The following is a 58906-nucleotide window of genomic DNA, read 5'->3' on the forward strand; positions in this document are numbered from 1 at the left end:
TCTGTATTACTATTCGAACTTGGACTCGGACTCGGTCTCGGTCCTGGTTGCGAACTCGGACTCGGTCTCGGTTTCATCTCGGACTCCATCTCGGACTCCATCTCGGGTCCATCTCAGACTCCATCTCAGGTCCATCTCGGACTCCATCTCAGGTCCATCTCAGACTCCATCTCGGGTCCATCTCGGACTCCATCTCAAACTCCATCTCGGACTCCATCTTGGACTCCATCTCGGGTCCATCTCGGGTTCATCTCGGACTCTATCTCGAGTCCATCTTGGACTCTATCTTGGGTCCCTTTTCTAGAGACTCACTTATTGCTTTCTTTGTGCTTGTTCCTCGAGCACTTCGTTGGGAGTTCCACTCCCACTCTCGACCTCTCAAGTCGGAGCTTTTAGTCCAAACGTGTTACGTTCGTTTGGCTTTCATTTCGGCCACTACCACATAGCACCCTTTCGGCTCCACTTTAAGGCCTAGGGATTTTGTGTCTCACAACTCCACCACCTATAGACAAAGTTTGATGTCTTCATTGAACGATAAATTATTTTATAAGGTAATACCAATATATATTACCCTTTCCATTCTTGGCACCTCGCTAATATTCGTCAATGGTTTGATATTGAAGGCTCACTATGCCTTGCCCATCCTCTAAGGAGGATAGTCTCTCCAACTTAGAGACTGATTGGACCACTTGTGGTGGTTCTTTCCTTTTATTGGTTTAGTTTTCACTAAACCTGTTAAAGACACTATCTCTATCTCAATCCCACTACTCCTTCTTGAGTAGTCTCAGTTTCCATCGATATAACCTTTGCACTTTAGAACTTTTACTTTTGACTTCTTGAAGTCAATTTTCTAGGTGTCTCCGACACCTTGCATTGCATATATTGTGCAACTCCACTTCCCCATCCTAGGAAGTTCTCTACTTGAGGGAACCATCATCCTCTCTTCTATTTTGTGCCACCTTAAGCACTAAGTTTCAGTTATCATAATTTGTGTTAGGGCTATCCATGGCCCTATTATTTGGTTACTTTACCGCTCCCTCCTTTGGAGCTTCCACTTTTGCCAAATCGGAGCAATTGGGAATCCATCCTTGGAAACACATTGCCTTTCCCACAATTCGTTAACACCCAACACATTAGTGTTTTTGGCCTAACTTTGCTTTTTGGATTCTTTCCCATGATTCCCATGGCTTTTTTCTTAGCCACTAGTCTTTTGCTCCTATCCTTGATTGTTGCACCTAGCAACATCGGATCGCTACCTCCATTCTCAAGGTATCTTTTCGGTTCCATAGCAAAGACTTTGCTTTGCCAAGTCTAGAGGGTGTTCACCTCTAGTACGTCTTTTTAGCATTTTCTATTGTGGGCTTTATCCTTGGCCCAACTTTGTGACCCTCCTGTGGGTCTCTTATAGAGACTAGTTTCCTTAGACTCACTATACCATCACATTGTCAAAGATCATTTCCCTTAGGTGTTCTTCCCACTTGGTCACCTTGACCAAGCCACACCATCATCAGTAGTTCAAATCAACACTTTGAACTAAGAACTTTATCCTTTAACCTCACAAGAACTTTGTCTTTGTTTTAACCATAAGATCATCTAGTGATCTAACCTTGGCACCTTAACAGGTTTGCCAATAGGTATTAAGTCCTCCAGACTTTTAAGTTGTTCACCATAACCCCGGGGGCATCCCCCACACTTGGCAGTGCACCCAAGCCAGCCCTTCCAACTAAGGGTCCATAGCAACTGAGACTGGGTGTCCCCATCTCATTCACCACGTCCTTGTTGCCACTCGCACCAAAGTGTTCAAGTTAGATTGCTAAGTCACACTAAGCAATCTAACCGTTCATCACAACTTTGAGGCATCCTCTACTTGGTGGTGTGCCTAAGCCAGTCTCCTTATTGAGAGTCTATGACCACCAAAAAATGAATGTCCTCATATTTCAAACTATCACCATGCCGTAGTGAGTTGGGATTCAAACCCAAGCACCAGAGGGTCGGGACTCGAATCCAACCTCCGTATATGCATTTACGGAAGGCATCATCCAAGATGCTTGGTGTGACTCCCCACGCCGGTGCACCAACTTATAGTTAAAGCACACTACAAATCACAGTTTAGGAACTTAGTTCTTCTACACTACCAAGTCCTCTCACTTGACAAATCTATGATCATGCATAGACTCCTCCATGCTTCGCCCCATGGGCCACCCCTTTTGAAGTTGGCACCTTCAACTAGAGGATTTGTTCCCCTGACTTGCCAATCTCACTTAGCAAGTCATCCGACCAACGTAATATGGTTTCATGCACAAGCGTGAAAGTCCTTGACTATCGACTTTCATTCAAAGTCATCCCTTTGAGCACTTGGGAACTGCTTCCCCAACCTTGATAGTATTGCGTTATAGCAAATTTCAAGGCCACGCTTCTGCTATGCCACTTTGATTTCACGTGTTTTATGAACCATTTACACTTGGCTTTCTAGGTACTAAGTTACCTAGAATTGTCTTTGGGAACCTTTGAAGGAACTCTGTCCCTTAGCTTGTTAAGGCCTCTCCTTTCACAAGCTTTGTAATTGCCATATGGTTTAATATGGACAATTCCATGCTTTAGACTTTCCATGGCATTGCGGTTGCTAGTAACAACATGCATGAGCACCCACTTGATTCTCCACTTCTAACTGACATAACCACTCTTGGTTATGCAATTCAATTCTTATGGTTTGGTTCTATCCCTTTACTACTTGTTTTTGGCCTCACACCTTTCCTTCAGTTATTTTCCTCCAGACTAGGAGGATAGCTTTGCACTTTCTACCATGCCGTAGCAAGTATTCTTAGGGATGAACCTACTCAATAGCTTAGGGAGTGGTTCCTCAATCCGAATATGCTCACACACCGGGATTAATATTGCTACTTATGGGCTTTTATATGCCCATCACTAGCCTTGCTAAAATTCCATTTTGGCTTTGAATTCGGATAGATAGTCTTCTTCTGTTTCCGCAATCTTGAACATTTTGATAACACCTTCTATTCATCATTTGCTAGGGACTTAGTCCCATAAGCTTTATCTATTACCCTCGCGACACTAAACACCACCTCCTGGTGTTCTAGAGTGTTTGGGTGTTCTAATGATGGCCTCCTTGACAATGAGCATTTCCCTTTACAACATTGACTCACTATATCGCAACATAAATAATTTATTCCCTGTAAGGGTATATCTAACTTTTTTAAGCTTAAGGCATCACACCTTAGCACATTCTGTGTCTCTACATTATCGACCCCACAAGCCTACCTTTATGACACTTTTTACTTGTGTCTAGGTCTTTGCCAAGACCAATATGGTCCTTTCTCATGCCAACTATTCGTTACCACTGCACTATAGAATTTACACACAACTTTGTGTCAAAGTTGTTTTTTTTCTAGGAACACCTTTCCCACAACTTTAGTATTGCACCTTCTACCATCAATGAGATGCCCACTGTTCTCATGCTTAGATATTATGATCCTCCTCATCTTTCATAGTAGTCCAAATGCTTTTTATCAATCCCTTAGGACCATTCCTTGACTTTACTTGAGTTATTCAGCATTTTTGGACTTTGTTAATCTACTGGCCTGTAAGGTTTTATTTTTGAGGTGCTAGCTCATTAGAATACAACTGCATGTATTCATGTCCTACTTAGAAGGACCATTTTTGCAAGTGTTACTCTGACACTTGATTTTGTTCTCTAAAGGTAACTTTTGCCCCTTATGACTACTTGTCCATATGATGAGAATACCAACTCATCTCTAAGTACACCCCCAAGTCCTTGGGTTGTTCTAGCATTTATTAAAGATAGCCCCGGCTACCATTTCAAGGGCTCGTGTCTTCTTCTGTATTTGACCTCCCGCAGTCATTATTTTTGGTCTCACATTCATGAGCACCAACCTCAACTATATAAGGATAATCTTGTGACTCCTTTATTGTTTTGGAGTCTTTATCTTTCCCGTGATCCCAACTATAGTTGTTTACCACAACTACATTATCCAGTTTGCTAAGTCAAGTGCTCATTTGGATCACATCCTCAACTCTCTGAGGAAACCTTTATATTATTCCCAAGATCCCAAAATCATTCCATTATTGGCCCTTTTCTATCCACCATCTCGCCTACAAGTTCACACATGAATTGTAGTGGAGAGCCATGTCTTCCCGACCTGCTACTCCTCAAGGATAGACCCACTCCTAGGACCTTTTGATGCCAACACCAGTGGTGATATACTTGAGCACCAATAAAAGTTGGACTAAGGAATAGCTTCGATACCAAATTGTAAGCAATTAAATTTTCCATTCTACTTTAATCATTTAACCACACCTCCGACCACTTGGAGGAGTCTCACTAACAATCTCCGTAAGTCCTATTTTAGACTTAGGGACTTGCTAGCCCCAAGAATGGCATCCATGCCACTCAACTATTGCACTTGGTCCAAGTGCTCCACGTCTAATCCCATGACCGACACCCCAAGGTACCACCGACATATCAACCCGTTATGCTAAGGCCTTGCCCATTCATCTTGGTCACACCGATGGTCTGATACCACTTACATCACAGTCCCGTCTCTCAAAGACTGGGTCATCCATTCATGAGTGATCATCCCAGATCCACTCTTTAGCATCTTTAGGATGCCCGTAGACATGGGGAATAGCCTTCCCTAATATCCCTTTTCCGGTCCCTACTAAGTCCCTTTCTACCCATGGCCGTGTTTGCCAACACTGCCATTGGATCGAGGCTCGACCACTAAGTTCTACGGTCCTCTAGAACTTCCTCACCACATGACTATATCCTTGGTCACTACACCAAAGGACTACTCCTTTTCCTTTCCACAGTCTGGGCTTTTGGGACAACATTTCGGAACACCATGGCCCTACGCGAGCCTCATGGGTACTCTCCCCACCTTCCACCTTTGGGTGCTCTAGCCATGGGCTTAGAGCGAGGTTACATTGAGCCACACCAGATATCCAAGTAAGTAGTGCCACCCACACTTGGACTGGGAGCATCGACCATTCGATCTCCCAGGGGAACTAGAGCCAGCTCTTGAACACTTTACCAAGTTACCCCACTTGTCGGTCCGTATTCACTCTAGTCTTGGACTTCCCAGTGGTCAGCTCATCACCCAACACCTAGGTATAGCCTTCCTGGGCCAAACTAGCCTTTTCTGGCCAAACTGGCTTCACTGGGCTCCAACCCTCACACTCTCTTGTAAGCCACAAATTTTTCCTTTCCAATTTGCTAGTTTACCTCATCTATCCGACCAACTCTACCTTGGCTTGTGCTAAGTTCCCTCGCCAAAGTTCTTGCCTATGGTACTAGCTCCTACTTGGTCCTACTTGGTTTCAGTTACTCACTGCACGAGCAACGGAGTGTTAGCCATCCATCTACGGATTCCCAAATCTCTCCCAATCCCCCTCCCCGGATTAGACTGGACTTAAGGTTCGGCTACACTCCCCACAGGCACAAGCAGCCAAGCACACCAAGCCTCCAAATTCCTAACACCCCTTGGTACCACAAGACTTGATCATGGGACCCTCTAAATCCCAAGCCTTGGGCGCAGCACTTTCTTCGGGACGTCGGGGCGAAACACCGTGGCCTAACGGCCCGGTATGGGTACCTCTACCCCCCCACTTCCATCCCGAAGGGAAGGCCCAAGCCCCTAGGAAGGGCGAGGACCAATGAGCCACAAGGTACTCAAATGGGGCACCACTCCACATGAGCCAGGAGCACCGCAGTCGGTTTCCCTTTTGGGAGTGGGAGCTGCTCTTGAGCACTTCCCTGGGTGGCCCCTCCGGCTCCACCCAAGCCCATGCTCACTCCCACCCAAGGCCCCTCGGCCCCAGTCTCAACCTCAAGTCAGTTTGGAAGCACCACTGGAGAGTTCTTTCAGGACTGGTTCCTGGACCTCACTATCCCTACTATACTTTTGGAACCCCCTGCAGCCCCCCCTTGGGAGACACACACTTTGGGCTTTCACCCCTTGAGCTGTATTAGTATGTGGACTTAGTCTCAAAATCGATCTCGGACTTGATCTCGGACCCGACTTCGGACTCGGTCTCGGACTCTATCTCGGACTCAATCTCGGACCCGATCTCGGACTCGACTTCGGACTCGACCTCAGACTCGGTCTCGGACCCGATTTGGATCTCGGACTCCGTCTCGAACTCGGTCTCGAACTCGATCTCGATCTTGGTCTCCGATTCGGCCTCGGCTCGATCCCGGACTCTATCTCGAACTCGGTCTCAGAGTCGGTCTTGGACTTGATCTTCGACTCGGTCCCATCCGATGAACTCTTTGTCATTTCGGTCAAGCTTTCGGGGATCCTTTAGCCTACAACATCTCGGGGAGTTGGTTCCTTACAACTCCACCACCCATAGAAGAAGTTCGATGCCCACATCGAACGTCTCTTTTTATCCTACAACTTGTTGACCATGTCTCCGGGGGCATCCCCCCACTTAGCGGTGTGCCTAAGTTAGCCTCCCTGGCCAAGAGCCCATGACAACGGAATATAGGTGTCCCTATACCCCTCACCTCACCACGCCCTAGTATGGGGTCGGGACTGGAACCCAGCCTTGCTTTACTAGGGGGTTGGGACTCGAACCCAACCTCCGTAGAATACATCTACGGATTTGACATCCCCGCGGGGAGTCGGGCGTAGTGCCCTACGCCTGGTCGACCTATCCAACCCATGCTAATTAGCTTATCTTCGGCGCGGCTTCGGATCCCAACATATGCCACTTGCTCAACTTTGCAAATTGATATTTTTAATTGAACTTTGCATAAGTACATAGAGTTCTGCTTTGCAGAAATTCCTCCACTAAATCTCGCACGTTTGCTAGGTTCTCCTCCGGTTCCCATGTTTCTTCGCAGTGTGGAAATCCTTTCCACTTCACATGGAACTCTCTCACCTCGTGTCCTTGTCGCTTGCTCTTGCGCGCATTGAGGATAGCCTCGACTTTGTATTCACGTGGAACACTGGGTGCATCTTCCCCATCTCTCGAGGAAGTCGGAGACGGTAAGCCACTTTACCGATTCGTGCCTCAATCTCGTAAGGCCCCGCGAACCTGCTTAAGGAACTCAAGATCAATTCATTTACAGAAATACATGCATCTTTACCTTTGGGTCAACTTTTGGCTGATCCCACTTGGTAGTCTGAGGTTCTTGGTGTTCAGCCACACCTTCTCCCCAGCTTGGAACTCTACATCCCGACGCTTCCAGTTCGCGTATTTGGTTTGCCTTTGTTGAGCCCGTTCCAAGGAATCCCTCACTAGATTCCAAATGCTGAGTCTTTCCGCCGTGAATGCCTCCATTGCGAGCAACTCTCCATGATACTCGGCCACACCGAGTTCCACAGGGCCTTCAATAGCTCGCCCATTGATGACTTCCCATGGACTCACCCCGATACACGAATGTGGTGAGTTGTTATAACACATTTCCGCAAGTCACAAATGACTTACCCAATCGGTCTGGTCTCCCGAGACATAGCATCGCAAATAATCCTCCAGCTGCCTATTCACCCTTTCCGTTTGTCCGTCTGTCAAGAAGTGTTAGTGCTAACAACTTGACTTAATACCCCATACCTGTCTGTGGGTGATAGACTGTGCTGAATTTCAATTTGGTGCGATACTGTTCTAGGAGAGTCCTCCAGAACCTACTGGTGAAGATCTTATCTCGATCTAAGATGATCTCTTCCGGTCTTCCTCGCACTCGAACCACTTGTTCGAAGAACAGCTTCGCCACACCTTCCACATCCACCTTCATTGTGGTGGGTATGAAATGTGCCATTTTCAAGAATCGGTCCACCACCACGAATATCGCATCAAACCCCTCGCTTGGGGGAAGTCCCGTGATGAAGTCCATCGTAAGACACTTCCATGGACGATTTGGAATTGGGATGCTTTGCAACAAGCCCCCACTAGCCTTAGTCACGGCTTTGACCTGCTGATATGTTGGACATATCTTTACATAGTCTTGGACGTCCTTAGCCATATCTGGCCAATGGTACTTCCTCTTGAGTAAGCCCATCATCTTGGGCACTCCGCCGTGTCCCGCAAGAGGTCCGTCATAACACTCTTCTAAGGCTACCTTCCTTAGTTCCCATTCTGGAACATACACCCTTATTTGCTTGTAATAAATGAGTCTGTTGCGTTTCGCATAGCCTATTTTCTCTTCCGTTGGCAGCTCACCTCTCTGGTGAGCTTCCCGTGCCTCTAGATTCCTCAGCAACACTTCTTGTGCTAGACCATCGTTCTCATATGCTGTCCGCACATCGTCCCAGAAGGTTGCTGTTGCGCTGGATATCGCCAACCTCAAGCTCGCTTTTCGACTTAGTGCATCCGCCACGATGTTGCTCTTCCCAGGCTTGTATAGAATCTCGCAATCAAACTCGGCCAAGGCATTGGCCCACCGACCTTGTTTCCCTCTTAGGTCGGGCTGTGACAAGAAATGTTTTGTTGCCACATTATCCGTATAAACCTTGAAGTGTCTCCCAAGGTAGTGTCGCCACTCCTTGAGCGCCTTGATCACCGCAAACAATTCTTTCTCGTGGGCAAGCCACTTCCTTTGAGCCTTGTCCAACTTCTTCGAGAAGAACGCTACTGGATGGTTGTCTTGCTTCAAAACTGCGCCCAACGCAAAGTCCAAAGCATCTGTTTCTACTTCAAAGTCCTTACCAAAGTCTGGTAATGTCAATACAGGAGCCTTCCTCAACTTCCCTTTGAGGTGGACAAATGCCGCCTCGCATTCTTCTGTCCATACCATCTTCCCTTTTCCTGTTTGGTCTGTTAAGGGCAGGGCTACTCTCGAATAGTGTCTGATAAACTTTCAATAGTAGTTGCATAGCCCCAAGAACGCCCTCAACTCATGTACATTTGATGGTCGCTCCCATTCCTGGATCGCTTGGACCTTCTCCGGGTCCACCTTGAGCCCGTCCTGGCCCACTACATGCCCGAGAAACTTTACCTTTTGTTGAGCAAAGTCACATTTGCTCTCTTTAGTATACAGTTTGTGTTCCCTTAGTTTCTCAAACACCTTCGCTAAGTGTTCGGCATGCTCCTCTAGCGTCTCGCTATAAATCAGGATGTCGTCAATATAGACGACCACGAAGTGATCCAGATAGGGTACAAAGATATGGTTCATCAGCGCCGAAAATGTTGCCGGTGCATTGCATAACCCGAAGGGCATCACCAGAAACTCAAAGCTCCCATACCTCGTTCGACAGGTTGTCTTCTCGACATCCTCCTCGGCTACCCTGATCTGGTAGTATCCTGACCTTAGGTCAATCCTCGAGAAGTATTTTGCCTTTCCCAACCTATCGAACAGGTCCTCAATCCTGGGCAAAGGGTACTTGTTCTTCTTTGTATACTTGTTGAGCAACTGGTAGTCTATGCACATGCGCATAGATCCATCTTTCTTTTTCACAAATAACACCGGCGCCCCATACAGCAATTTGCTCAACCTAATATACCCTTTGTCCACCAACTCCTTTAGTTGGCGCTTGAGCTCCTCGAGTTCTTTCTCATTCAAACGATAGGGGGGACGAACCACCGCCTCAGCACCCTCGACCAGCTCAATCTTATGTTCTATCGGTTGTGCGGGGGGCAACCCCGCCAGTAACTCCTTCGGCATGGTATCCTGGAATTAGTCCAACACCCATTGGATCACTAAAGGTACTTCTTCTGTTCCTGTCTTTTTGTCACTCTTCACTGAGAGTAAGCACAAAAATGCTGCCTTAGTTCCTTTAGTGAGTTGTCCTCTCGTGGACACCAGGTTTAAGCAGGATTCTTTGGCCTTGCTTTGCCCTACCTTTAGATCCTGGGCCTCCACCCTAGATCTTCTTCCTTGGGCATTTGCCAGTACCACAAGGTTTCTACCTTGTCCATGCAGGGCTACCACAAACCGATTGAACCAGTCCATTCCGAAGATCACGTCAAATCCCGCCATGTCTAACACGGTGAAATCCATGTCCACTTTCCATGTCCTTACTTCGACTCTTGCTTGCGAAGTATCTCATTGGTGCTTTGGCTACCTTGAACAAACTCTATATTCCTTGGTTTGCCTAGCTGCTGCACCGTTAGTTCGGCTTGCCGGACTATGTCTGCAGCCACAAAATTATCCGAAGCACCCGTGTCAATAAGGATCTTAACAAAGCTACCTCCGAGCTTTCCTCGGAGGGCTAGTAGATGTCGCGAACGACTCTCTACCAAAGTTGCTCGTGTAATGAGTAACTTTGAGTTAGGGACTAGATCACATACCTCAGTTTGGACTTCACCCGATTTGATGGCCATATTGGCTCTGGCCTTCTTCGGGTAGGGACATTCCCTCGAAAAGTGTCCCGCTTCACCGCAGTTATAGCATATGTTGTTTCCCACGCTGCTATACGACTTGACCTTCTTATCCGTGGGTTTGTCTCTTTTCGCTTGACTCCTCCACGTACTCGTTTGCTGGCCACCGGATTTGCCTTTTCGGAACCCCAAGGACTCATTCTTAGAGAAACTCTTCTTGAATTTCCCTCTACTAAACGTTCCCCTTGGTTTGGCCCCTTTGCTAAACGTGGATCCCAACCCTGTCATGTTCCCCTTTCACAGGTTATCATTGAAATGCACCTTGATGGCCGCATCCAATGCTTCCTTGTAGTTGGTCGGGTTCCACCACATCACTTCACGGCGAGCCCAGGTTTGCAAACCTAATATGAAGGCATGGAACGCATCCATATCCCCCATGTCTGTGACAAGTATCCTCTTTGCCATAAACCCATTCACATACTCTTGAATGGTTCCGGTCTGCTTCAGCCTACTCAGCTTGTCCCTTAGATGCAAAGTAGCATTCGGAGGAATGTAAGTTGCGCGGATCCTTGCCTTCATCATTTCCCAAGTGGCCACCGGTCCTTCGTTGGCCTCTGTCGTTCTCCACCAAGACTTGGCATTATCTGCCAAGTATGGCTTTGCACATGGGACCTTCTCCGAGCTCGGTAATCGCAACGCTCCGAAGTAGTCCTCCATATCGTAAAACCAATCCTCCACCACCTTATAGTCGTTCACTCCCTTGAAGACCGGTGGGGGCTTTGGTTTGTACTTGGGAACTGCTTGAGGGACTGATTCCACTTTGGTCTGTTCGACCTTGTCTGGTTTACCTTAGTCCCTGCCGAAGGGTCTGCACCTTCTGCGCTGCCAGCATCCGCAGTCTTTCGCTTTTTCTTCCGCTTCTCATCACGCTTTAGCTTGCATACGAGAGTCTCTAGCAAAGCATTGGTCTATGCCAATTGTCCTTCTAGAACGTTCAATCGAGCCTTGGATGACCAAACCTCGCCACCGGACTCCTGTTTGGAAGTTTCCTCACTAGAGTCCTCCTCATGCAAGGATTCCTCATCCATAGCCTCTTGTTCGATCGGAGGCTCCAGCTCTGGCGGAGGTTCTGTCTCCGCCTGGGTTCGCTTACGCCCTGCCTTTGCCATCTCCCAACAATCCGCCTCTATCCTTCGCTAGAACTAAGGAAAAGGCTCCGATACCAAATTGTAAGCCACAAATTTTTCCTTTCCAATTTGCCAGCTTACCTTGTCTATCCGACCAACTCTGCCTTGGCTTGTGCTAAGTTCCCTCGCTAAGGTTCTCACCTATGGTACCAGCTTCTACTTGGTCCTACTTGGTTTCAGCTACTCACTGCACGAGCAACGGAGTGTTAGCCATCCATCTACGGATTCCCAAATCTCTCCCAATCCCCCTCCCCAGGTTAGACTGGACTTAAGGTTCGGCTACATTCCCCGCAGGCACAAGCAGCCAAGCACACCAAGCCTCCAGATTCCTAACACCCCTTGGTACCACAAGACTTGATCATGGGACCCTCTAAATCCCAAGCCTTGGGTGTAGCACTTGCTTAGGAGACACATGCTTTGGGCTTTCACCCCTTGAGCTGTATTAGTATGTGGACTTAGTGTGAGACACAAAATCCCTAGGCCCCAAAGTGGAGCCGGAAAGGGTGCCACGTGGTAGTGGCTGAAGCGAGAGCCAAACGAGCGTAACACGTTTGGACCAAAAGCTCCGACTTGAAAAGTCAAGAGCGGGAGTGGAACTCCCAAAGAAGTGCTCGAGGAACGAGCACGAAGCGAGCAAAAGGCGAGGCTCCAAAAAGGGACCCAAAAGGACCAACACATGACACGTGGGAGTGTCCGAGATGGACTCGAGTTGGAGTCCGAAGTGGAGTCCGAGATGGACCCGAGTTGGAGTCCGAAGTGGAGTCCGAGATGGACCCGAGTTAAAGTCCGAAGTGGAGTCCGAGATGGACCTGAGATGGAGTCCGAGATGGACCCAAGATGGAGTCCGAGATGGAGTCCGAGATGGACCCGAGATGGACCCGAGATGGAGTCCGAGATGGAGTCTGAGATGGAGTCCGAAGTCGAGACCGAGACCGGGACCGAGACCGAGACCGAGACCGAGATCGGGACCGAGACCGAGACCGAGGCCGAGGCCGAGACCGAGCCCGAGCCCGAGTCCGAGTCCGAATCCGAGTCCGAGTCCGAGTCCGAGTCCGAGTCCGAGTCCGAGTCTGGAGCCTGAGAGGGTGAAAGCCCAAAGCGTTCGTCTCCCAGACCCTGGGGGGTTTGGTGAGCTCCAAAAGTATAGTAGGGGGAGGACTGCAGTGGAGCCAGTTTGGCCAGGAAAGGCTAGTTTGGCCCAGGAAGGCCAGACCCAGTGTTGGGTGATGAGCTGCCCACTGGGAAGTCCAAGACTAGAGTGAACACAGACCGACAAGCGGGGTAGCTTGGTGAAGTGTTCAAGAGCCGGCTCTAGTTCCCCCGGGAGATCGACTGGCCGATGCTCCCAGTCCAAGTGTGGGTGGCACTACCTACTTGGATACCAGGTGTGGCTCAATGGAACCTCGCTCTAAGCCCATGGCTAGAGCACCTAAAGGCGAAAGGCGGGGAGAGTACCCAGGTGGCTCGCGTAAGGCCACGGTGTTCCGAAATGTTGTCCCAAAGGCCTAGACTGTGGAAAGGAAGAGGAGCAGTCCTCTGGGGTAGTGACCAAGGACACAGTCGTGTGGTGAGGAAGTCCCAGAGGACCATGGGTCTTAGTGGTCGGGCCTGTGGGCCTCGATCCAGTGGCAGTGTTGGCAAACACGGCCAGGGGCAAAAAGGGACTTGGTAGGAATTGACAAAGGGACTTTGGGGAAGGCGACTCCCCAGGTCTGTGGGCATCCTAAGGATGCTAAGGAGTGGATCTAGGATGACCACTCGTGGACCGATGGCCCGGTCTTGGAGAGACGGGATGGTGATGCAAGTGGTATTGGACCACTAGTGCAGCAAAGGTGAATGGGCATGGCCTTAGCGTAACGGGCCGAGATGTCAGTGGTACCTTTGGGTGTCGGTCTTGGGACCGGACACGTGGAGCACTTGGACCAGGTGCAAGTGTTGAGTGGCATGGATGCCATTCTTGGGGCTAGCAAGTCCCAAGTCCTGAATTGGACTTAAGGAAGTTGTGAGTGAGACTCCTCCAAGTGGTCGAAGGTGTGGTTAAGTGACTAAAGTAGAATGGAAAAATTAGTCGCTTACAATTTGGTATCGGAGCTGTTCCTTAGTCCGACTTTTATTGGTGCTCAAGTATATCACCACTAGTGTTGGCATCGGAAGGTCCTAGGAGTGGGCCTATCCTTGAGGAGTAGCAAGTCGGGAAGACATGGCTCTCCATTACAGTTCATGTGTGAACTTGTAGACGAGGTGGTGGATAGAAAAGGGCCAATAATGGAACGACTTTGGGATCTTGGGAACAGTGCAAGGTTTTCCTCATTGAGTTGAGGATGTGATCCGGATGAGCATTTGTCTCAGCAAATTGGCTAAGGTTGTTGTGGTAAACAACTAAAGTTGGGATCACGGGAAAGATAAAGACTCCAAAGCAATAAAGGAGTCACAAAATTATCCTCATATAGTTGAGGTTGGTGCTCATGAATGTGAGACCAAAGGTAATGACCGTGGAAGGTCAAATACGGAAGAGGACTCAAGTCCTTGAAATGGTAGCCGGGGCTACCTTTAATAAATGCTAGAACAACTCAAGGAGTTGGGGGGTGTACTTAGAGATGAGTGGTATTCTCATCACATGGACAAGTAGTCCTAAGGGGCAAAAGTTGCCCCCAGAGAACAAAATCAAGTGTCGGAGTAACACTTGTGAAAATAGTCTTTTTGAGTAGGACAGGAATGCAAGAAGTGTATTCCAGTGAGCTAGTGCCTCACAAGTAGGACCTTACGGGTCTGTGGATTAACCAAGTCCAAAACTGCTGGATGACTCAAGTAGAGTCAAGGGATGGTCCTAAAAGGACTGATGGAAGCATTTGGACTGAGGTGTGTTGTACCCCACAAAGGATGGGGGGGGGGGGATCATAGGATCCAAGGATGAGAACAGAGGGTATCTCATCGATGGCAAAATGTGCCATGCTAAAGTTATGGGAAAGGTGTTCCCAGAAGAAAACAACTTTGACATAAAGTTGTGTGTGACCTCTATGGGGCAGTGCTAACGGATGGTTGGCATGAGAAAGAGCAGTGTTGGTCTTGGCAAAGACATAGACACGAAAGGGAAATGTCATAGAGGTAGGCTCGTGGAGCCAATGGTGTGGAGACACCAAATGTGCCAAGGTGTGATACCTTGAGGCTATGTTGGTGGGTTCATGAGAACCCCTTGCCAAAGGAATCCCAATGGAAATGGGAATGGCATAGCCTAAGCTGCAGAGCATGCAGTTGGAGTGTGGTGACCCAGATAATGATGGAGGTGTGAAAGCACCAAGCAATGAGTTGTAGGACTTGACAACTATGAGGCAACTAAGCAAGAGGTGCAAAATAACTGGTTAAACGGGTAGAAGGTAGCTACCCAAGACTTCTTAATAGCATAAGGAAGTTGGATATACCCTTACGGGGGATAAGTTGCTTATGTTGCGATATAGTAAGTCAATGTCATAAAAGGAAATACTCATTGTCAAGAAAGCCATCATTGGGACACCCGGACACTCTAGAACACCAGAAGGTGGTGTTTGATGTCGCGATGGGCAATGGATAAAGCCCAAGGGACTAAGTCCCTAGCGAATGATGGATAGAAGGTGCTATCCAAATGTCCAAGGTTGCGGAGACAGGAGAGGACTGTCTACCCGAGTTGGACAAAGCCAAAAATGGAATTTTGGCAAGGCTAGTGATGGGCATGTAAAGGCCCATAAGCAACAATGTAATCCCAGTGTGTGGGATTATAAGGTGAGCACACCCGGATTGAGGAACCACTCCCTAGGCTATTGGGTAGGTTCATCCCTAAGAATACTTGCTAAAGCGTGATAGAAAGTGCAAAGCTATCCTCCTGGTCTGGAGGAGAATGACCAAAGGAAAGGTGTGAAGCCAAAAAGCAAGTAGTAAGGGGATAGAACCAAACCATAGGAATCGAAGGGCATAACCAAGGTTGGTTATGCCAGCTGGGAGTGGAGAATCAAGTGGGGGCTCGAGGGTGTTGCCGCTAGCAATCGTGATGCCATGGAGAGTCTAAAATATGGAATTGTCCATGTTAGACTATGTGGCATTTTGAAGGCTTGCAAAAAGGGAGGCCTTAGCAAGCTGAGGGACAGAGTTCCTTCAAGGTTCCCAAAGACGATTCTAGGTAGCTTAGTACCTAGAAAGGCCAAGTGTAAATGGTTCATGCAACGCGCGAAATCAGAGTGGCGCAGTAGAAGCGTGGTCTTGAAGCTTGCCATGAGGCAAGGCTATCAAGGTTAGGGAAGTAGTTCCCGAGTGTTCAAAGAGAGGGCTTTGAACAAAAGTCGATGGTCAAGGACTTTCACGCCTATGCAGGAACCATGTTACAGTGGTCGGAGGACTTGCCAAGCGAGATTGGCACGTCGGGGGAACAAATACCCTAGTTGAAGGTGATAACTTCAAAAAGGGTGGGCCATGGGGCCGAGCATGGAGGAGTCCATGCATGATCACAGACATGTCAAGTGAGAGGACTTGGCAGTGTGGAGGAACTAGGTTCCTAAGCTGTGATCTGTAGCGCGCTTTAAAAATAGGTTGGTGCACCGGCGTGGGGAGTCACGCCAGGCATCTAGTGTGATGCCGTCCGTAGATGCATATACGGAGGTTGGGTTCGAGTCCCGACCCTCTAGTGCTTGGGTTCGAGTCCCAAATCACTAGGGCGTGGTGATGGTTTGGAATATAAGGACACTCATATTTCGGTGGTCATGGACTCTCAGTGGGGAGACTGGTTTGGGCACACCGCCAAGCGAGGGATGCCTCGGAGTCGTGATGCACGGTTAGATTGCTTAGTGTGAAAGCTCAGCATATCTAACTTGAACACTTTGGTGCAAGTGGCACCAAGGTCGTGGTGAGTGAGATGGGGACACCTAATCTCAGTTGCTATGAACCCTTGGCCGTAAGGGCTAGCTTGGGTGCACCGCCAAGTGTGGGGGATGCCCCCGGGGTTATAGTCAACAACTTAGAGGTCTAGAAAACCGAGTACCTCTTGGCAACTCTGTTAAGGTGCCAAGGTGAGATCACTAGGTGATCTTATGGCCAGATAAGGACAAGGTCCTTGGTTGGCTAAGGAATGAAGTTCCTAGTTCAAAATGTTGAAATTGAACTGTTTAAGGTGGTGTGGCTTGGTCATGATGACCAAGTGGGAAGAGCACCTAAGGGAAATAAACTATGTCTGTGCGATGGCATAATGAGTCCGAGGAAAGTAGTCTCTAAAGAGACCCATGAGAGGGTCACAAAGTTGGGCCGAGGATAGAGCCCACAGCAGAAGATGCTAAAAGAGACTTACTAGGGGTGAACACCCTAGTCTTGGCAAAGCAGAGCCTTTGCTATGGAATCAAAAGAATACCTCAAGGAGGGAGGTAGAGATTCGATGTTGCTTGGTGCAACAATCAACGGATAGGAGCAAAAGATGAGTGGCCAAGATAGGGCCGTGGAATCCCTGGGAAGGAATCCAAGTGACAAAGTTAGGCAAGGAACACTAATGTGTTGGACGCTAACAAATTGCGGGAAAGGAAGTGTGTTTCCAAGGATGGATTCCGAATTGCTCCGATTTGGCGAAAGTGGAAGCTCCAAGGGAGGGAGCGGTAAGGTAGCCAAATGATAGGGCGATGGACAACCCTAGCACAAAGTGTGATAAATGGAACTTAGTGCCCAAGGTGGCACGAAATAGAAGAGAGGATGATGGTGTCCTCAAGTAATGAACTTCCTAGGATAGGGAAGTGGAGTTGCACAATCTGTGCAATGCAAGGTGTTGGAGACACCTAGGAAATTGACTTCCAAAAGTCAAAAGAGTAAAAGTTCCAAGGTGCAAACATTCAATAGATGGAAATTGAGACTACTCAAGAAGGAGTAGTGGGATTGACTTAGAGAAGGGTCTCTAAGAGGTTTAGCGAGAACTAAACCAATAAAAGGAGAGAACCACTACATGTGGTCCAATCAGTCTCTAAGTTGGAGAGACTACCCTCCTTAGAGGATAGGCAAGGCATGGTGAGCCTTTGGTGTCAAACCATTGAGGCATATGCAAAAGGCATGGTGAGCCTTCAATGTCAAACCATTGACAAATATTGGCTAGGTGCCAAGGATGGAAATGGTAACACATGCGAGTGTTACTTTACAAAATGGTTTACCGTTCGATGAGGACATCAAACTTCGTCTATGGGTGGTGGAGTTGTGAGACACAAAATCCCTAGGCCCCAAAGTGGAGCCGGAAAGGGTGCCACGTGGTAGTGGCTGAAGCGAGAGCCAAACGAGCGTAACACGTTTGGACCAAAAGCTCCGACTTGAAAAGTCAAGAGCGGGAGTGGAACTCCCAAAGAAGTGCTCGAGGAACGAGCACGAAGCGAGCAAAAGGCGAGGCTCCAAAAAGGGACCCAAAAGGACCAACACATGACACGTGGGAGTGTCCGAGATGGACTCGAGTTGGAGTCCGAAGTGGAGTCCGAGATGGACCCGAGTTGGAGTCCGAAGTGGAGTCCGAGATGGACCCGAGTTGAAGTCCGAAGTGGAGTCCGAGATGGACCTGAGATGGAGTCCGAGATGGACCCAAGATGGAGTCCGAGATGGAGTCCGAGATGGACCCGAGATGGACCCGAGATGGAGTCCGAGATGGAGTCTGAGATGGAGTCCGAAGTCGAGACCGAGACCGGGACCGAGACCGAGACCGAGACCGAGACCGAGATCGGGACCGAGACCGAGACCGAGGCCGAGGCCGAGACCGAGCCCGAGCCCGAGTCCGAGTCCGAATCCGAGTCCGAGTCCGAGTCCGAGTCCGAGTCCGAGTCTGGAGCCTGAGAGGGTGAAAGCCCAAAGCGTTCGTCTCCCAGACCCTGGGGGGTTTGGTGAGCTCCAAAAGTATAGTAGGGGGAGGACTGCAGTGGAGCCAGTTTGGCCAGGAAAGGCCAGTTTGGCCCAGGAAGGCCAGACCCAGTGTTGGGTGATGAGCTGCCCACTGGGAAGTCCAAGACTAGAGTGAACACAGACCGACAAGCGGGGTAGCTTGGTGAAGTGTTCAAGAGCCGGCTCTAGTTCCCCCGGGAGATCGACTGGCCGATGCTCCCAGTCCAAGTGTGGGTGGCACTACCTACTTGGATACCAGGTGTGGCTCAATGGAACCTCGCTCTAAGCCCATGGCTAGAGCACCTAAAGGCGAAAGGCGGGGAGAGTACCCAGGTGGCTCGCGTAAGGCCACGGTGTTCCGAAATGTTGTCCCAAAGGCCTAGACTGTGGAAAGGAAGAGGAGCAGTCCTCTGGGGTAGTGACCAAGGACACAATCGTGTGGTGAGGAAGTCCCAGAGGACCATGGGTCTTAGTGGTCGGGCCTGTGGGCCTCGATCCAGTGGCAGTGTTGGCAAACACGGCCAGGGGCAAAAAGGGACTTGGTAGGAATTGACAAAGGGACTTTGGGGAAGGCGACTCCCCAGGTCTGTGGGCATCCTAAGGATGCTAAGGAGTGGATCTAGGATGACCACTCGTGGACCGATGGCCCGGTCTTGGAGAGACGGGATGGTGATGCAAGTGGTATTGGACCACTAGTGCAGCAAAGGTGAATGGGCATGGCCTTAGCGTAACGGGCCGAGATGTCAGTGGTACCTTTGGGTGTCGGTCTTGGGACCGGACACGTGGAGCACTTGGACCAGGTGCAAGTGTTGAGTGGCATGGATGCCATTCTTGGGGCTAGCAAGTCCCAAGTCCTGAATTGGACTTAAGGAAGTTGTGAGTGAGACTCCTCCAAGTGGTCGAAGGTGTGGTTAAGTGACTAAAGTAGAATGGAAAAATTAGTCGCTTACACTTAGTCTCAGAATCGATCTTGGACTCGATCTCGGACCCGACTTCAGACTCGGTCTCGGACTCGATCTTGGACTCGATCTCAGACCCGATCTCGGACTCGACTTCGGACTCGACCTCAGACTCGGTCTCGGACCCGATTTGGATCTTGGACTCCGCCTCGAACTCGGTCTCCAATTCGGCCTCGGCTCGATCCCGGACTCTATCTTGAACTCGGTCTCAGAGTCGGTCTTGGACTCGATCTTTGACTCGGTCCCATCCGATGAACTCTTTGTCATTTTGATCAAGCTTTCGGGGATCCTTTAGCCTACGACATTTCGGGGAGTCGGTTCCTTACATCTCCCTACTATACTTTTGGAACCCCTTGCAGCGCCGCCCCCCCCCCCCCCCCCCCCAGGGGACGATCGCCTTGGGCTTTCACCCAACAGCCTGTATTAGTATTCGGACTCGGACTCGGACTCGAACTCGGACTTGGACTCGATCTCAGTCCCGATTTCAGACTTGGACTCGGTCTCGGTCCCGGTTTCAAATTGGGACTCGGTCTCGGTCTCGGTCTCAGTTTCATCTCGGCCTCCATCTCGGACTCCATCTTGTGTCCATCTCATACTCCATCTCGGGTCCATCTTGGACTCCATATCAGACTCTCTCTCAAGTCCCTTTTCTAGAGACTCACTTATTGCTTGCTTTGTGCTTATTTCTCGAGCACTTCGTTGGGAGTTCCACTCCCACTCTTGACCTCTCAAGTCGAAGCTTTTAGTCCAAACGTGTTACACTCATTTGGCTTTCACTTCAGCTATTACCACGTGGCACCCTTTCGGCTCCACTTTGAGGCCTAGGGATTTTGTGTCTCACAGCATTGCATCAAAGGCAGATCTAGATTGGGCATGCCTGGCAATGATCAAGTGTCATAATGCTTGGGTATTCTCCAGTGGGGGACTATCACTGGCTGAATATAAAAAATCAACCCTCTAATACTAATGTTATAATCCGGCACAAAAAGAGTCACCCTAGACTATGCTACACCACCTCTTGAGGTTCAAGTTCAACAAATACTCTGGTTGTATCTGTGCAAAAAACATGGGAGCATGTGGAATGAGCAATCAGTGGTTACTATGAAATTTTGAACCACAGGCAATTGCTCATCAAGACTAACTCTCAACTCTCCTAGTCTGGTTGTGGTAACTTCTTGTTTTGCTCATGTCAAATTTAGAACATAGGTCGCAGTGTGAATCCTCAAACCCAATACCTCTGACTCAATTGCAATTCCAGAGTCCATGTTCTGGAATCTCACATTAATCCTTTGAGTCATATCTAAACCTTTGAACACAATGAACTAGCTCTGAAGTGTTGTGTACATGGTGTGAAAATGTGAACCATATGCACGTTTTCACACTACTCACATCGTGTACACAACACTAATGAGCTTGTTCAATGTGTTAAAATGTTTAGATATGAAAAGGATGCCGCAAAGGATACAGAACCATCACCATGTCGCCATGTATCCATAAAACACGAGAATGTTGCACCGCTGCCACACCTGCCGCCGGTGGTAAATACGGAAAACAATCGGCAATTAAAAACATTGACTGGAAGTGGTCACATCACATCCGATTGCTTCTTATCCGATTCTGCATGGTCGACTGGGGTAGGTAAAATTAGCCGAGGGAAGTGATGCTCGCTGGGCCTGGAAGAACGAGCTGGAAGTGGCTGGCTCGGAACCATTAGAGATGTCGAAATCGCGGAGGCTTGACGTCAACAAAGAGCTTGGAGTTGCCCCTAGAGCTGGTTGCGAGAGGCGTAGAAGATCTCCAGTTGTGTACAAGTTAGACAATGGAGATCTGGAACCCTGTAATTGCTTGAAGTGGTCAGGCACATAACTCTTCAAGCCTAGCTTTCTTCAAATACCCAATTTGAATGGCTATGGTGGATGGGTGTATTTCCCATCGGTGAACACATAGCATGGGGATGGGTCCTTATGGCCAGAGAAAATTTTACCAGCGCCGTTCGCGCATTGAAATCTCACGCGGGATAACCAATGGTTGAATGCACGTGGCTTTATTACGGGCTGGCAGTGGACCTGATTTACAAATAGTACGCCATAGCTTAAGTCGACCATGAAGAATCAAATCGGATGTACTTCCGGTCAATGTTTTTAATCGCCGATTGTTTTACTGGAGAGTTTTGACATGATTTCTCATTTCCCACCCACTTGCACTAATTCAAGGATGTGTTGAACTAGCACAAACGATGTTAGCAACTCACATTAGAGCTAAGCAGGTGATGGCGCGTTGGGGTGGTGCGGAGAAGCTTCTTCTTTTTCACTGTCCATCTAAAATAAATTGGAAGCCTTCCTCTTCTTCCATTTCAGCGTCTTTCTACTCTTGGTGTTCTCACTTCTTAGCGTCTTTCTCTCACGCGGCAAAGCAGCTATAGGAAATCTCCTTGTAGAGGAGGGTTTTCAACTGTGACACAATTTACAGTTCCTCGCGATCGTCTCATTTTCAATCATGGACAGCTTTTGTCTTCGGTAGAAGCAGCAGTCGTGTATCAGTTGAATACAAAGGATTTTTCTCTTCCTCTTCCCAGTATCTTGCTAATGCCTCGGGTCCTGCGACTCGCTGGAAGCCTGCTCGGTAACAACACCCCCTCCGATCAAATCGTCTATAAAGGTATTGTGGTTGTTCAGAAGCCCAGTTCACTGTGTGTCACCGATGTTGGAGCTTCCATGGTGGCTAATGCTGCAAATTTTCTTGGAATGGGTATTACTCTACAGCTCATCAGCAGCACGGCAATTGACTCGAGTCAGTACACGATCTGCTCAATAAAAATATCGCAAGAACTCACTCCCGTGTTTTTCGTTCCCCAGGTACGAACACGGGGAAGCTCAGCAAGCCAGCGGCCTTGGAGAAGTGGCTGCTCTCTCCTGTTGTCTTGTTTGGAACGGATGAAGTCAAATATTCCGTCAAATTCACGGTGGATCCCGACTTTGGCTTGCCTGGCGCATTCAGCATAAACAATGGCCATCTGAACGAGTTCTTCCTCGTCTCCCTCACGGTTGAGCTACCAGGCGGTGGTAAACACGTTGAATTCCCTTGCCATTCCTGGGTGTTCAACTCCAGAGCATACAAGACCAAACGCATCTTCTTTAGCAACGAGGTAACATCTACAATACTAATACTCACTGGCTTCTTTGCTTTTAGTTTTATCTTCCAGCAGACACACCGAAAGGCCTAATCACTGCCCGATACAACGACCTGATAGCTTTGCGAGGTAATGGAAGCGGTACTAGAAAAGCCTGTGACCGCATTTACGACTACGACGTCTATAATGACTTGGGCAATCCCCTCCTGAATGCTGCAAAGAGACCTGTGATGGGAGGATCAAAAGAATATCCTTATCCACGAAGATGCAGAACTGGCAGAACCATTTTCATTGGAGGTATATGGTAACTCATCACCTCTTTGCATTTGAATAGCAACAGTCATATGGTATAAACAGTTGTTTTTGCTTGATTTCGCGTAAAAACATAGTCATGCTGAATGCATAGCATATAACCAAGAGTATGAAAAAAATCTCTCATTTTGATTTGATTTGTTTATTTTTTCAGTTGAAACGTCTGGCCTAAATTTACTGGCTGACTATTATATACCAAGTGATGAGAGGTTCAGCTCAGTCAAGGCGACTTCTTTCTTGGCCGATGGTCTCAAATCACTAACTCATGGCGTGCTTCCAATTCTAAAAACTGTGACTGGTTTTAAGCAGACCTTCGGCTCCTTTAAGGAGGTAAAAGATTTGTATGACCAGGGATTAGATCTGTCAAAAATAGTCACTGCTCCAATCAATGGCATCAAAACCCCATTTCAGCTCTTCAACCAGCTTAATGCCGACACTGGAAACACAAGCTTCATGAAGTTTCCGGTTCCACAAGTTTTCAAAGGTATCTGGTTACTCTTTTGACTCTCGAAATGTAAGACATTAAAATGCAGCTGATGAGAAAGGGTGGATGTTGGACTCTGAATTTGCTAGGGAAATGCTTAGTGGATTGAATCCCATGGTCATAGAAGCTCTGACAGTAAGTTATAAATTTTATGTAGGACTTACCTCTTGATGAATTAACTTCCTCCGTCCAAGGAATTCCCACCAATGAGCACACTGGACTCTGCTAAATACGGACCACAGAAGTCAGCTATTACCGAAAAACATATAGTGAATCTCCTGGAGGGACTGACTGTTCAAAAGGTACGCAACTCCATAACCTGTAAAACTAATCTTTAAATGTCATGCAGGCATTGGATAAAAAAAAGCTGTTCATCGTCAACTATCACGACTCTTATATGCCATACCTCGACAAAATCAACTCAAGGCAAAAAATCTATGCTTATGCTTCCAGAACACTGCTATACTTGAAATCCGACGGAACTCTCCAGCCAGTAGCCATTGAGCTAAACACACCATACTCCCAAAGGGTGTTTGTTCCACCAGCAGCTGGACAGATCGACTGGCTCTGGGAGCTTGCAAAAGCACATGCTGCAGCAAACGACGCAGGATATCATCAGCTTGTAAGCCACTGGTAAGAAAAATCTCACATACCTCCAATTGAGATGCTCGCTGGCTTGCTGTACAGGTTGAGAACTCACGCATGTGTGGAACCATTCATCATTGCGACCAACCGGCAGCTGAGTAAACTCCATCCCCTGAACACATTCCTGCAACCACATTTCAAGAACACAATGGCGATTAACGCCAAAGCCCGTAAGTCACTCATCAATGCGAAAGGCATCATTGAGAGAACATTCTCATTGAGACGCTACTCAGTCGAAATGAGTTCCTTGGCGTACAAAGGCTGGAGATTTGACCAAGAAGGCTTACCAGCAGACCTCCTTAAAAGGTAAGAAATAGTTAAATGCGACACAGATGACAAAGCCCTTGCTGTTCCAGGGGCATGGCTGTGCCTGATGCAACATCTAAAGGTGGAGTCAAGCTAATCGTTGAGGACTATCCATATGCAGTCGACGGACTGGAAATCTGGACGGCGATTGAGAAGTGGGTCACAGACTACCTCGAAATTTACTACAAGAACGATGCATCAGTGACGAGCGATCCAGAACTTCAAGCATGGTGGAGCGAGCTCATCAACAAGGGACATGCTGATAAGAAGGATGAGAAATGGTGGATCAAACTGGACAGCAAGAAGAGTCTGACATCAGTACTCACCACACTGATCTGGATCGCATCTGCTCACCATGCAGCAGTCAACTTTGGGCAATACGCATATGCCGGCTACATGCCCAACCGTCCCACAACGACACACCGACCCATCCCGGAGAAAGATTCTGACGAACACAAGAAGCTGCTCGCGGATCCCGAAAGGTTCTTCCTGTCATGCGTGTCGAGCAAGATGGAAGCGATCTTATGCTTGCTCACAGTCGAGATTCTATCCAGCCACGCCGCGGAAGAAGAGTATCTCGGGCAGCGTGCCGTGGAGAACTGGACCGCGAACGCCAATGTGAAGGCCGCATTTGTGGCATTCGGCGAAGAGCTGAGGAAGGTGGAGCGATCAATCATCAACAGGAACAATGATCCAGCACTGAAGAACAGAGTCGGAGCTGTGAACGTGCCCTACACGCTCCTGTATCCTTCCTCTGCGAACGGAATTACAGGCAAGGGAATACCCAACAGCATCTCTATTTGAAGAACCGTATACCCTTCTTCCTTTAATTTCTTGAGCAGTTCCTTTCATCTTCATGCTCTAAGGTACCCCATATGGATATTACAACAGGTACAACAAACATCACACAAATTGGCTTGTCTAGTTCTAGTATATTACTTTTGATTCATATCCAAGTATGTTGGTTGTGATTTTAGGGTTTCATGGCAAGTCCGCCTCTGATCTAGCTGCTAAATATTAGAGAAAATGCCGTCCACATTGAGTTAGAAAGCTAAAGTGGAAAAGAAAAATTTCACCTTTTCTAGATATAGATGAAGCATATGCAACAACAATCCCCCACAGCACTGTCTTCCACAACTTTGTGGTGGCAAGCATCCTCCTCAGGCAGGCTCCACCGTGAACAACCATGTGGAGGTGGAGATTGTTAGTCCTAGGTGGCTGCCATTTGGTATTGACCCTTCCTGAACACCACCAATGTGACAATTTAATTTAAAAGTTTGGGCTTAGAATTTTTTTAGCATTAATCTAAATGGTAAAGTTATAGTGGACAAGGAAAGTACTATACCCTTTAAATGTTTTATATTATCATGAGTTTTTGAGCTAAACAAATAGTAATATTATAGATTGTGTCTATTAAATAATACAAGAAAACTATTATATTTAACCTTTGAGTGCTCAAGATAGATTGAGGTTTAAACCCTACTTATACAAGAATGGATGGGCTAAATTCAGTCTACTATAGTACTATAATTAACATATTACCTAAGTAAGGTTTTATATATATATATATAGAGAGAAAATGAATGTGCACTATAGATGTTGATCCCACCTCAATTGTACCAGTTCAAGATTCTAGTGGCTGTGTTAGTTATGGGAGTTATGAACATGGGTGTGGACAAGGTTATAAGGGTGGTTGTAGCCCACAATGTTACAACTGTGACATATTGCAGTGGAATATGGGAATCTGTTGTAACAATAGTGATGCTTAAATACTTCCTGTTAATCAATTAAAAAACTAATGGATGTGTTCAAAGTTTCATCTTGTCCTCCTTTGACATGCACAAATAATAGGAGGTGTCCTATCATTTCTCAACTGGAATATATGGAGCTTTTACTAGGCAATTATAAATTACAACAAGAATCTAAAGTTCCCATAGAACTATCAATGTAATTATTAATAACCATGATAGAAACAAAACTTAAAGCCATGGCATAAACATTAATCTACTATAAAATCCTAATAAATTAGATGTAATTTCATTGTAATTGCCAAATGCTCAAACTAATTTTGAAGCTATAATTTTGAACTAAAGCAAAAGATTTCAAAAACCACTACAATCCACAAAATATGATTTTAGCAAACAATATATCTTTATCTCTAACTTTGCCCATCATTAATACAAATTTATAGCCATCAGTTAATGTCAAATTTCTTTTAGGCTTTTGGCTGATATGGGTTAGGGCTGGTGATGGAGATATCCTTTTTTGAAGCTTCCTGGGCAGAGTCTCTTGAGAGCGAGATCTGTTTGCAAGGCTTGGAAAGAAGTAATTGATTCTCCATGGTCATGCCACTTGGTTCTGGGTACAAGGTATTGTCTCCTATCAACCACTTGATGGCATACTCCCCACCAAAGATCAATTGCCCATTGTTTCCGCCATCGCGCCCTGCCATCCATGCCATTGCAATGCCAATGGAGCTGAGTGGAGGTGAGCGCTCAAGAAAAGAAGAGAGCCTAGCAATGTGAGCGAGAGATATATATAGTATAGAGATGGTCTCATTGTGGAGTACGTTTTCTTTTCCTTGCCGATGTGGCAGATGTCTGCCAGGTGGGAAGCTGCGATTTGCTACTTGGGGCGAGGAGGGTATATATAGTATACATTGTGCCACATGGCAGGAGTACCGTTGGTCGTGTAGAGCACATTTAGGTTAAAAGGAGATTGCCAATGTGGCAGATACTTTTAGGTTAACAGGAGCTTGCTGATTGTGGAGGTGGGACTGTTAACTTGATTCAACCGTTGGCAGCTGTCGGATCGAGTCAGGTTCTCTGCAAGAACATGGTTGACAATTGCCAGGTTCTCCAGAACCGCCAGGTTCTAGAGAACCTCCTCATCCTCCAATAACATTATTCCATATGTCTGTTAACAGTCTCGCCACAGCCCGTTAAGGCTGTTCTTGGGCACGGGCTCGCTCGTTCCTGCTCGGTAGGAACGTGCTCACCCTACCCAGGAACTGCCTCATTCTTTCTTTCAGACGTTTACTTCTTCATGCTTTTCAACGCCGCCCAGCAACTTTTGGTTCGATCTGACAGTTGAAATCCGCAGATATGATCCGACAAAACGTGTTGCTGTCTGATCATACTGGCGTGCTCAGCCAGTATGATCAGAGCTGGAAACTATCACAACTTAAAAGCAGTGTTACGCCACAGACTTTCACCTGAAGAAGACGGTTTCTTCCTCGCAGCGTACTAACCACGCTCCACTGCTTCCCTTGCTTCCTGAAAACGAGTACAGTGGGACTTAGGAAAATAAGGAGAGAGAGGAGCTCCGGCAACAAGTTCCATTACATGCCTTGTGACTGCTAGGCTCTCATAAACAACAGTTGAGCTACCGTGAGACACACATACCTGTGGTTGCTTTCATTATAGTAGCTCGATGCACATCTTTACCAGAGTATCCTGTCCAAAAAAGAAGGACAAGGAGATGAACAAAGTCGCTCAGCTCAGACTCTGCGGTCATCGTTCCCCGTAGCGTTTTCATGCTATCCTGCCTGCAAAGCCGCCCCCATCCTTGAGAATCCCGGACAGCAGCTTCCTGCCAAGCGAAAGAAAATGTTTGACGAATACCTGACGCTCTGCCAGCAGCTGGTCCTGCAAATCCTCCTCCACACGGAGCCGCGCCAGCGTGCGTGCGCAAGTCGTGAAGAAGTTACTGCACAGACCACAAACTGTCCTGCGCGACTCGCTCGGACCGCTCGACTCCTGTATCCAGGTCAAGCCGTGCTCGTTAGTAAGCTCGCTACTCGCTTGAGATGTGTATCGCTAACACCGCCCCGTGGACATCGTTGAGGGAATTGAGCTGGGGCAAAACTTCTGGCAGCAGATGACACGAGCAGGACATCGTAAGAGAAGCAAGCCGATCATCACTTGAATGCTCTTACCATGTAGGCTGTGAGGTGACGTTCGTGCCAGAGGAGACTACATGATCAAACCATCAGAGCAAGTTCCCCCCAAACTTCTCCAAATCAAGTCACCTGAATCCGGTAACATTCTACATTTGCCAACACCTGGAATCTTCATGATGAAAACGCGATAGCCACCGATTTACCGTGACAGCGAGCCTGGAGCCGAGAAGCATGAATCCCTGGAGGGACAAGTAGAGGCGGTGCTGCAGCTCCCGGACCTATCGCTTGCTGCTGCTGCTGCTGCTGCTGCTCTCGCCGCCAGCACGATTAGGCATCTGGAGACGAAGATCTCCAGAGACCAGGGAAGAAGTGGCATATTGTTTTGCAGCCGCCCAAATGCGAACACCAAGCAAGAATGTATGCTCGCAAACCTCCTTCTACACGTCTCAGCTATGGGGCTCTCACGAGCTTGTCATGTGATTACGAAAAGCTTTTGGCGTTGACTTACAAGCAGAAAACACAATCGTTCCCGTCATGCTATAAATGAATAATCACCTATTTTATAGAGGATCATATTATTTGCACAAGATAGTACTGCCCTCCAAGTTATCAATTTCAGAACTGAACAAACAAAGCGATAAGAAGCAACATTCCAGACTGGCAACAACATCAATGATACTTCAGGGAGAATCAACTCACTCTGTCTCGTTTTTACCTGTTGAGGTTGCATTTCCTGCAAGATCATCATAGGGTTATCACTTTGTTCATTGTGCCCAATGTCTTAGTGGCTCCTTTCATTGCACCAGCAACAGAAAGGAAGGGAGCCAAAGAAAAATCTCTGTCGCACTTGAGCTCGACTGCCCTGGAACTTTTGAATGTGCTGCCACAATCTGATCAAATGCTGTCCGAAGTTCGTCGTTGCGCTGAAACTCGATTCCTGAAAAACAAAAAACAATTTTTCTGAGCACTGCCTTCTTTGGTGGACATGAGATCGCTTCCACGTGTCGTTCGTGTGGACTTTCGTTTGGGCTTTTGGCTGGCTGACGTAATATGGGTTAGGGCTGGTGATGGAGCACGTAGATATCCTTTTGAAGCTTCCTGGGCCGAGTCTCTTGAGAGCCAGAGCTGTTTGCAAGGCTTGGAAAGAAGTAATTGATTCTCCATGGTTTTCAAACCGCTACAGGGATCCATCGCCCTACATATTATTGCCATCGTCAAACCAAGAGGGCTTTCCCTTGTGTAACATATGCCACTTGGTTCTGGGTAAGTGGTTCAAGTTGGAATTTCCATCTACGTATATCCAGTCGGTCTCTCAGTCCGGGCTGGTGCTGGTCCGGGAAGGCAGAGTTTTTTGGGTGGGGAACCCATTCTTCAATAAGTGGAAACGGTATAGCTTAGAATTGCCATATGCGAAATTTGATCATGAGCTTGCAACTCTAGCGGATGATGAGCAGGGCTATCGAGTAGTATTTCGGGTGCGTAGGTTTATGCAAACAGCAGTCCTCTACTCTTGGAAGTCAGAGTGGCTCGTCACGGAGCAATGTAAGGAGATATCAAAATGGAGGATTTTGCGGATTTTGTCACATCCTCTTCCACTGTTTGTGGCAACATCATCCATTCCATTGGGTCCAAAAACAAAGTGGCACTACTAAGTTGTCGTGTAGACAATGGCAAGGTTCTTTCGCTCCGCTACTTGAAGCTGGGATCTGAAGTACTTGAAGGGCGTTTTAAGCTCTTTGGTTGGGATGGCAAGCTCTACTTGCTGGGAGAAAATGACAGTCACTTATTTGGACTCTTTGAAATAAGCGGAGAGAATGTAGTTCTGATAAGCTGGGCGCCAGAAAGCATTTCTACAAAATTTCCCTTCGTAAGGTCGGCAAGCATCTACAACAATACTATCTACTGCATTTTTCAAGTGAAGCTAGCAATGCTAGTAACTTACAACCTCAGTAAACATGGTTCGTGGCAGGTGGTACCACTTCCAGAACCATTGCCTCCATGCATTGGAATCTTAAATATTGTGAAGTTTAGTTTAGACTTACCATTTGGGTTAGACTTGTGTAGTTCCTATTGATTTTCTTTTTCACTTAGTTGACTCTGCTCTTGATCTTCCACAGCTCCTGTCTTGTGAGATATATTTTAAGGTGACGTTTCTAAATAATTTTTCTGTGACACCGGAAACTCACTTCCACCATGACAGCCTGCTGATCCAAGAATGTTTTTTTAACTGCCATTAAAAGGTGCTTGAAAGCTAGAACCAGTTAACCTCTTATTATAGACAATGCATACTAAGAAGTGGCCTGTCCAACAGCTTTTAAATGAACTAAAAGAAGAAATGGAAAAAACTACAAATGCAAAAGTTAGATATAACCCAAAAGCATAAATACATTCACCATATTTAGTTAGACCCAAAACCCTAGCTTAAACACAGTGGTCCAAATTGATCAATCTACATTAATATTAATATATGGCATTATAGCCATACATACACACAGGATCAATCACAGGACACACAAAGCATTGCAGAAGGCCAAAAGTTATCTGGGAGCCGAAATGCAGCACCAGCGCCACACTGTAGACAGAGCTTTTACTTTTAGAAAATCTCCATATACAGAATACTCTACTCTCGCAGGTTTTGAGGGGTGAGGCTTTGCAGGAACTCTAGGAACTCTAGGACGTCCTGAGGCGAGTCAAGGCAGCAGAGTTCTCCGTCATCGTTTCTCCGAAACCAGATGCGTCTGATCACGTCCACTACATCTTGTATGACAACTGCAACAAAAAGAGAAAACCAAGCATAATTTATAGCATGCGCTGGGAGATTGATAATCACTCACGTCGCGTGCCTGCATCTGTAGCCTCTGTGTCTGCCAAAGAGAACGAATGTGAGGAGGGCTACAGAGACTTAACCATAAACGCTACCTTGGGACGCACCAGAGTCTTCCCCGTTGTTTATATCTGCACCTAAGATATAAGCATGCCACATACTGAACGAAAAAAACCGAAACAAACCATTGCTCGATGTAGTCTCGGCAGGATCGATAGTTCCTTGGCGTGCTTGTTCGGACAAAGATGACTCTTCCACCCTGTTTATATCTGCAACTAGAACCTAAGTATGTCACGAACTCAACAAAACAAATCGAGACAAACCATTGTTCGCAGTAGTCTCGGGTGGATCGATAGTTCTGGACGCACCAGAGTCTTCCACTAAGTTTACATCTGCAAGTAAGAGATAAGGATGTCACATAATCAACAAGACAAACCATTGTTCGCAGTAGTCTCGGGTGGATCGATAGTTCTGGACGCACCAGAGTCTTCCACTGTGTTTACATCTGCAAGTAAGACATAAGCATGTCACATAATCAACGAGACAAACCGAAACCGAGACAAACCATTGCTCGCAGTAGTCTCGGCTGGATTGATAGTTCTGGACGCACCAGAGTCTTCCACTGCAAGTAAGACATAAGCATGTCACAAACTCAACGAGACAAACCGAAACCGAGACAAACCATTGCTCGCAGTAGTCTCGGGTGGATCGATAGTTCTGGACGCACCAGAGTCTTCCACTGTGTTTACATCTGCAAGTAAGACATAAGCATGTCACATACTCAACGAGACAAACCGAAACTAACCATTGCATGGCTTAGACTCGACAGGAACGATAGTTTCTACAAACAAACAACAAGATGATTCAGAGAAGACGCGATGAACAAAAGCAAAGAGAAAAGAATACAGAAGAGAAATGGTATACCTCCATCGATGGTAGCTCTTGCAACCTCGCTAGAAGCTGGTGAATCCACGGACTCTGGACAAAAACAACACAACGCGTCAGGGATTCAAATAATCTATTCATGAAACCACAAACATCACATACCGGCTCCTTGATTTCCTTCCACCGTAAAAAGCATAAGCGAGAAATCGATCATCATACCTCCATCGGAGCTGGAGCTAGGTCCAGAAGACGACGCATGCGCATCACTTGATCCAGAAGAGGCTAGAGGAGAATCTACACGATGCAAAGGCGTCAGATCGAGACGAGGAATCAGAAAACTCGCAAACATCACAGACCGGCAGCTCGATTTGCTTCCGCCAGATTCACACGAGAAGACGCATGATCTACACCTCCTGGACGAAAGATTACGAGATATTTCTTGCCATCGCGCGACTTACCAGCGCCATCGCTCTCGTCGGAAGTGTCTGCGGCAAGACATTTCCAAGATATGTGAGATACAAGCACAGATCGATGAGAATTTCACTGACCGGTGCGCGTCTGGCACAAATCGACCGAAGTGTTGCAGCTCCCGGCGCAATCGTTAGCGCTCCCTGCAAGAACACGAGAGATCTTCGAAAATCCAGACAAGGCGAGGCACTACCAATGCAGCGCCAAGCGAAGGAGAAGAGCAGCACAAGCGCAACCCAGGAAACCCTATAAGACGCCATTCTCTTTGCGACGTTCTTCAGCGGAAGGGTCCTTTATATAGCGCTGGGATGAGCGGGAAAATTCCGAAATCAAAATGATCCAGGAATATGCGTAATCGCCGACGTGGCATTTGGGATCTTCCACGAAACAGGAAGAATGAATAGCTTTTCTACTCTTACCTCAGATAAATTCTTCGTCTACGCTTTCTCGCCAATGCCGGAGCTCGATCCTTCGTGCCCATCGCTTGCCGTTAAACCCTAAAATAACAATAGGGGAGAGAGGAGATTAATTTTCGGGCTAGGTCATGGCGCCCGCCAAGCCAGGCGATGCGGCATTCGCGAATGTGGATCATGTGGTGAGCTGCTAAATCTCGTCCTGGATCTAGAAATTCGTGGAGCGCTCACTGTGTCTTTGTGGTTTTTTCTCGATTCTGTCCATCCTGGATCAAGAATGCAGAGCTTTTCACTCTCACCTATGGCGCCATGGTCCGGCAGCTCCTCACGGACTTCGAAGACGTGGAGGAAGTGAACAAGCAGCTCGACACCATGTAAGCGCCCGAGCATTTCTCTTTTTTCTTTTTTTTGTTTTCATCCCCTTCTTCGTTAGCTAGCATTGATAAGAATTTCTGTGTGTTTCTTTCTCTCTATCAGGGGATACAACATTGGAATTCGCTTGATCGACGACTTTCTCTCCAAAGCCAACGTCACAAGGTGCTCAGAGTTTCGAGAGACCGCAGATGTCATTGCCAAGGTTCCCGGTGTTCCTCTCGAAACTTTGATCGCTGGACTCTAAATTTTTTTCCTTCGATCTCTTTCGTGGGCAGATTGGATTTAAGATGTTCTTGGGAGTGACTGCCACCGTCTCCAACTGGAACGCCGATTTCACCGAGTGCAGCTTGGTTCTCGATGACAATCCCCTGGTGGATTTTGTGGAGCTCCCGGAGACTTGCCAGGGCCTCTACTACTGCAACGTCTTGTGTGGAGTGATCCGCGGAGCTCTAGAAATGGTAAACAAAAACTATGCTTTTCCTTTCCAGCCTCGCATTAAGTCTCTTCTTTCTTCGCTTGTTCTCCTCGCAGGTATCCATGAGAACCGAAGTAAAATGGGCGAGGGACATGCTTCGTGGGGACGATGCGTACGAATTGAGGCTAAAGCTCATCGAGCATGTCGCGGAAGAGTATCCGTACAAGGATGACGATTAAACATGCGTTCAATGTGTTTAATGGATCATGTGGTTTGATTTAAACAACTTGAATTAAGAAAAGCAAAGGAAAAACTATTTAATCAATCTTACACAAAATTTTGTTCCAACTCTTTCATGCAAATATAATCTTGACAATGATATGTAGTGTTTACCTTTAGCTAGGGCGAGTTATTAGGGTTCTTGGAAATGGAGGACGAGGAGCGTCAAAACATGGAGCGCTTCAGCACGGAGGGCGATTTCGTGGATGGCGAGTGGATCGACGGTGAGTTCTACTACCGGAGCCGCCGGAAGAGGCGGGGGCAGACCAAGGAGGAGGCGCTCTACGGCTACCAGTCGTCAGGGTCGGATTCGGATGGAGGAGGAGGAGGAAGAAGGGGCAGGAAGAAGCGGCGGGGCGGGATAATCGTCGAGGACAAGTCGAGCAAGCCCGTGAATTTCGTGTCGGCGAGCGTCCAGGACGTGGGCACTGAGAATCAGGCATCGTCGTCCTCTAGGAAAGAGATGGAGGAAGAAGAAGAAGAAGAAGAAGTGCCTGGCGCCGGGCTGGGATTTCGAGCTAGTAGCCGGGATAGAGGAAGCGATGAGGGCGATGAGCGAGGTGGTGTTGGGCTTGGCTTTCAAAGGGGAGGGATTGGTTTCCAGGCTGATGGCGATGAGCCTGGTGGTGCTGGAACTGGTTTCCAGAGGGGAGGAATTGGTTTCCAGGCTAGCAACGAAGAGGGCGATGATCAGGCTAGGAACGAAGATGGAGTTGGAGGACGAGGTGGACTTGGTTTCCAGAGAGGAGGAATTGGTTTCCAGGCTAGAAGTGAAGATGGTGATGGACGAGGTGGCGTGGGGCTTGGTTTTCAAAGGGGAGGAATTGGCTTCCAGGCTAGAAACGTAGATGCCGATGGACGAGCTGGTGTGGGACTGGGTTTCCAAGGTAATGGGGCTGCGAGTGCCGGGGACGATGACGATGGCGATCTGGAGCTGCCGAGTGCTCTGGGAAAGAAGATCCAAGAGAAAGTCCGGCAGAAGACAAAGAAGAAACCCGGAGGCCCAGCTTCTAGTAGCTCTGTTAAGTATGTCTGGCAGAAGCACACCAGCGAATTTACCAACAAGATGATGTCGAAGATGGGATTAACTGGTGGTACCGGCTTGGGAAAGAACTTGCAAGGCAGGGTGGCGGCGATTGAAGTGAAGTTGAGGCCCAAGAACATGGGGATGGGATACAATGACTTTCAGGAGGTGACGACGGGTCGTGATGATCCAGCAGCAGCGACAGAAAGCGAAGAAGTGGCCCATAGGTCGAGAGCAAACGAGCAGCTCTGGATGAAGAAGAACAAAAAGAAGGCAAAAACTTTCGTTTCAGCCGAGGAGCTCTTGTCACGGCAGCAGGGAAGAACAGTTGGCAAGGTTTTGGACATGACGGGGCCACAGGTGCGCGTTGTCACGGACATGAAGGACCTCAACGCCGAGAGAATGGTTGTCGAGGAGGACGACACTCCCATGCCAGAGCTCCAGCACAACTTGAAGCTCCTAGTGGATCTCGTTGCTTCGGACATCCAGCAGTACGACTCCAGGCTCAGGCACGACAAGCAAACCATCGCCATCCTTGAGAAGGACCGGGACCGGCTGCAGAAGGAGCTGGAGCTCCAGAGCAGGAGCCTCGAGGTGATGCACTCGATCACTTCCGCCATCGAAGGTGTCCAGCAAGAAGCTGCGTCGCGGAGGCTAACTCTAGACGGCCTGCTCAAAACCTTCGCCAAGCTCAAGGCCGAGTTCCCGGAGGAGTACAAGCTCTGGAACCTTTCAGCTCTGGCGCTGTCTCACGCAGCACCGAGGATCACCTCTCACTTCCAAGCATGGCAGCCGCTCCTCCAGCCGTCCCGAGGTGTCGACGTTCTCCTTCCGTGGATGGAACTCCTCCAGGAGCAGGAGGAGGAGGCGATCTTCACCGAGGTGGACACTGCTCCGTATAGTCGCCTGGTGATGGAAACGGTGCTGCCGCATATCAACCGTGCGGTGATCAACTGGGAAGCTCGAGAGCCGGAGCCGCTCCTCCGGGTGCTCGAGGTGTGGGAGAAGCTCCTCCCAGCGTCGGTGTTCCAGAGCGTGCTGGACAGCTGCGTGATGCCCAAGCTGCGAGCTCAGGTGGAGGCGTGGGATCCATTGCAGGACACGGTCCCGGTTCACCACTGGGTGCATCCCTGGCTGCCGCTCCTCGGCTCGAGGATGGACCCGGTGTGCGATACCATCCGGTGGAAGCTAAACAGCGTGCTGCAAGCCTGGGATCCCAGTGACGTCTCGGCGTACTTGATGCTCTCGCCGTGGCACTCGGTGTTTGATGCGGCGAGCTGGGAGCAGCTCCTGGCACGGAACATCGTCCCGAAGCTAAAGGTGGCGCTCGAGCAGCTGGAGATCAACCCGGCACAGCAGCGGCTGGAGCCTTTCTCGTGGGTGATGGCCTGGGCTCCGGTGATGCCGCTTCGTCTCATGATCCGGATGCTGGAGGAGAAGTTCTTCCCGAAGTGGCACCACGCGCTGTTCGCATGGCTGGGATCCAACCCGGACTTCGACGAGGTGACGCAGTGGTACCAGGGGTGGAAGTCGGTGCTGCCGGCGGAGCTGCTGGCCAACGATCGCGTAAGGTGGCAGCTCAACGGGGCGCTGGAGATGATGAACCAGGCGGTGGAGGGGGCGCCGCTGGTGATGCGCGACGCGGAGCAGTGGCAGCAGCAGTTTGTGGAGAAGAAGTTCGCGGCGGTGGCGGTGGCGGTGGCGGAGGCGGAGGCGGAGATGAGCTTGAAGGAGGTGGTGGAGAGCTTCGCGCAGGAGAAGGACGTCCAGTTCTTGCCAAAGCCGGGGCGGCTGCACCAGGGGCTCCAGGTTTATGGATTTGGATCGGTGAGTATCGCGGTGGACAATCACAAGCAGGCAGTCTTGGCTCAGGCTGGGCAGAAGTGGACGTCCGTGTCGCTGGAGCAGCTGCTCGAGATCCACCATGCTCGAAAGGGTGGCAAGTGGAACTCTTGAGCGATTGACAAGATCGAAAGGTTTCGAAGAAGAGGTCGCAAGTTTTCGATGAAGAAGAGCTCTTGAGCGATTGACAAGATCGAAAGGTTTCGAAGAAGAGTGGGCGAAAAGATTTCGTAGAAGAGCTCTTGGGCGATTGACAAGATGGAAAGATTTCGAAGACGAAGCGCTCTTGAGCGAGCGATTGACAAGATAAGAGCTCTTGGAAAGTTTTCGATCGAAAGATTTTTTTTTAACTAAACTTTGACCTTTAACTTTGCCCTTGGATTAAATTAGACTTAACTTAGGTCACCTAGGAGTGTTCTTCCTTTTCTCTCTGGCCCGGTGGCCATGGCTGCCTCGCTCTCGCGGAATTCGTCCGGCCGGGCAGCAGCAGGATTATTGCCCTATCCGGCCAAGTTCCACGTCGCGGCGGCCTACGCGGGCTTCTCAGCTGACGACGACGACTACGAGAATGTGGCTCTTCCGCTCGGATCGCTCTTCACGCCAGAGATGGCCCTGCTCTTGTATGGTCTCTATATGCAGGTATGGATCTTCGCCATGCTGGATCGGCTGCTAGATCGCTTGCCCTGGAAATATTTCGGTGTAATCCTCTGGAATTTTGGGATCCAGGCCACGGTCGGGCCGTGTACAGCTGCGAAGCCTCGGATGTGGAATACCCAGGAGCATTTCAAATGGAAGAGGTATAGCTTGAATTTGGAGAGAGTTGGGCTTTAACGTTTCCTTTAGTTGGAGCGAGTTTAAAGAGTTGCCATCAATTGAAGCTATGCGGCTCTTCGTTAGAACCTTGGAAGTAAGTGTTTCGATGTTTTTTCGGGAGTTTCCATCGATTTTCCTTTGCAGGAACAAGATCCAGACTGGTATTTCAAGTCGCAAGGGAGAGAAGTTGAGGCAATTGGCGAAATGGTAAGAATCTGTTTTTCGTTTTTGTGTTAGGAACTTTAACTCTGCTGCATTCTTTCAGCCTGTGCAAGACAATGATTTAGATCCAAGTCTTCAAGAGGAGGACATCCCCGCTGTAAACAATTCTCCTCCATCTCCCCCGCTGCCATCAGCAAATGGTGGGATTGGCACGGAGGTGAAAATGGAAGAAAACGATGTCGAGTGCTCCACTATTATGGAGATTGATGTTCGCAACGAATGGCTTTCACCTCTGGTATCTGGACGACGACCAGCAGCTCGCTATCAGGTTTGTCTTCATACGTGGGAAACTAGATCAAGAACGCTATAAACTTTTGTCTTTGCGCAGCATGCAGCAGCGGTTGTACACGATAAGATGTTCGTGATTGGAGGGAACCACAATGGCCGGTACTTGAACGATGTCCAGGTATGTAGATTTTCGCTCACTAATAACTGATGTTGCAATTTTCGTCATAGGTTCTCGATCTAAGAACGCTCACCTGGTCCAAAGTTGAACAAAAGCTCCCAACGTCTCCTTTGTCGTCGTCCATGCCTCCGATCCCTTCAAATCAGATTTTGTCACCCTGTGCCGGTCATAGCCTGGTAATTTTTCTAGCTTTATACTTTCATCTTACATTCTTCCTGAGTGTTTTTCAGATTCGGAAGAACAGGATGCTGTTTGTTGTGGGTGGCCACTCGAAAAACTCCCCCGACTCTGTCTCAGGTTAATGTAATGCAGAGGAACTTTGAGATCCATCTCACTTCAGTGCTCTCTATCTCCAGTTCATGCTTTTGATACGGAGACTTTCACTTGGTCGCTTTTCCCAACGTATGGACAAGCTCCGGTACGTGTGACATACGGTATCACGAACCCAAGATTGACCATTCGCTGTTTGTGGTGCTCAGATTGCGAGAAGGGGCCAGTCCGTTTCACTGATCGGATCCAACTTAGTCATGTTTGGTGGAGAAGACTCCAAAAGGCGTTTGCTCAATGACCTCAACATCTTTGATCTGGAAACAATGACATGGGAAGCTGTCGATGCTATGTAAGTCGTTTGGTCTTGCTTGTTTGTATCTTTTGTTATATCCTTCACTTTCAGAGGACCGCCTCCATCTCCTCGTGCCGACCACGCTGCAGCGGTCTATGCTGGTCACTACCTATACATATTCGGGGGTGGCTCACATTCCAGCTGCTTCAGTGACTTGCATGTTTTGAACTTGAAAACGGTAGGCTTGATGCATTGCTCCTTTGAACTTATGGATTCGTGACTTCAGATGGAATGGTCCCGCAAAGAGACTGAGTATACACCCACGCCTCGTGCAGGCCATGCTGGCGCAACAGTTGGTGATTTGTGGTACATTGTTGGTGGAGGGGACAATAAATCTGGTAAGTATATCGTCCATTTTATGTTTGTTTTGACTGTACCATGTCCTGTACCAGGGATTTCCGAAACGATTGTACTGAACATGAAAACGCTTGACTGGTCACTTGTAACTTCTGTGCCAGCACGGACGTATATCGCATGCGAGGTATGACATTTTGATTGTCCTTGCCGGCCTTTTGCCGATTCTATTCGTCATTTTCTGTCCTGCCTAGGGATTGAGTCTCGTCTCCGCGTGTTTGAATGGCGAAGAAACTTTAATAGCCTTTGGTGGCTACAACGGAAAATACAGCAATGAGGTTTGTTGTTTTTTTCTTTTTTTGAGACTGTGACTTGTATTGAGGTGGAAGCTTTCAGATGCATGTACTGAAGACGGGCATAAGCCAATCAAAGGCGTCTCCAGCTCCGAGTTTTGGTGGCAGCCATTTTACGGAGGTTGGAGAATCTGCGGACGTGCCCGAGAGCTCAATAATTTCGAAGGAACCAGTAGATCATCAGCCTACGCCTACGGTATCTTGTTTTTACGCGTCTCCTCCCTGTTTGGTAATGTTATTTACTGTTTCTCTTTTCTTTCAAGGAGAATGGCGGCTACAACACTCCAAAGTTGCTGGAGCTTAAACGGGAGCTTGAGGTGGCTCTAGCGTCATGCCAAGACGAAAACAACAAGCTAAAGAGCGAGCTGTCGATCACTGCGAACGATCTCTCCATGGTTTTTCCTCGTTTTGTGCACGAAACGCTAGTTCTACAATTTCTCTTTACTGTGCAGGAGTTGCAGTCAGTTCGGGGCCAGTTCGTGGCCGAGCAAACGAGATGCTTCAAATTGGAGGTAAAGTGAGCCTGCAAGAGAAACCTGTCCCGTAACCTTGCATTTTCTTTCTCCAGGTCGAAGTCGCAGAGCTGAGGCAAAAGCTCCAGTCCATGGAGGCGTTGCAAAAGGAGGTGGATTTGCTACGACGGCAAAAGGCTGCCTCGGACCAAGTCGCGGCCCAGCTCGTCCAGCAGAAGCAAAACGCCTCTGGAGGTATGTGGTCGTGGCTCGCAGGGACTCCCGGCGAGGGAGGCAAAGTTTTAGATTCCTGAAAGAAAGCTTAGCTGCACGAAGGAGAGAAAACTTAAAAACCGTGACGATGAGAAGTGGAAAAAGAAGCTCGGCTTCGAGATTTTGTGGTAATGCGAGGTAATGGTTTTTTCCAAGCTCTAGATCGTGTTAACTCGTTAGATTCCGGGCCGTTTTATAAAGATATTAATCGGTATTTTTTAGCGAAGCCATCGAACGCTGTGTAACATTGGCGGTACAGCAAATAAATTTTCATTCCTTTCGTGCTGAGAAATGTCAAAACTAAAATATTAGATCAAATATATGCTAAGTTGATTATTACTTTTTTTAGTCCTATTATTGTTTTTATTATTATAATATTGGACCTTAAAGGTCCAAAAAATTAATAATTGGTTCTTATACGGCATCAAAGCCGTACACCATCGTTGGCCTCCATATAAAAATTCCAAAGAGTGCAAGCTAGCGAGCCATTGAAAGGTGTGTATCATCCATCGCCCATGGAAAAGTGAAAAGAAACTCCTATCATTCCTTTGGATCTTTCGTGCTACAGCGAAGAACGCAAACTCTCTTGGCATGATCTTTGTCTCGTATCATTGGCTCTTCGGAGAATTTGCGATTAGTTTAAAGGTAAAAAGCTCTTTAGTGCCTTGCTTTTGGCAGTTGTGTGTTCGAATCTCACCCGATTTAAATATTTGGGCCACGTTTCGGTGATTTGGGCCACCGGCCGGTCGTCCGTACTGGCGATTATAAAGCTCCCATGGCTATGGCGATCGTGAGGTTTCTGTCGTAATAAAGGAGACGCCGCGGCTGCGCCTTTTCCCTCGCGGTGGTAATGCGTCGCCTTTTCGGCGCTGTCAGCGCCTTGCGCGTGTTCTTGAAATAGCAGCGGCGATCGATCGATCGGGCATCGGCGGCATTGGTGAAGCGCGGAAGAATCCCTGGCGCGCCTGCATTTCGCGTTCTCGCATTGCTCGATCCTCCGGTGAGAGATTCTTGCGCGCGCGATCGATATTATGGCCGCGGTGGAGAATGGCGGCGACGGCCGATTGCACAGCGCGGTGTTTGGCGGATGCGCGCCGTGTCGATTGCCGTGGAGGAGCCGCGTGCCAGCGGATCACTCCGGGAGCGTGCTCCAGCACTTGCGGCACCAGCAAGATTGCAGCACCAGCAGCGATTTCCCCAGCTCCAGATCGGTGTCGGCCGTCGCCAAGGTCTTCTCGGTCCAGAGGAGTCGATTGAAATTCGAGTCTGGCAAGAATCTCATCTTTCTATGTAAGTACTCATTTCCATTTCCTTGGCTTGCTGTGTAGTAGGGTTAAAATATGCTGTGTCCTTTCTTTCTTTACAGACGAGCCCGGTAAGCAAGTCGCGAGCGCCGTGAAAATAAAGAATGTGAGTCGATCGCCTGTCGCATTTAAGGTACCTGGGCATCACACTTTTGCTCCTCTCTCTCGGCCGCTCACTCAAACGTTTTTCCCTGTTTGGTTTTTTCTCGCAGTTCCAGACGACAGCGCCCAAAAGCTGTTTCATGTGCCCCCCAAATGGCGTTATCATGCCCAACGAGACAATCGTCGCTAAAGGTAATAAGCCTTGATAGATTATACCATTTGGGAAAATCCAAAGTCTCTGAGCTATCGTGCTACAGTTGTAAAATATGTCGAGGTTCCCGAGGGGCCGCAGCAACAGCCAAGGAAGCTCAAAGACAAATTCCGGATTGTTAGTCTCAAAGTGAAGGAGGGAGTGGAGTACACCCCAGAACTGGTACGTTTTGTATGCATGTTTTACTGGCTGGCTAACCATCTGGATGTGAGAAGTTCGACGAGCAAAAGGATCTTGTGGCGGTGGAGAGAGTCTTGAGAGTGGTTTTCTTGGATCCGCAAACAGCATCACCGGTCTGTATCGATTTTATCTTAAGATTGTTTTTATCTCCAGCGACTCACCGTTTGTCTTGTCCTCTTTGAAATCAAGGCGGAGCTGGAGAAACAACAGAAGCGCTTGGCCGAGGCTGACGCTGCACAAGAGGCCCGAAAAAAGCCTCAAAATGATCGATCTCATAAAGGAGGTGCTGTACAGGGATTTGTGATTGATGAATGGGTATGTAGCTTCCTTCGTCACATTATCGCTCACAAATTAGCTGTTCTTCTCTTCTCTTGTTTTTTTTTTTTTCGTTTTGTAGAAGGAGCGCCGCGAAAAGTATCTAGCTAAGCAGCAAGCCGAAGCTCAGGATTCCTACTAAAACTTAAAGGTCTGAACATCAACCTCTTCCTTTCGTCAAAGCCGAATCGGTTGCTCAAGTTTGTAGCAGTAGTGGGCTTGAGAGAGTTTTGAGTCGACTTTTCCTTTACTACTGGGAGCAGCTTTGAAGCTAAGCCCAGAAGCAATGCGTCAGATCCCGAGAGGCGAGGAAACTGTGTCCAGCTAGCCTCTCAACATCATCTCCGCTTGCAAGTCAATGGGTGGTGGTTACTAGTGTTGTTTTCTATGGCCTGCTTATCTGTTGAAAGAGAGAGAGGAGAGAGAGAGAGAGAGAGAGAGAGAGAGAGAGAAGGGGTCGTCTGGCTCCGCTAGTTGTCGCAGCAAACGAACGAACGTGGTCTCGAGATAAATCACAAAACAATGGGGGTGCGGATGTCCCTGTCGAAAGTGTCTCGTGTGTGGGTGTGAGATGAACGAGCTGAGTAATGCTCGATGCATGTTGTGTTTGTGGAGTTCTTTTTCTTAAGTTTCCATAGTTTCTCAGGGGCTAATAAGCGTTGTTTATGAAGTTTCATTTGTACGCGCTTGTGTGTTTGTGTTTTGATGTGTGTGCGTGTGGGTGTGGTGTTTGCAGGGATGATTTTCAATTTCACATGGAAGTTACGCACACTTGGTGGTTAGCCTGTTGACGTCTGTTCACGCAAACGGAGACGCGAGGTCTGTTGACTTAACGGAGATTCTGGCGTTGCTGCAAGAATTCAGGTACATGGCATACGATTGAAAATCTGGGAGTGCGTATTTATAAATATTTCTGGTGTTGCTTATGTGTTGCTTATTTGCTTTGCTGTGGCGGATTTACCCGTATGTATGGCCGATTGATTGATTGATATGTCCAGAGTGGTAGGAGTTCTGGCGTGGGATTATAATTATCTATGCATTTTCTTTTATATCCAACAAGCATGGATATATATTTTGTATGCCCCTCCTACTCCCTCTTTCTTCTTCTCTCTCTCTCTCTTTCTCTCTCTCCTGGCCGTGTGTGCATGCCGCTTAGCTATTAGTAATCCAGATCCTGCGCTGCTTCCGGTGATGACGATGATGGCTGTGGCTGTGCTTGCGTGGTTTACAAAGCAGTGAAGTACTCATAAGACTTTATATTGTAGATCTGCGTCCAGGCCAGGAAAAGCAAGTTATTTGGGTTCTCGGTTCCGTGTCTTCTACACCGGCGGCAGGAGGTGTACATGTAGTCCAGGAATGAGGATCAGGAAGCGTCCCTCCTCGGGACCGCAAAAGCAGCGTTTGATTCAGCAGCTGCCGGCGACTTACAAGTACGTTTTTTCAACGGGTTGGTTGTTGAAGAGAGCATATGAAGAGCATGACAAGCAGCAAAGTACGGGGGTGTTAGATTCAAGGTGTAGCAGGCTTCCTGAAGAACGGGGATTGTCGCTTCATGGTGGATTGTGGCAGTCCAAAGCAGGGTACAGGGAGGATGGAGTAGCAAACACGTCGTTACAATGTTGCAGGTGTGAACAGCAAGAAAAGAGCTCGGGTGTAGGCAGGGAATGCAAGCAGCCTCCGCAGCAGCAGCACCCAATTGGTGAGGAGGCAATTGGGGAGGAGCCGCGAACGCCACCTCCTTTCTGCGGCGAGAAGCCAGCCTTGGCACGGCAAAGGTCCGAGCATGAACTTCATCCGGGGCCGGTCGTGGACGAGAAGTTTTGCTCCTGTGGAAAAGACCAGCAGAAGCAGAAGCGGAAGCAGCAGACGAAGAAACCAATTCAGGACTTGGTCAAAGGGGAATCTTCGGGCTCAGGACGGAAGAGAACGAGAACCCGCGTGGTGGAGCAGCACCAGCAGCAGGAGGCGGCGAGTGAAGATGACCATGGCCTTCTGCGTGCTTCTTCGAGACTACGGGTAAGACGCGTCGTCCCGTCTACATGCCATTTTCCTGCTTTAGTGCTCGCTGCTTTTTCTGCGTTTGTGTTTGCATTGAATATTGTGTTGCATTCCTCGCATAGGTAGCCTTCCTTTCACAGGGTAGTTGTTTTTCTGGTTGCTGGTTGCTGCTGGTGTTAAGAGGCCACTGACCAATATTAGAAGACGGGTGCTCTGGCAGGCTAGATACTTTTAATGCTTGAAGCATAAGTTAAGCAAGCTGAAACACCGGATTGAATAGTCTTGCATCGCATGGGTGCCGTCAATTCCTGCTTTTGTTCCGCGTGTTCTCTTTTCAAGCTTGCCGCTGAATTCTCCATCGAGACTAGATGGCCATTGTCGTCTAGCAGAGAATGCCTGCTTGATTTGTATAGAAGAACTTCTGGCTGTTGCATGAGAGTGGGGCTGGATATTCTTTCCCAAAAGCTGACTGTGACATTGAATGATCTCCTTTGTGTGCTGCCATGTCTGTGTCTGGTGGCGCAGGATACAGCTGAATCAAGCGGGCGCTCTTCACATGATAATTGTGGTCCTCAGCAAAGGTAATGCGTTGCATGCAACGCTCCCACTTCTGGTTAAGCGCTAACCAAGCGAATTTTTGGTTTTCTTTTGCATTTGCGAGCAGCAGGCTCAAAGCTGGTGGTGGAGCCTCGCTTGGTGGTATTTGTTTGTTTTTGCTCCTATGCATCCAACAGCACTAGCACTTTTTGTTCGCAGGGGAGTCGTACTTGCGAGAGCTGGGCAAGATGGACCCGCTTCGCCGAGCACTGCACACGGTGGTGTCGGAGGCTGGCATCGCGGGGCTCACAGCTCGAGAAGCGGCGGACAGGATCTCGAGGCGGGGGTTGCTATCCGAGGCAGACATTCCCAGGTCGGTCAAGATGGCCAAGGTGATGAGAGACAGCCCATACTTGCTGGAGCTGACACGGGGTAGCAAGTTCGTGCTGTGGAGCACATTCCTCGAGGAGTCCTCCACAAAGGCTGGCTTTTTCCACAGTGGTGGTGCTGGTGCTGGTGGTGATAACCGAGCTCCGCCGGCCACCGTCACCGCCAAGGCGAGAAGAAGAACACAGGCTCTCTACGCAGCTCCTCCAGCGGCAGCAGCAGCAGTGCTAGTCGCAAGCTCCGGGGAAGAACAACAAGTGGGAAACCAGGATGATCGGTACCGAGCAGTAAATGGTGTGAGCTTTTATAAAGCTCAAGTTCACAGGGAAGATCACGCTCGTACGAGCGTAGTACGGCAGGAGGTTGGTGGTGGTGATCTGAGGGAAGCGATTGGAATTCGGCAAGATCACAGAGAAGTTCTTGGGAAGGAAGTGGTGAAGCGGCAGTTCTTCGACTTGAACCTAGCTCCGCAAGAACAGGAGGAAGAAATGTGAGCTCCGGGAAGAAACTTTGATAGAAGGAAGGCCAGGGAGCAAAGAATTGCTTGGGGATTCCAATCGATGGATTGGGCGAAAGAAAAAAGGTGTGATCGATCGATCGATCGATTCGATCGATCCATTATTTTTTCATTCCTCTTTCTTTTAACTTTATATAGACTGTCGGTTCGTCCGACGTGGCAAGCGCCCATTGGCTGTTCAAAGGACGCCCGAAAGGAAAGAGGAAGCACAAAAGGAGGGTTTGATTTTTTAGGGTTGAGACAGGCAGCTAGGGTTTGGTGGTTTGTTGTGTCCGCGGCCGATTCGACTCGAGTCTTCTCTTCTCCCCAGGCGCGCCGGCAGTAGCGAATATGAGTGGCAAGCAGCCCGCGGCGAAGAGCTCCTTCAAGCAGGAGCATGATCTCGGTGAGAGGAAATTTGCCCCAAAACGGTTTTTTGGGTGTACTTGATTGTGGCTTTTGTTTCGATTGCGCAGATTCTTTTGATTGATTTGTCGCTTACTGTTTCATAGCATGGAATTCGTTCTCACCCTTTTTGTTTTGCTCTCTCGCTCGCAGAGAAGAGAAAGGCCGAGGCTGCTAGGATTAGGGAGAAGTACCCAGAGAGAATTCCGGTAAATAACTGTCCTATAAAGGATGAATTTTTCGTTTGATCTTTCTGGCTGGATGTTCTAAAGTTCGCTCGTTCTTTTCTCCAGGTGATTGTTGAGAAGGCCGAGAGGAGTGACATCCCAAACATTGACAAGAAAAAGTGAGTTTTTATCCTTTTTTGTTTTTTTCCCTTTTCTCGTTCGCGAGCTGACCGAAAGGTGCAGGTATCTAGTTCCAGCCGACTTGACGGTTGGGCAGTTTGTCTACGTGATCCGCAAGCGGATTAAGCTCAGCGCCGAGAAGGCGATCTTCATCTTTGTAAATAACGTTCTCCCTCCCACTGGTACGTTTCTTGCCCGCGACCCTTTACATCTTCCAGGCGTTGTCCCGAAGCTAAAGACTTGGTTCTTTTTTTCCATTTTTTCTTTTCTGTGCAGCCGGAATCATGTCTGCAATCTACGACGAGCACAAAGACGAGGACGGTTTTCTGTACGTTACATACAGTGGCGAGAACACGTTCGGCCTCTCGCTATGAAGGAAGAATTCCCGAAAAAAAAAAAAGGAAAGAGAAGATGATCCCCATCCACAACAGCCGGCAATCACACACTTCGCGCCACCACACCTCCTTTCAAGTCTAAGAAGAAGCTGTACATTTGCTAAAAGGGTCACTATTGCTGCTGTTTAGAACAGGGTCAGTCTGTCCAGGTCTTGATCTCCTTTTCTTTCTGTTTAGGTGGGCTTTTCATGTACATATAGTTTGGAACTTGAAAACTCTTCTCTTTTTGAGTTCCAGCCAGGTCACTGCCACGCTGGCGGGGGATATGCTCCGACGTGGCGTGCCCTAACCTGAGTATGGAATATTTCTAAAATTATCTCCTTGGGAAGTTTCATACATATTGGATGATCCAATTGTGTTATACAGTTTTGACAGGGGAAACTCACACACACACACACACACCCACACATCAATCACATGTTGCTGTTAGAACTGTTGCACGAATCACAAGGCGGACCTGGGAAAAAGCATGCATTCTCCACCCCCTTTTTTTTCCTCTTGTCACTCACAAGGAGAGTGGTGCTTTTGTGCTTATATAAAGGTTTTCAGTGGCTACACTTGCTTAGCTAGGAACCCACTTTACTAAATCTCCCCTCTACAGTGCAATAATTTTTTAAGATGGTAGTTTTAAGGGCTAATCTGATTTTTTTCTAAAAGCATTTTCTTTTCTCTACTCCTTCCTGGGAGAAAAAAAAGGGGGTTGAGGGGGGAGAAATGCCTTGTCATGCAAGGGAGCATATACCTTCTTGCATTTCCAAGGATATGCTGGGCCTGCTGTGCCCCCCTACCCCATTGTCTTTGCAATTTGAGGGCTCTCACTCACAGCCAGTTTTGGTGGTGTAGTTCTCTCTCTCTTCTTCTTTTTTCCTGGTTTGCCTGCTGGTTTGCCTGTTGCTTTGTGTGGGAGGAGCAGTGACTAAGTGAGCAGCTACCTAGCAGGAGCAAAAAAAAAAAAGAAAGAGTCAAGAGGAGAAGAAAAGTGAGAGGAAAAATAACAGGAGGGCAGCAAAGATGAGAATAAGGAAGCACTTGTCCGCTGTTCATCTTCCTGCAGTTGCCAATCCCATCTTGAGGTCGCAAATCACTGCAGCGGCAAAGCCAGCAGCAGCAGCAGCGGCGGTGGTCACTGCAGCTCTAGCTCCTGGTAACTTTCCTGGATGCAAAGATGAGAAAGAAGAAGAAGAACAAGGAGAGAAATCCTTGCCTGGAAATCGAGGAGCGGTCCCGGCGAGAGCTCCAGCGCTTGTAGGGCTTGTAGCAGTCGAGGAGGAAGTCGGGGATAAGGTAGCAGCAGCAGCAGCGGTAGCAGCGGTGGAAGGAAAAGGCCGGGGCTTGGTTGCCGAGGTTTGTAGCAGCATTCGGACGAGCAGCAAGAACCAAGACGACGCCGCCGCTATGGTGCTGCTGCAGTCGAGCTCGTTGCAGCAGTTCCCGGATCTCTCGTCGCCCATGACTCCGGCGGTCTCGCTCCCCACCAGGCCAAAGAGGACAAAGCCCCGGAGCTGCAGTGCGGCTAGTCCCAGCTTTGTTTGTCCTCCGCCGCCTCCTCCTCCTCCTCGTCCGGGCCTCGAGCAGCGGCAACTCCAACTCGCCCCAGAGATGGCTTGCATGCAGCAGCAGCAACAGCAGCTCCTCCGAGATCACGGCGGCGGCGAGCTCGACGATGACGACTCAAGTCCCAAGTCAGTGAAGGTAACTTGTAGAGAAAAATCGTTTCTTTCCTTCTTTCCTTCTTCTGTGTCTGTGCCTCATGTCCCTGGAATGCCCCCGCGCTGATCCAATTCCTGGTATACTTTCTTTCCTGAGCTTGCTGCTGCTCTAAGTTGCTTCTCCACCTAATTGTCTCCTGGAGCTCCACCAAACCATTCAACCCAATTCCTTTCTTTCCCAAGCGAGCCATTGTTTGCTGACACCAATTCTTTTCTCTTTGCCTTTTCTCCATTTCTGTGGCCTGCAGGTAACTTCGGATCTTATCGACGTTTCATCGCCTCCGAGGTACGTTGTAACTTCTTCAGGTTCTTTCGTTGCCGAGCTGATGGTCGCAATTGTAATTGCAGGGAAGCACCACCACTGCAGAAGGAAGCAGCAGCAGCAGCAGCGGTAGCAGGAGATACCGACACCGGTGAGTGGAAACGACTTTGCCTTTAGTTTTTGTCGATCGATATCCTGCTGAATTCTTCTTTTCTTTCACAGTGGTGGTTAGTGGAGCACTAATAGAGCAGAGAAGAAGTACCAGGAGGCCGAGGAGTAGAAGCGCTAGCTTGAGGAACCTACAAGAGCTGGAGGACGACGGAGAGGCGAACGAAGGTAGCCAGTGCCGGCGAATGGACGGCAAAGGATGGAGGTGCCACCGCACGACTCAGCCCGACTACTCGCTCTGCGACTATCACCTGGACAAATTCCGAGAAACCAATCAGCGAAAGCTTAGGAACGCAGCGACAGCTCAGGAAGCAACAAGGAGACGCAGCCGAGTGAAGAGGAAACCCGTGAAAGCTCGATCACTCATGTCGATCTGAGAGTCGAGAGAGTCATGACAAGGCATGACTTGGAAGTCACTCAAACAAAAAGCCTGAGGGAAAACAAGCACTCAAGCGGAAAGAGGAGCTTGGAGCAGTTTCACAGTACCCGGTTTTTCAGTGCTGGTTGCTCCTCCTCCGCTTCCGACACCTCATCTCCGCCTTGAGAGGCGTGCCTTTCCTCGTCTTGCTTGGTGCTGGATTCTGCATGTCGTTAGGATTGCAAGCGGACGCTGCCATGGGCCTCCGTCTCAGCGCAGCTGTTCTGCATTCCCTCCTCAGGAACGTGCTCCATAAAATAAACCTCCCGCCAGCTTCTATGAAATAGGCGTTCTTTCGCATAGCTCTTGCAACTTGCACCGAAAGTGGGACGTCCTCGGGCTCAAAGAGTTTCAATAGCCCCTGCTGTAACACCTTCCTTCCTGCCTCACGGACTGTTAAGCCCGTATCTCCAGCTTCAGAGACCATTGTATAAAGCGCATGTGCAAGCGAGCTGGAGGTGGAGCTGTCTACAAAAAGCAAAGGACGGGTTTTGAGTTTGTTGAAGCATAGCGAGCCCGAAGCAACCAAAAGTACCTTCTATGGTGGCGCTTGCATCCCGACTTTCTCCATTCCTGGAAAAGATGGAGCACACAAGTTAAGTTTGGTAGTCTGCACTGATTTCGACCCCGGGTCCGTACCTCCTTCGATCCTCGGCCTCCGCAATTTTATCCTGCAGCGGATAAGCGGAGCGTAAGGATTCGTTTGATCCTCGAGATTCGAAAGTACTTACGAGTAGACTTGCCTCGGTGGCGATTTGAGCCATTGGAAAACTTCGATTGCGTTGCTCTTCAAGTCCGAGAGGGCGTATGAGAAGGCGGGGGCTCCTACGTCTGTTGTCGCTTGACGAGGATCTTTCTACGCAGTGTTCAAGCTTACTGGAGTTCCCGTCTGCCGGATCTTTGTTCCGGCCCTCGTCCGAGTTCTTTGTCACAACACATTCATCTTTCCGCTGCCTACTATTCCCTCGCTCTTTGACGAGCGGACAAATTTGCATCTCGGGCCCATCACCTCCTTCCACTACCTACAAAAGTTCGAAACAACCCTGTTGTGAGAAACCAAGAAAAAGTGTACCAAGAAACAGCTCTACACCTTACCTCTGCTTCTTTTTGCCTCAGCAGCGACGATAGCAGAGAGCCCATTACCACAATTGCCCGTTCTGAGCCGCCTTTAAGCAAAGAGAATGAACGAGAACGACTAGTCTGATAAGATAATCAGCAGCACTTGGGCATATAACTGTAAAGCTAATGTATATGTCAATTCTTCTTGGCGCGCTCAAGGCAATAACCGTACTGGTACGACAGAAGAACCACTTCAAACCTTCGTCACGCGTTTGCGCACCGAATACGTAGTCACGCCATCGTGGAAGCCCGTCTCCAGTTTTTGAAGCTTCACGAGTATCAGGAGGCATGCCTTCTGGATTTGCGGTTCTGCATAAGTTAAACCCACGATCATCCAAATGAGAACTGCCGAGGCTTAAGCTTACCGTACGCCAGAGACAACAGATCATCTGGTTTCAGCGCTTTTACGTCATCTGTGGGCTTCCCACATAGGCTGTCAGTCTTTAGGGAGAACAGATTGTTCAGCTTAGAAACAAACTCATTGAGTAGCTGAACAGAAAAGAACACTTCAAGATAATGCCAGCTGAAAACTAATAGCACATTACCTCTATGGAGACCTGCCACTTGAGCCACGATGGCGCAGCGTTAAATTCTTCAGAGGCCACAGGCTCCAGAAGGCCAGTACTCGACCCTGTACAAAAGATTAGATAGAAAAAAATGTTGTTACGGAGAAACTAACGTACCGTTACAGTTAAGCGGCCGCTTATCGACAAGATCATCGGCAGAGCCGAGCTCAAGCTCTCGTAGGCTCCTTCAAAACAAAAGATATAAAATTGATCTCATTCGCAATGAACAGTAAAAGTACCTAGAAGAACTGTTTCGAGAGACTTGTTCTTTAGATGGTTCTGTTACTAAGTGGTGTACAGCCGAATCCGAGTCAACAATGTGAGCAGTATCTGCATCATGAAGTGTATCAGTGGTAGAAACAAGAATCAAAATACTTGACGATATACCTGCGTCAGGGACGGAGAGAGCAGCAAGACTGGACGCTGATAAACCGAGATCCTTCAAGCTAAGGGACTCCAGATACCTGCACTCTAGTTAAGATCAACTTACACAGAAGAGCCAGTCCTTTTTTTTTTTGGTTTGGATACGAAGAACCAGTGTGATCACGCCTTTTGTCAAGCGTGGCAGACACTCCTTCTCTTTGGACCTCTAGATAAGCCTCCTTGATATCTTGCCTGGCTTTGGCTTCGTAGCTTTCTTCCGCAAGAGAGAAGTCATCACCTTGAACAGTTACTTCTGTGACAGCCTGGGAAAAATTCAAGGCAACAAGTTGAAAACTCGTAGAAAACTAGGAAAATCTAAGCAATCGAGCAGCTCCTTCTGTCTATCAAAGCATACTCACAAGGAATAAAAAAACACCACAAGAACTCAAGAAGGCAAAAGAGAAAGCATACCTCTTGCGATTGCTTGTAGCCATGCCGTTCAAGCTCCATCTCTAGCAGGCGATTGGTGTCCTCGTTTTTCTTGTACACCTCGTTGCAATGGCCGAGTAGCTCGTGGAAAGAAATAGTGCCCATTGTCACTGCCTTGAGAGTTTCTAGTCGAGCAGTCACCGATAGAACCCTGTCGTTGAGCTGATCCACAAACCTAGCAGCGGCTCCTGGACGAAGAAGAACCTAGAGAAAGCGTCCAGGAGAGATTGCTTACCAGATTCTTCCAGCGCTGTTACTCGGCCAATGCTGGTGTGCAGGCTTGTGCATTGCGTCTCCAGACGCGAGCAAAATCCCCGGAGCTCCGCGCAGAAATACGAGACGAGGCGCGGGCAGTCATCCATGGCTGGATCACGAGAAATATTTTAAATCAAAACCCTAACCCTCTAGAAATGTTAAACCTAAGAGTTTTAGTAAAACCTAAAGTTTATATTTTAAACAAAATTCTGTGAGAGAATAGTTTTCCATTAAATTACAGTTTATTCAATTTTTTTTTTAAAAATGCAATTTAACATCTGCTTCTAAATCTATGGCACTAATATTATTAATGTTAAATAATATAATATTAAATTTAAAATACTGATTAAAATACTTTTCAAATTTCAATAAATTTTAATTCCATCAAAACCCTTTAGCATAAACGTTAAATGGATGTTTTTTTACTTCATGGGAGAATATAAAGTTTTAACTTATATATATATATATATATACATGGTGGTTATTAATGATTAATTTATAAAAAAAGTTAAAGTGTTTTTGTTGAAAAATTTTAATATAATAAATATATATTTTACTATGTTTCAACATTCTTTTAAAATCACATTTAATAATAAAGATTATGACTAAAATCTATAATAATCTTAAATACATTTGTTTAAAATTTATATTATTTTATTGCTATTAAAGTTTTTATTTAATTTATTTCATATTTTATATTATTTTTCATTAGAGTTTGAAAGTGATATTTACTATCATATGCATTAAAAATGATCACTATTAACTTAAATAATAGGAATTTCTTGAGTTGTAAAAACAAAAATTTTAATTCACACAAATAAACATGATTCAAATTTAGGATAATATATAAACTGCAATCTTTGAGAAAGTCATTTGAAAAATAATAAACATTAAAACTACTAACAATTAATTAAATAATTATATATTATTTAACTTACATAAATTCATAATATCAATATCAACATCAATAATCTTTAATGTATGATCTCCATGGAAAGCAGATCTTTTAAGCTGGCACTTCAAACAATTACCAAATTCATTCTATTTGAGTTCTAATATGCACATAAAATAATCTTCATATATCTTTTCGTCATCATCACGGTTCTTCTTCCATCAGGTCTGCATTTCCATCATCCATTAATCCCAAATGCAATCAAGCATCTAGAAGAACACTTACGGAAGTTCGATAAGGTATGCTTCTCAGCTTGGTGGCCGCAACCGATGGATCCAACGCCAGCCCAGCGGCAGTTGATCCTGTTAATCCTGCTTGCCTCTGGTAGAAGCTCGCAGCCGCAGCAGCAACATTCTGGATGTCTGTCCATGCGCCAGCGCCTTGAGCTCCCAGCAATCCCGCCATGCCAAATGCTCCAGCGGCAGCCTACGCGTTCATCACAAGTTTAGCATAGGAAAAGTATGAAAAAGACACTAGAACTGCTTAACAAAGTACCTGTTGCTGGAGAAGCAGAAGCTGCAAAGCCGGGTCAAGCTGGCCCATGCTAAACGGCAGTCCTCCTGTGGCCACGATCATTTCACTGCAACAGAGACAGAGAGAGTTCCAAAGAATACAACTTCGAAGAAGAAACACTTTAAAAAGTTTGAAACTTACCTCTTGGTGGCTCGGAAAAGCTCGATGTAGCGGGAGCCAATGTTGTTGCGGTGGCGTTCCATGGCCCGCTGTGCCTCCTTGGAAGAGATAAACTCCACAAACGCCTCCCCCGTCGGACGGTCTGTAGCTCCAATCACGACGTAGATTCCATTTGGGACGATCCTGTAGCCTTGGAAAAACTCCGTAATCTCTCTGGGTCCGGAATTGTATGGAAGACCCCGCATCTTAATGCACACGTCCTCCGAAATGTCTCCTATAGCTCCAGGCCCCGGCGATTGTACTGCTCCTAAGTTTAAAGCCCCTACTCCTTGCATTCCATATCCTCCCAACATACCAGGAATCTAAGACCACAGAAAAATTAGTTTTTTCTTTCAGAAAAACAAGACTCAACTTACTTGGCCGAGAGATCCAACTGGTGACATGTTACCAACACCAGCGAACCACAGCTTTTGTTGAACTGAAGTCATCATCTCCCCTTTTGTACTTTTGAAAAGCTCCACATAACGCTGAAATGGACACGAAGGCGTCAAAAGGCGATAAAGAAAAACGTAAAACGATAACCGGAAAACAAACTTACCGAGCCCATCGGCTCTCTGTGGAGCTGCATCGCTCGAGCGGCTGTTTCTTCGTTAATAAACTCCACAAATGCCTGTAGTGGCCAGATTTGAAGAGAAAAAACTAAGAGCCATTAAACGGTAGGTCCAAAAAGGCTCACTTCACCAGTTGGTCGGCCATCAGCATGTGTACACAGGAAAATCCCATCCGGAGCAACTTGCATTCCCTTAAAGAAGGCCATGATATCGGCCGATGTGCAGCTGAAACCAGCAAGAATAAACGTGAGGACAAGCAGGGAGAATTGTTACTGCTCAACTCACCTGTAAGGCATTCCTCTCATGCGCACAACCCCCGTGAAACGCATGTCGGGATTACCAGCCATGCCAGGAATCCCAGTCCCTTGCAAGCCTGCTGCTCCATAGGCGCCGGAACTCCCTCGGCCGGCCATTCTCATAGCTCCCTGTTGAACAAACATTAGCTAAGAATTCGCCATTTCGAGAGCAAAAAACCTGCATGTCTGCTGGATGGCCCTTGAAAACTTCTATGTAGCGGCTTCCAATGTGTTGCCTGCGTCAAAGATCTTATTTGATATCGGGGTGACACAAATCACAAACCTGTTTCTTTCGAGGGATTTATTAGCCAGCTCAGCGGTTGCAAACTGGACATAAGCTTGGCCAGTGGACCTCCCTGAGCAACCAAAACTTAGCAAACAAACAAAGCAAGCTTGGGTGTTTGTTACCTTGAAAGTTGACACAGATAACGATTCCATCAGGCCCGAGGTCCAGACCCCGAAAAAACTCTTTAATATCAACCTCCGTGGCACTGAAAGGAAGTCCTCGGAGTCGAACAACATTGCTTCGCTTCCTGACACACGCAAGTTTCACGGGTGAGGCCTCAGAGTGTTTGTTTACCGGAGAAAGTAAAAACAAAGTTAAAAATCTCCTCCATTTCCCGGTTCCACGATCATAAGTTCTTTGAGCAGAAAGAGCAAGCAAAGAGCTCAGTAGTAGCAGCAGCGCAAGTAGCAGTGGAGCAATCAACACAAGTAGCACTCACAATTCATCATCGAGAGCACTTCCTCCCACCAGCCCTCCTAATCCCGCCATGGTCCAAATCCAAACCAATGTGCTGCAGTTAAATGCATGTCAAGAGAGAGGCAGCAGCATCACCCAGGAATTCTTCTTTCGGGAGCCCAGGCCCATAGTTCTTCCTTAACTTCTTACGTGAAAGAACGAAAGAGAGAAAATAAAATAAAATAAAGGAGCGAGAGAGACAAAAAGAAAGAGATGGGAAAAAACAATCGAAAGAAAGAAATATGCCAGGAAAAAAATTCAAGCAATCTCAAAGTAACCTTCAATCGATCGATCGCCCGCGCTCGTCGCCCAGGGCGCACAGCGAGAGAGAAATCCCTGGAGCAGCAGCAATGAGAAAACGCGGGGATGGAAAAACCCTAACCGCAAAATTCGCCGCAGGGAGGAGATTCTAGCGACGCAATGCGGCAGCGCCGGCGATCCGATCGATCCAGCTCGAGCTCGGCGCTGGAAACTGACACTGGCGCGCGGCGCTGGCGGCGACGATCATCCTCCAAATCCCCCGGACGGGAAGAAAATACCACCAAAGAATATTCTCGGACAATGTCGGGACTCGCCACGTGGACGAGAACCCCAGATATAGTCTTCTTTAGGGTTTCGCAATAACGAGAAATAGTGCCACGTGGGTGAAATGTGTACGTCCGTTGCGCAGATGCTATTTTGCCCGCGTGGCGGGGGTCATAACTCAAATTTCATCTCTCTTCTTCAATTTGACCTCTCCCTCGGTATTGACTACAGTAAGAATGCGGCAACACAAAACGCCATAGCCAAACCATCACAGGCAACAAACCCTTGTTTCTTCCTCTTTCTTTCGCGTTTCCTAGGAGGACGGCGGCGGCGCGGCGAGCTCGGGGAGCTCGAGCAGGCATCGAATCGATTGGCGCTCGTCGGCAGGAGCTCTCGCGGCAGCAACGGCGGCGCCGCCGCCTTAACGGCGCCGCTGCATTCATCGGCTCTCCAATCCGGCCGGCGCTCCCGGCTCTGGATCGCGGCATTAGGTGCGGCGGCGCGGCGTCACAGATGGTACGCTTGGAGCTAGGGTGAGATTTCTCGCCGCTTTCGCCATTGCTCGCGGCAGGACGGGGCATGCGGTAGAGCGCGTCATTGCACCGGCCGGTGCGGTGGGTTCTTTTCCAGAAGGTGAGCTATTCTCCTTTCTTCTTGCTTTTCTCGTTGATTGCGCTATGGCGCACTTTTGGGGGTTTTGGAGAATCGATTGCATTTGCGGCATTCATTGTGTGAGTTTTTTGTGAGATCGTGATGCAAGGTTGGAGTCCTTTGCTTGCTTGTTGCATTCCATTTTTGCTGCTGTTGCTGTTCTAAATCCTGTTTTTTTTTTCTCTCTTTTGTTCTTGTAGGTATGTTTAAGAATCAGCTCCAAGAGCTTGCTCAGAGGAGCTGCTTCAATCTTCCTGCGTATTCGTGTATAAGAGAGGGCCCCGACCATGCCCCTCGATTTAAGGCCACTGTGAATTTCAACGGGGAGGTTTTTGAGAGCCCAACATACTTCAGCACACTGCGGCATGCCGAGCATGCTGCTGCTGAGGTTGCTCTCAATACTCTATCTCGGCGAGGGCCTCCACAATCGTTGGCTGCGAGGATTCTGGTAAAAGAATGATTTTGTCGGTGTTGTGAGATCTTAATACTATTTGTGCTTTTGTTTTTTAGGATGAGACTGGAGTATACAAGAATCTCCTGCAAGAGACTGCCCAGAGGGCTGGTGTTCCATTGCCTATTTACACCACGGTGCGCTCGGGGCCCGGGCACTTGCCGGTTTTTACTTGCACAGTGGGGGTAGGGGGTATGATTTTTACTGGAGAAGCTGCGAAAACGAAAAAGCAAGCAGAGAAGAACGCGGCCATGACCGCATGGAGCTCTCTCAAACAATGTAAGTTCTTTGATGTCGAGAACGCGTGTTTGATGATTGAGAGTATTTGTTTTTCACAGACGCGAAGCAAGGTGGAACGTCAGCAACTTTATTGGAGTCGGAAGTGACCGAAGAACAGGAGCAGAATTTTGTAGCGCGTGCATTAGCTAGAGCTCACGGCAAAGACGAGAGGAGCGTGCTGCTCGCCCAGCAGTCGACGCCATCGAGGACGAGATTGCTACCGGGAGGTGGTCACAGCGGGCAGTATCATCCCGGGAGTTGGCTCCTCGACGCCAACTCGGAGACGTCCCAGTCTCACAGGTTTATGCACAGCTCTCAACACCACAGCAACGGCATGGTTCTTGGGAATGGTCACTCGTACCGCTCCATACCGCGACGAATGCCACCAGGGGCAGGGACTTCTCGTGACGTTCCTGGCATCGTTCCCAGCCGGAGCATGGCAGGAAACATGCCAAGGGTGATCCCAACGCAGCTGCGAAGCATTCCTACGGTCATTCGCAGGGACAGACATGACATAAGTGTGCCTCTGGAAGAGCACCAGAGGGACGAGGACGAATGGCTTAGAGGCGGCAGCAGCGAAAGCAAACAGGATGATCGCAGGGAGCTTAGAGACTCGGAGGCGAGCAGCTCCAGCTTCAGCTCAATGTGGTCGAATCCATCGTCGTCTCACTCTCGTTCGCCGTGGTGGGGGATGTCTTCTCCGGCTTCTTCAGGATTCGACGGCATGCCGGGGCCGCCTTACCGTGCCGGCTATGGAATGGCTCAGCCTGTGAGGATTCGCTCGGTGGTGGCTGTGAGTGCCGCGCCGCCTCCTCGGCGTCCCGAGCCGCGAGTCGAGAACGAGAGTGATTCCAACGATGGTGAAGCGGCTACTCGTCAAGTGCTGAGCCAGCTGAGTTTGTGAGATGGACAAAGGCAACGAAGATGGCGATCGATCGATCAATGCGACGAAGACGAAGGAGACCAAAGAAGCAGTGGAAGAGGAGGAAGAACAGAGGAACTCTGGGATTGAGGAAGAGGATCAAAGAGGCTGGAAGGACGAACGAAGCTATATCTTAAACGAGGACGACTTGGATGGAGAATGAGGTTGGTGTTTTTGTCTTCTTTTTTTCTCTTTTTTTTTTCCTTGATTTGCATTCATTATATAAATTATGGGAAAATTTTCAAAGGCCTTGCGCTAGGGCAATTAAAAACGTTTCTAGGGTTTTTGGAAGCGCTCTCGCTCACGACGATCGCCGGTGTCTCGCGGCTCGCTCCCTGCGCTGCGCTGCGCTGCCAATCGCGCCATGCCTAGGTAAGATCGGCGCCTGTTCTTTCCAGTTCCGAGATGGATTCGATCGATTTGCTCCGTGTGATAGATACTACTGCGATTACTGTGATACGTATCTCACGCACGACTCGGTAAGGCTGGAGAGCTTGTTCTTCTTTCTTGCTGACCTACATTTTGTGTGCAGCCGTCGGTGAGGAAGCAACACAATGCGGGGTACAAACACAAGGTAAGGATTATCAAAATTTGTAGAGGAATGACGTCCTTTCTATCTTTCAGTGCTTATAGTGTTTTTTAGTTCCACTCCTTTCTAGGATTTAAATGCTTTTTTTTCTATCTTTTGTTTGCTTTTTTTTCTATCTTGCGTTCACTCAATTCTTATAATGTTTTAGTTCCACTCCTTTCTAGTTTTCGTTTTCTTCATTCTGTGATCTT

General features: G+C 48.1%; 14 protein-coding genes across 33 annotated transcripts in view; 10 read left to right on the forward strand and 4 right to left on the reverse strand.

The window, feature by feature from the left end:
- Positions 1-21678: 21678 nt before the first annotated feature.
- Positions 21679-25148, forward strand: LOC9644758 (linoleate 9S-lipoxygenase). Its single transcript, XM_002984581.2, has 9 exons — positions 21679-22090; positions 22156-22445; positions 22490-22727; positions 22897-23226; positions 23276-23361; positions 23421-23528; positions 23576-23859; positions 23914-24177; positions 24228-25148. The coding sequence occupies exons 1-9, from the start codon at positions 21886-21888 to the stop codon at positions 24979-24981; spliced, it is 2559 nt and encodes an 852-aa protein (XP_002984627.1). The 5' UTR covers positions 21679-21885; the 3' UTR covers positions 24982-25148.
- A 5370-nt stretch (positions 25149-30518) lies between these two features.
- LOC9644991 (dentin sialophosphoprotein) lies at positions 30519-32715 on the reverse strand. 8 transcript variants are annotated; one of them, XM_024689825.1, is made up of 15 exons: positions 32675-32715; positions 32449-32558; positions 32336-32398; positions 32144-32272; positions 31950-32081; positions 31827-31880; positions 31708-31743; positions 31585-31653; positions 31468-31524; positions 31339-31407; positions 31226-31294; positions 31088-31171; positions 30998-31033; positions 30913-30942; positions 30519-30847 (listed from the first exon to the last, which is right to left on the reverse strand). In XM_024689825.1, the coding sequence occupies exons 2-15, from the start codon at positions 32513-32515 to the stop codon at positions 30699-30701; spliced, it is 1044 nt and encodes a 347-aa protein (XP_024545593.1). In that variant the 5' UTR covers positions 32516-32558; positions 32675-32715; the 3' UTR covers positions 30519-30698. The 8 variants fall into 8 exon arrangements, with proteins under 8 accessions (XP_024545593.1, XP_024545594.1, XP_024545599.1 ...); XM_024689826.1 differs by lacking the exon at positions 32675-32715 and having other exon boundaries at positions 32144-32200; positions 32246-32272; positions 32449-32621; XM_024689831.1 differs by lacking the exon at positions 32675-32715 and having other exon boundaries at positions 32246-32272; positions 32449-32621.
- Positions 32706-33783, forward strand: LOC9644992 (trafficking protein particle complex subunit 3). 2 transcript variants are annotated; one of them, XM_002984582.2, is made up of 5 exons: positions 32706-32850; positions 32945-33042; positions 33146-33245; positions 33319-33501; positions 33575-33783. In XM_002984582.2, the coding sequence occupies exons 1-5, from the start codon at positions 32800-32802 to the stop codon at positions 33695-33697; spliced, it is 555 nt and encodes a 184-aa protein (XP_002984628.1). In that variant the 5' UTR covers positions 32706-32799; the 3' UTR covers positions 33698-33783. The 2 variants fall into 2 exon arrangements, with proteins under 2 accessions (XP_002984628.1, XP_024545601.1); XM_024689833.1 differs by having other exon boundaries at positions 32735-32850; positions 32952-33042.
- A 102-nt stretch (positions 33784-33885) lies between these two features.
- Positions 33886-36984, forward strand: LOC9644760 (septin and tuftelin-interacting protein 1 homolog 1). Its single transcript, XM_024689736.1, has 2 exons — positions 33886-36751; positions 36818-36984. Exon 1 carries the CDS (start codon positions 33886-33888, stop codon positions 36715-36717), a length of 2832 nt encoding a protein of 943 aa, XP_024545504.1. The 3' UTR covers positions 36718-36751; positions 36818-36984.
- A 21-nt stretch (positions 36985-37005) lies between these two features.
- LOC9644761 (acyl-CoA-binding domain-containing protein 6) lies at positions 37006-40348 on the forward strand. Of its 6 annotated transcripts, none has more exons than XM_024689737.1 (20): positions 37006-37242; positions 37330-37400; positions 37447-37510; positions 37561-37623; positions 37682-37906; positions 37967-38044; positions 38095-38220; positions 38275-38341; positions 38401-38462; positions 38524-38663; positions 38718-38844; positions 38893-39004; positions 39059-39147; positions 39215-39298; positions 39357-39509; positions 39577-39708; positions 39766-39825; positions 39882-40020; positions 40092-40176; positions 40261-40348. In XM_024689737.1, the coding sequence occupies exons 1-20, from the start codon at positions 37048-37050 to the stop codon at positions 40340-40342; spliced, it is 2154 nt and encodes a 717-aa protein (XP_024545505.1). In that variant the 5' UTR covers positions 37006-37047; the 3' UTR covers positions 40343-40348. The 6 variants fall into 6 exon arrangements, with proteins under 6 accessions (XP_024545505.1, XP_024545507.1, XP_024545506.1 ...); XM_024689739.1 differs by having other exon boundaries at positions 40266-40348; XM_024689738.1 differs by having other exon boundaries at positions 39580-39708.
- A 486-nt stretch (positions 40349-40834) lies between these two features.
- Positions 40835-43175, forward strand: LOC9644762 (vesicle-associated protein 4-2). 2 transcript variants are annotated; one of them, XM_024689726.1, is made up of 8 exons: positions 40835-41328; positions 41405-41475; positions 41555-41636; positions 41702-41817; positions 41871-41948; positions 42025-42150; positions 42233-42301; positions 42887-43175. In XM_024689726.1, the coding sequence occupies exons 1-7, from the start codon at positions 41070-41072 to the stop codon at positions 42290-42292; spliced, it is 792 nt and encodes a 263-aa protein (XP_024545494.1). In that variant the 5' UTR covers positions 40835-41069; the 3' UTR covers positions 42293-42301; positions 42887-43175. The 2 variants fall into 2 exon arrangements, with proteins under 2 accessions (XP_024545494.1, XP_002984631.2); XM_002984585.2 differs by lacking the exon at positions 42887-43175 and having other exon boundaries at positions 42233-42699.
- On the forward strand, positions 42923-45754 carry LOC9644763. Of its 2 annotated transcripts, XM_024689724.1 has the most exons (5): positions 42923-43014; positions 43416-44166; positions 44674-44729; positions 44813-44847; positions 44905-45754. In XM_024689724.1, the coding sequence occupies exons 2-5, from the start codon at positions 43507-43509 to the stop codon at positions 45564-45566; spliced, it is 1413 nt and encodes a 470-aa protein (XP_024545492.1). In that variant the 5' UTR covers positions 42923-43014; positions 43416-43506; the 3' UTR covers positions 45567-45754. The 2 variants fall into 2 exon arrangements, with proteins under 2 accessions (XP_024545492.1, XP_024545493.1); XM_024689725.1 differs by lacking the exon at positions 42923-43014 and having other exon boundaries at positions 43265-44166; positions 44816-44847.
- A 64-nt stretch (positions 45755-45818) lies between these two features.
- Positions 45819-46948, forward strand: LOC9644764 (autophagy-related protein 8f). Its single transcript, XM_002984587.2, has 5 exons — positions 45819-45974; positions 46127-46182; positions 46267-46319; positions 46384-46502; positions 46597-46948. Exons 1-5 carry the CDS (start codon positions 45920-45922, stop codon positions 46692-46694), a joined length of 381 nt encoding a protein of 126 aa, XP_002984633.1. The 5' UTR covers positions 45819-45919; the 3' UTR covers positions 46695-46948.
- A 398-nt stretch (positions 46949-47346) lies between these two features.
- LOC9644765 lies at positions 47347-49295 on the forward strand. The gene is made up of 4 exons (XM_002984588.2): positions 47347-48407; positions 48673-48710; positions 48773-48837; positions 48909-49295. The coding sequence occupies exons 1-4, from the start codon at positions 47727-47729 to the stop codon at positions 49229-49231; spliced, it is 1107 nt and encodes a 368-aa protein (XP_002984634.1). The 5' UTR covers positions 47347-47726; the 3' UTR covers positions 49232-49295.
- On the reverse strand, positions 48998-50413 carry LOC112351617. 2 transcript variants are annotated; one of them, XM_024689813.1, is made up of 6 exons: positions 50368-50413; positions 50004-50294; positions 49912-49943; positions 49808-49845; positions 49341-49740; positions 48998-49105 (listed from the first exon to the last, which is right to left on the reverse strand). In XM_024689813.1, the coding sequence occupies exons 1-5, from the start codon at positions 50410-50412 to the stop codon at positions 49349-49351; spliced, it is 798 nt and encodes a 265-aa protein (XP_024545581.1). In that variant the 5' UTR covers position 50413; the 3' UTR covers positions 48998-49105; positions 49341-49348. The 2 variants fall into 2 exon arrangements, with proteins under 2 accessions (XP_024545581.1, XP_024545580.1); XM_024689812.1 differs by lacking the exon at positions 48998-49105 and having other exon boundaries at positions 49188-49740.
- An 83-nt stretch (positions 50414-50496) lies between these two features.
- On the reverse strand, positions 50497-52197 carry LOC9644766. The gene is made up of 9 exons (XM_024689811.1): positions 52045-52197; positions 51792-51997; positions 51486-51643; positions 51345-51421; positions 51197-51287; positions 51075-51142; positions 50937-51022; positions 50757-50880; positions 50497-50700 (listed from the first exon to the last, which is right to left on the reverse strand). Exons 1-9 carry the CDS (start codon positions 52169-52171, stop codon positions 50585-50587), a joined length of 1053 nt encoding a protein of 350 aa, XP_024545579.1. The 5' UTR covers positions 52172-52197; the 3' UTR covers positions 50497-50584.
- An 819-nt stretch (positions 52198-53016) lies between these two features.
- On the reverse strand, positions 53017-55842 carry LOC9644993 (heterogeneous nuclear ribonucleoprotein H3). 4 transcript variants are annotated; one of them, XM_024689800.1, is made up of 14 exons: positions 55681-55842; positions 55577-55634; positions 55282-55353; positions 54965-55089; positions 54840-54912; positions 54735-54792; positions 54546-54685; positions 54386-54485; positions 54248-54319; positions 54066-54176; positions 53671-54011; positions 53512-53596; positions 53242-53442; positions 53017-53183 (listed from the first exon to the last, which is right to left on the reverse strand). In XM_024689800.1, the coding sequence occupies exons 3-14, from the start codon at positions 55329-55331 to the stop codon at positions 53178-53180; spliced, it is 1362 nt and encodes a 453-aa protein (XP_024545568.1). In that variant the 5' UTR covers positions 55332-55353; positions 55577-55634; positions 55681-55842; the 3' UTR covers positions 53017-53177. The 4 variants fall into 4 exon arrangements, with proteins under 4 accessions (XP_024545568.1, XP_024545566.1, XP_024545567.1 ...); XM_024689798.1 differs by having other exon boundaries at positions 54965-55197; XM_024689799.1 differs by having other exon boundaries at positions 55282-55634.
- Positions 55843-56030: 188 nt separating this feature from the next.
- On the forward strand, positions 56031-58372 carry LOC9644994 (double-stranded RNA-binding protein 5). Its single transcript, XM_024689802.1, has 4 exons — positions 56031-56456; positions 56675-56922; positions 56985-57204; positions 57264-58372. Exons 2-4 carry the CDS (start codon positions 56677-56679, stop codon positions 58106-58108), a joined length of 1311 nt encoding a protein of 436 aa, XP_024545570.1. The 5' UTR covers positions 56031-56456; positions 56675-56676; the 3' UTR covers positions 58109-58372.
- Positions 58373-58384: 12 nt separating this feature from the next.
- Positions 58385-58906, forward strand: part of LOC112351616 (U1 small nuclear ribonucleoprotein C-like) — a 1659-nt gene continuing 1137 nt past the window's right edge. Inside the window, exons 1-3 of the mRNA XM_024689806.1 lie at positions 58385-58498; positions 58563-58605; positions 58659-58700. Coding sequence (XP_024545574.1) covers positions 58491-58498; positions 58563-58605; positions 58659-58700 — 93 coding nt within the window. The 5' untranslated portion in view covers positions 58385-58490. The remainder of the gene's footprint in view (positions 58499-58562; positions 58606-58658; positions 58701-58906) is intronic.

The sequence above is a fragment of the Selaginella moellendorffii genome, unplaced genomic scaffold (genome assembly GCF_000143415.4).
Source record: "Selaginella moellendorffii unplaced genomic scaffold, v1.0 SELMOscaffold_63, whole genome shotgun sequence".
In the NCBI taxonomy this organism is placed as follows: domain Eukaryota; kingdom Viridiplantae; phylum Streptophyta; class Lycopodiopsida; order Selaginellales; family Selaginellaceae; genus Selaginella; species Selaginella moellendorffii.

Bases quoted from the DNA above. Each gene is read 5' to 3' on its own strand.
- LOC9644991 (XM_024689825.1), bottom strand. From the start codon at position 32,515: ATGGCGTCTTATAGGGTTTCCTGGGTTGCGCTTGTGCTGCTCTTCTCC. The intron at 32,082-32,143 runs GTCTGTGATGTT...TGCATCGTGTAG, and splicing joins GGAAGCAAATCGAGCTGCCG to ATTCTCCTCTAGCCTCTTCT. The intron at 31,172-31,225 runs GTTTGTCTCGAT...TTCTAGTTGCAG, and splicing joins CGAGACTACTGCGAACAATG to ATATAAACAGGGTGGAAGAG.
- LOC9644993 (XM_024689798.1), bottom strand. From the start codon at position 55,331: ATGGCGGGATTAGGAGGGCTGGTGGGAGGAAGTGCTCTCGATGATGAA. The intron at 55,198-55,281 runs GTGAGTGCTACT...TTCTGCTCAAAG, and splicing joins AGTGCTCTCGATGATGAATT to AACTTATGATCGTGGAACCG. The intron at 53,443-53,511 runs GTACTTTGTTAA...ATGAACGCGTAG, and splicing joins TTCTGCTTCTCCAGCAACAG to GCTGCCGCTGGAGCATTTGG.
- LOC9644764 (XM_002984587.2), top strand. From the start codon at position 45,920: ATGAGTGGCAAGCAGCCCGCGGCGAAGAGCTCCTTCAAGCAGGAGCAT. The intron at 45,975-46,126 runs GTGAGAGGAAAT...TCTCGCTCGCAG, and splicing joins CAAGCAGGAGCATGATCTCG to AGAAGAGAAAGGCCGAGGCT. The intron at 46,320-46,383 runs GTGAGTTTTTAT...CGAAAGGTGCAG, and splicing joins CCAAACATTGACAAGAAAAA to GTATCTAGTTCCAGCCGACT.
- LOC9644765 (XM_002984588.2), top strand. From the start codon at position 47,727: ATGAGAATAAGGAAGCACTTGTCCGCTGTTCATCTTCCTGCAGTTGCC. The intron at 48,711-48,772 runs GTACGTTGTAAC...TTGTAATTGCAG, and splicing joins GACGTTTCATCGCCTCCGAG to GGAAGCACCACCACTGCAGA. The intron at 48,838-48,908 runs GTGAGTGGAAAC...TTTCTTTCACAG, and splicing joins AGCAGGAGATACCGACACCG to TGGTGGTTAGTGGAGCACTA.
- LOC9644994 (XM_024689802.1), top strand. From the start codon at position 56,677: ATGTTTAAGAATCAGCTCCAAGAGCTTGCTCAGAGGAGCTGCTTCAAT. The intron at 56,923-56,984 runs GTAAAAGAATGA...TTTGTTTTTTAG, and splicing joins CGTTGGCTGCGAGGATTCTG to GATGAGACTGGAGTATACAA. The intron at 57,205-57,263 runs GTAAGTTCTTTG...TGTTTTTCACAG, and splicing joins ATGGAGCTCTCTCAAACAAT to ACGCGAAGCAAGGTGGAACG.
- LOC9644758 (XM_002984581.2), top strand. From the start codon at position 21,886: ATGCCTCGGGTCCTGCGACTCGCTGGAAGCCTGCTCGGTAACAACACC. The intron at 22,446-22,489 runs GTAACATCTACA...CTTTGCTTTTAG, and splicing joins GCATCTTCTTTAGCAACGAG to TTTTATCTTCCAGCAGACAC. The intron at 23,529-23,575 runs GTACGCAACTCC...AATGTCATGCAG, and splicing joins AGGGACTGACTGTTCAAAAG to GCATTGGATAAAAAAAAGCT.
- LOC9644766 (XM_024689811.1), bottom strand. From the start codon at position 52,171: ATGGATGACTGCCCGCGCCTCGTCTCGTATTTCTGCGCGGAGCTCCGG. The intron at 51,998-52,044 runs GTAAGCAATCTC...TTCTTCGTCCAG, and splicing joins AACAGCGCTGGAAGAATCTG to GAGCCGCTGCTAGGTTTGTG. The intron at 51,023-51,074 runs GTACGTTAGTTT...TCTTTTGTACAG, and splicing joins GCGGCCGCTTAACTGTAACG to GGTCGAGTACTGGCCTTCTG.
- LOC112351617 (XM_024689813.1), bottom strand. From the start codon at position 50,412: ATGGGCTCTCTGCTATCGTCGCTGCTGAGGCAAAAAGAAGCAGAG. The intron at 49,846-49,911 runs GTACGGACCCGG...CATCTTTTCCAG, and splicing joins GAGGCCGAGGATCGAAGGAG to GAATGGAGAAAGTCGGGATG. The intron at 49,741-49,807 runs GTACTTTTGGTT...TGCTTTTTGTAG, and splicing joins TGCAAGCGCCACCATAGAAG to ACAGCTCCACCTCCAGCTCG.
- LOC9644761 (XM_024689737.1), top strand. From the start codon at position 37,048: ATGGCTGCCTCGCTCTCGCGGAATTCGTCCGGCCGGGCAGCAGCAGGA. The intron at 38,342-38,400 runs GTTAATGTAATG...CTCTATCTCCAG, and splicing joins CTCCCCCGACTCTGTCTCAG to TTCATGCTTTTGATACGGAG. The intron at 38,664-38,717 runs GTAAGTCGTTTG...CTTCACTTTCAG, and splicing joins TGGGAAGCTGTCGATGCTAT to AGGACCGCCTCCATCTCCTC.
- LOC9644760 (XM_024689736.1), top strand. From the start codon at position 33,886: ATGGAGGACGAGGAGCGTCAAAACATGGAGCGCTTCAGCACGGAGGGC.
- LOC9644763 (XM_024689724.1), top strand. From the start codon at position 43,507: ATGAGGATCAGGAAGCGTCCCTCCTCGGGACCGCAAAAGCAGCGTTTG. The intron at 44,167-44,673 runs GTAAGACGCGTC...CTGGTGGCGCAG, and splicing joins GTGCTTCTTCGAGACTACGG to GATACAGCTGAATCAAGCGG. The intron at 44,730-44,812 runs GTAATGCGTTGC...ATTTGCGAGCAG, and splicing joins AATTGTGGTCCTCAGCAAAG to CAGGCTCAAAGCTGGTGGTG.
- LOC9644762 (XM_024689726.1), top strand. From the start codon at position 41,070: ATGGCCGCGGTGGAGAATGGCGGCGACGGCCGATTGCACAGCGCGGTG. The intron at 41,637-41,701 runs GTAATAAGCCTT...ATCGTGCTACAG, and splicing joins CGAGACAATCGTCGCTAAAG to TTGTAAAATATGTCGAGGTT. The intron at 41,949-42,024 runs GTCTGTATCGAT...TTTGAAATCAAG, and splicing joins ATCCGCAAACAGCATCACCG to GCGGAGCTGGAGAAACAACA.
- LOC9644992 (XM_002984582.2), top strand. From the start codon at position 32,800: ATGGCGCCCGCCAAGCCAGGCGATGCGGCATTCGCGAATGTGGATCAT. The intron at 33,043-33,145 runs GTAAGCGCCCGA...TCTCTCTATCAG, and splicing joins AACAAGCAGCTCGACACCAT to GGGATACAACATTGGAATTC. The intron at 33,502-33,574 runs GTAAACAAAAAC...TTCTCCTCGCAG, and splicing joins TCCGCGGAGCTCTAGAAATG to GTATCCATGAGAACCGAAGT.